The 72,089-nt window shown below is 32.2% G+C and overlaps 1 protein-coding gene across 1 annotated transcript; it reads left to right on the top strand.

Annotated features, from left to right (window-relative positions):
- The first annotated feature begins 53,117 nt into the window (after positions 1-53,117).
- LOC127835694 (G-protein coupled receptor 183-like) lies at positions 53,118-62,392 on the top strand. Its single transcript, XM_052362131.1, has 5 exons — positions 53,118-53,481; positions 55,505-55,658; positions 55,887-56,132; positions 62,139-62,204; positions 62,285-62,392. The coding sequence occupies exons 1-5, from the start codon at positions 53,120-53,122 to the stop codon at positions 62,390-62,392; spliced, it is 936 nt and encodes a 311-aa protein (XP_052218091.1). The 5' UTR covers positions 53,118-53,119.
- The last annotated feature ends 9,697 nt before the right edge of the window (positions 62,393-72,089 follow it).

Genomic DNA, 72,089 nt, shown 5'->3' with positions numbered 1-72,089 from the left:
GGCTACAATATTTGAATTTCTTTACTGATTTGTTTTGTTGTGTTATATAGTATTGTATTAAAGCACAATACCGAATTTAACTGTTTTTAAATGAAAAGCGATGTTCACCGGAATGCAAATGGTATATTAAAATGGCCTCTGCAGTAAACAGCTTACTAAATTTAACTCAGAGTGAATAATTCCATACACTGCGGCAATCTTTTACGAGAATGGCAAATTCATTATTAACATTGTTCAATGGTAGATTCATAATTTACAAATGTCACCATCAGATTCCTTTTTTTAATACAATCAGTAAATTTGGCTCTGAGAAAAATAAAAAGGGGCAATGAACTACAATATCATATACTAAAGTTTTAGAAAGTGTCATATTATGATGGTCTAGGTTAATGTCCACGTGTAACACCCTTGTCTATCCAAAGACTTGTATTGGTTTGCATCCCCTTTACAAGCGAAGTAGTGATATACAAATCAAAATAATTCCGTTTGGCATATTTAACATTTACATCATAAAGCATTTAAGTTTGATTGATTATAATCAGTTACAATATGTGAAACCCAAAACTGTATATTCATTTACTTATTTTAATTGATTATATTCTGTAATAAATAGTGTCCGTCTTTCTGGTTACGGAAAAGCGCCACATTACTTACATACATTAATCATATGTCAATACACATTATTATGAATTCGCCAGGTCAACTATTATACATCAATAATACACATGACATGCGTAATGAAACATACAAGCGGTTTTATTTTGCCAACCTAACGTATTGTTTCACAATCCAAGTCTCATGGTAAACTGATTCAGGAATTACCGGTTAAATTGATCGTAATACGACAAGGGTCTCAAGTACCAGCGGTTATCTCGAACCATCTCCAAATAGCTGAGATAGCAGTTGATCGTTCCCCGTGATACATTTTTTTTTTATAGAAAATATAGAATATATCATCGTCAACATCACTATTTTATGCTACAGTAACATACTTTTATTTAGACATTAATATCTGAAGTTACCCAGAAACACTGACTACAAATCATATAAATACTATATAATTATTATTACTGAAAACGATTTGTGAGATCATTGAGGTATCATTTATTAGGAGAACCACTCAAAGATCATTGAATAACACAAATGCATAAATAAGCATTTAACCGCGATGATAATAGAGACAATATGAGCATAAGCAGCAACAATAAAACATTAAAAATATTATATGAGGAAAAGATCTAGGTATTCCGGTTTACATTGTTTAATATTCCGTTATCTAGTCTTGCAGCTATTAAGTATTACTCACTATTTCATTGTGAGTAAATCAATTATTCCCTAATCTAAATTGCTTCAAAAAAACAAAAACGAACAACAACACATCATATAGAAACAAGGCATGTTATGGGCAGCAAAATACAAATTCAATAGAATCTTGAAAAAGCGGACTTCATCCAACTGCAATGACCCAGGGCGTGTTTGCTCATGGAACGGAATACTGATGATTGACTTTTTGAAGTAAGCAGAAACCCAAAATGTAAAGGCCATCTTGGTAACTGAAAATTTACTAAATAATGTTACAGCAAAGGAGTCAACAAGTAAGTAATACTGAACTATCAATAAAAATAATACCGTTGGCTGCATCTAATATGAAAATCTGAAACGAACTCCATTTACTATATTAACAACAATAGTGTATAAAAACTTCTCTTAAAGCCGTCATAAATTCTGAAAATAAAAATGAATACAACCAAAAAAATATGCACATATATCATACATATGATATAGCAAATTAAGCCAATTTAGAAACGTAAATAATTTCATTCACTCACTATTTCAATGTGAGTAAATCAATTATTCCCCAATCTAAATTGCTTCAAAAAACAAAAACGAACATCAACACCACATATAGGTACATGTACAAGGCATGTTATTGGCATATTATCGAGTTAAACAAAGAGAGGTTCTTGTATCAATATAAATGTATGTAATTTTAAACTTAGTTGTGAAAAAAAAGAATAGAAAGTATACTTAGCCAATTTTATCTCCATTATGTACTATTGCAAACATCTAGACAGACAGACTTCTATCCTCATCCTCTTACAGCAACCGACCTCAGAATGAGCGCTTCTTCTGCAGAGCACGTACCTGGGCCTTCCGCCAATTGCAGAGCACATAACTTGGCATTCCGCCCATTGCAGAGCACATAATTTGGCATTCCGTCAATTGCAGAGCACATAACTTGGCATTCCGCCAATTGCAGAGCACATACATGTAACTTTGCATTCGGCCAATTGCAGAGCACATAACTAGGCATTCAACCGATTGCAGAGCACATAACTTTGCTTTCCGCCAATGCAGAACACATAACTTGGCATTCCGCCAATTGCAGAGAACATAACTTGGCATTCCGCCAATTGCAGAGCACATAACTTGGCATTCCGCCAATTGCAGAGCACATACATGTAACTATACATTCGGCCAATTGCAGAGCGCATAACTAGACATTCGGCCGAATGCAGAGCACATTACTTGGCATTCCGCCGATTGCGTAGCACATAACTTGGCATTCCGCTAATTGCAGAGCACATAACTTGGCATTCCGCCAATTGCAGAGCACATAACTTGGCATTCCACCAATTGCAGAGCACATAACTTGGCATTCCGCAAATTGCAGAGCACATTACTTGTCATTTCGCCAATAGCAGAACACAAAACTTCGCATTCCGCGAATTCCAGAGAACATAAATTGGCATTTCCTCATTTGCAATACACATAACCTGCTATTCTGCCAATTATCAGACAAATTAAATGCCAATCCGCCAATATTAATCCACAAAAAGATTGTATTCCGCCTACTACAGAGCACATCACGACTAACTAACACTCCACTAATCACAACGCGAATTTAAAACAAATAACTTATTATAAACCAAGTAGAATCTTGCAAACTATACTCCTCAAAGTAGCCAAACATATTTTTTGCATTCAAGCTATTTAAATAGCCAACAGCATTGCTTATATCATGTATACGAATAATACTTAAATAAAAACGAACATTAATGCATATATCTTAATAATCAAACATATGAGAAGTCTATGAACTACAAATTGAAGAGCACATACATGTAACTAGGCATACGGCCAATTGCAGAACACATAACCTGCTATTCCGCCAATTATCAAACACATAACATGCCAATCCGCCAATATTAATACACACAAATATTTATTCCGCCCACTACAGAGCACATCACCACTAACTGACTTTCCACTAATCACAACTCGAAGTTAACATAAATAACTTATTTTAAACCAAGTAGAATATTGAAAATAATAATCCTCAAAGTAAGCAGCCATATTATTGTGCATTAAACACTATAAAAATAGTACCAGCGTTGCTTATATCATGTAAACGAATAATACTGAAGTAAAAACAAATATAGATGCATATAGTTTAATAATCTATGAACTACCACTGCCACAAAAGATTACACACAATTAACGCACCCCACCAGACCGAAAAGAATGCAAACCAAATTTAACAGCATCCAGCCTGAACTCTGTAATTTTCTTCTTAAAAATATCTCTAAAAATTGAATACGAGATTGACTGACTTGTTTAAAATATAAGAACATAAGTGTAAGTCCTTTAACAAAGCCGAACTGAACGAAATAAACACTAAGATGACGAATGTTCTATATAAGCCTTATTCAAGTAACGTTTAAGTAAATTTGAAGGACAACTAGCATTAACTGTCCAGGTAATAATAACATTATTCCCTTCCCTCAAATGGTCTATTTTCGATTTGTCAACACAATATTACAACGCGTGTGTAGAATATCAATATGGCATGTCTATAGAGCAAGCGCTTCAGAGATACGGAAAAAATAACAAACGATAAAACAAACAAACATCCAATTCTTAAAACAGCCAAAAAACTGTTTTTAGACGCATAACGCTCTACAAATATTTAAATTATCGAAGAAATTGGTATCATTTTATGTATTAGTTTGGAAACAGGCCGAGTACTCCCACTTCAATTTAACATTTACCAATCGTTCTCACATGGATAGTTTACATGAGCCATCATATGAGCCCACTGAATAGCATAAAAGATGTTATTCAACTTAGATTTGCTGCATTTCTTATCATTCTTCGAAATATGTGCAAAGTATAAAGCAACCGAAGAAATGTTTGCAGGCAAACTTCCGACTTGCATTCAACACACCACTAACTAATTTTTTCAAAAGCTATATATGTGTACGTCCTAATCGTGGAAACCTCACGTCCGTTTAAACAAGCATCTCTGACAGCTGAAAACAGTTCTGGGGCCAACGTTGATGATCTCGAAACATTCTGCCAGGTTTTAGACATACACCATATGTAAATATAGAACAGAAAATAATACATGGAAAAAAACATAAATGTATACATACTTAGTGATAAATCTTAAGATTAATACATATTTTCAAGAAGATAAAAATTGCATGGATTATTTGTATTAAAAATAGTTCATAACAATGAAAATTTCAATAACAAAGATGTTCAAAAACATGACAACATTCATAAATATCTGATACACCTTTAACTCAAATTAAGACCAAATGAATACGAAAAACCCCATAACCAGTAATGGAACAACCGATTTTCCCACGGTAAAATTGTTTACGTTCTAAATATATATCGGGGGTCTTTTCAAAATAGCCATTGTAGTGAACAACTCCTAGTCAGCAACAGGAGCAACAAGAACTTTGCTGGTAAATTTCTTTGATCCGAAATCGGTATTTTTACCTTGAACATAAATTTCTCTAGCGAAATTAATAAATTTCTCTAGCGTTATTAAAAACTAAAATTTCTACAATATATTGGTTAAACACAGACTATCAAACAACGTAGGGAAAAAAGGAATAGACGGCCAAAATGGAGCGACTTAAGTGCCCTTTGCCTTGCACTGTTCTAAATAATTAAACATTTAAGGAATCAGATATACTGGTGGAACGAGTCAATTATTGACATCCGACCAGTTTACAGAAACAAGCATATCCAGCTTCACAGTTAGCGGTCAAGAAAACAGAATTGCACCTTAATACTTTAGAATTATAATCATTGGTAAATCTGTCAACATCGTGTGGTCCATACAAGCTGTCAATATATTTAAAAACGTTAAATGAAACACCATAATCATCGTAATCTATTATACTACTTAAATCCTCTGCTATCTTATTTCTATCTCGAGAAATCCATTTGGACATTTGAAATAACATGAGTTGAACAGATATCAAAAACATATTTTGCTAAAAGGTGCAAGTTTGTTTTCATGCTTCCTTTTTTATATAACGCTTACATAATTGCAAGAATATTGTGTTCCAAACAACCTGTTTCCCCTTTAAAAACTTTTTTGAAACAATCCAACGCCTACCTCCGTATGTGAATGTTTGTATTTGACGTGACTTGCGACGTATAAATGCAAAAAACAATTCTTCAGACGCCAATTTGTGTTCCATGTGCAAAAGAGATCGACCTCGGTGGCACCGCTAAGTTGATGAGTCTCGAGACAACTGTAAACGGTGTAACATTCTTGTTTAGATGTGTTAAGAACTCAAACGATACTAATTAAATTATGTAACATATGTCATTATGTATACTTAATATGCACATGTGTGGCATATGAATAGTACAAATTGTCAAACAAATCAAGCGGTAAGTCTAAAACTAAAATCAAGAAATATGGTTTGAATAAACTGATCCCCGCCGATGCCCAAAGCGCACACAGGACGCCCTCACTGCCCATCAATTACGTTAAGTTGCTTAAAATAGTATAAATTTGCAAATGTGAAACATTATTTTTGTTTAAAGAAGCTGCTGTTATTTGCAAGATTCATCCACAACCACCAATCAAGAGAAGTGTAAATGACTTCACGTACACCCCATACATTAATCGGTAGTAACGAGCGATTCAGGTTAAACCGCGAGCGAAATACGCAACCCTACTGCTCATTTTTGTTTTCTATCTGTTTTTTAATGGCAGGGAGACGTACGAGGACCCATGGCTCAAGACCGGTGTCTAGGTGCCTTCCTCACCTCCCGAAACCTCAATGTTTAGAGAAATCTACAAATAAGCAGCTAGTATTATATTGTAAAAACTAAGCATTTTTTAACAAAACGGGAAAATAACACATAATTAATCTCATTGCGCAAATTAACATAACAAACAAACATCAAAAGCATCCCGTACTCACTCCGGACATCAACAAGAATAAAACAAATCACTCAAACCATAAAATTCATAAAATAAAATCTAAAAATAGTGTAGATAAATCATAAGAATTCCGAGTACTATATATATGCATATGACGAAATTTTGCAACAGCTGTACTTAACCGACTTCCACATCTTACCAGTCACAACAAAACGAAAACTTGTAAATAATCGATAAAATAAGAATACCTTTTAAAAATAATTCATTGCGTAAGAAAACAAAAACTGACATTTAAACATACTACGATTTGAATAAATATGCGGGAAGTAATATCTCCAGGATGTGAGAGTCTCAAATATGATACACATAACTTAAAATTCACATTAAAAACACAATATGAAATAAAAGATAAAACAAAATAATCAATAAAACTTAGCTGCTTCAGACTTAAATGAAAATACACCCATCGGCTTTCTCGGTACAGGAATCGGTTCGTGTTTAGATTCCATATCACATGGACTTAAAAACTGAACTAAAAATAAACTTAATATCGCCCTTATTAATACAAAATTACAAGCACACAAGTCATGTAACCGATTATTTAGACATACATATGGTCATAAAAGGCGGGCGGGCGCTGTTATCACCCTTTCCTTTTCCTGATTTACACCTTGTGCCTGTTAAAAACACACCTAAAATGACGACTCAATAACTTTGCAAATCATATATACCACAAAACAAAAAACTCGTGCGCATTCGCCATTAAAATTAATTCTGAAATTTAATTGTAAAAATTGAATTGCTTCTGTAAGCAGACGATTTAAACACAATGTAAGAATTTTGTCTGACCTTTTACCGCACATTCTCCTCAGTCCAGTCCGACTCTTCCTGGAAGCTTCTCTTCAAATCCTTAAATTTTTCGTCAAAATAGACCTATTATTCATTCACAACTTTATTTTTTAAATTATTTTCTAAATCAGACATAGTGAAATAAGAAAACGACCTTCCTTTGCTGCCAATAAAACCTCGAGTGACAAAAAACGTCTCTATACACCTTTATAACATCACGAAACATTGAAATGCACGAGCTAATTTCCCGCTAAATCAAATCGTAAAACGAACAAATACGATCAATACCGAAAACTATAAATAGAACCAACTTAGAAACGTGAATAATTTCATTTATATTGAAAAGTTGTGGCAACACAACAAGTCGGTATGTCATAACCGCAATAAACATTCAAAAAACGGGAGTTTCTTAATCGCACTGATTGTCTTTTTATTCTGGAATAGAAGTATGGGAACGAATCTAAGATATACTTTGTTTGAAACTAATTTCAATTTCATTGAGCAAGTATGGAATATATATCATGTTACAGTGGCATTGGCTTTCGCAACCGTGTGCGTTTCAACGGGTCAAACCAGATGACTAGAGTGCAATGAATGTACAGAAGATGATACTATAATATAATAACTATGCAACAAGATTTATTATTATATGTAAGTATGTTATATAGTTTCAATTGCATATTTTTAATTTATAGCACTTCTTTAAATATATTTAAACAATTGTTACTCGGCCATACAGCAACTCTTTTTAAAAAGTGTGTTTAAGTTTAATCATTAAAGGTTTACACAATAAAAATGACATGCTCTAATGTGTCATATTTCCGCAAATTAATTTAACGTTTCTGTAACATATACAATAGCAATAAGACTAAAAGACATATCGTTTATACTAAAATAAGATACATTGTATACTCTAATGGGTTTACTAATGGCAGCATATATGAAAAATATTTCATTATAAAAACACTATTTTATATCTCAGTTTAAATATCATCTTATGGTGAGTAGTACATGATATAAAAAACATAATTATAGATATTTATCGAGGCTTGTATAATAATATAATGCAAAGAATTCAGAAAAAAAATTTACCTTTAAATTTGGTAATTGTGCCTGATTAAATTATTTATTGCACAACAACAACAACAAAAACAATAGCTATACAACATTACATAATTACAGTCGATGCAGTAAATTGTTTGAGACAAACCCCACATTCTTTAGTATAGGGGTTATCGAGTGTCGGTCATTCACTTTAATACAAATAACAATCAAATGCGCATACAGTTTAATTGGGTTAGAATTCATTCGTATTTCATAACAAAACACATAACACCAATAAATCGTACATGTAATATAGTCAGTACAATGCGCTAAAGCATATTTTGGTAACTTTCCTGTCGTCGCCAAACCAGTGGGTTAATCCATTGACATGTTCGATACAAAAAGACCCATTGCATTCATTCATCATGAAAAAAAAAGATTATGTGACCAAATACAATTTGCAGAAAAATACATCATATAACAACTTTTACATTTTTCTCCCGATAACTTTAGCCTTTCCGTTACCCCTTACTATCTGTTATTGACCAATCGACTATAATTTAAATACTTTACATATAATATTGAGTGTATGCATAACCGTTAATTGTACACATGCATGATATTTTAAGTATGATTTATACGTGAACAAAATGGCGGGATATGTTTTTGCACTACAAGATTATTTGAATTTAACAATGTTGAATTCAAATTTTCACATATATTCATTGAGTTGTGTTTTCAAAGAAGTATTAAGTTTTGACAAATATTCAAACTTCATCAAGGTTTAAAAGTAAAAATATTTGAACACATTTTATTTTGATACATGGGTTTGAAAATGGTAAAAATACAAAACAATAGTGAGATTAAATAATAAATGAGTTGTGTGAAAAACATGCTATTTGATTGAGAATGTGTTAGAGTTGTTATCTTTCCAACCCTTTTTTAATCATGATTTTGTTTGAGTAAATCGTGTGCACGATTTTGTAGTGATTATATCGAAAGTGACAAGTTATGATGAGTAATGTTACGAATGTTGATTATTTGCGGTGGTTTATAAAATCTACTATTATTCGATAGTTGTTAATGAAACCGTCCCATATAAACAGATCCGTAGAAAGTAATGAGCTACTGCATGTATTTTATTTATTTTCTCAATTTGCTCTTTCAATGAAGGCATCCCAATTGAGAATGAATTAACGTGTGAATGTCATTCGTCATATTGATGAACTGTGCCGAGTAAATATATGCTTGTTTGTTTGTTTGTTTTTTGATAAAGTTAAGTTGTTTTCATGTTTGAATTATACTCATACACAGTTCATGTGTTGGACTTTCCGTAAGACGTCATTCTTTAATTTCATTTAGTATGATACACATATAAAATGTTATGTACGTATGTCTTATAGATTACATTACCGTAGGGTAATACAATTGTATCATATTAAACGAGGTGCGCTGCTAAAAACGTTAAAAACTAGAATCTTTGTTTTACTGACGTTTCATATACAATTTCGTTAACACTGCTTAGCACATACCGCTGGATCAAATGACTCAATCTGCACACTGTAAGACAATGATACGCTCACATTATTTACACGCTTTTGGTTTGCTGTACCTTTTTTAAATACAGTATCATATTTCAAATTTTGAACACACGTGAGGAATTAATGTAAAGTAAAGATAATATGATATGTCGAATGTAAATCCCTATGACCGATAGACAATTAAATCAGCATTTGAAAGTTGTACATACATTTCTCTGAGATGTTGTTACTTCCAGCATATTTATGACAAAGTTTTAATTGTAACTGCAACGGTCAAAGTTATAATCTATTGTGATATTAATGGTCTATCACTAAAGATTTGATAGATGCATGTATATTACATACACTTGACATATACGTTTACAAAATCTACGAAGCGCGAAGTGGTGAATTCCGTCATACACGAATACATTTATCTCTAAGTGACTCAACAGGAAGGTCATTGTATTTGCATTGTTTCCGTTCTGAATCTTAATCACGTAAATTAGTCAAATTAGTAGGGTTTTACAATCGGATTTTAATGAACAATTTTTGTTATTGTTTTTTTACAAATATAGGACATGTATTTATATTCATCTTATATGAACAATTAACTAGCTATCGTATTTCGCCTTTCTACAAGCTTTATAATCACGTTGTATACACAAGTTGCATGTCAATCTGACAAACTATAATAGTATGCGATTTCTTTAAATCGAGTTTTAATAAAACAAAATCTCATTGATACTTTTAGTGAGTTTTTTTTTTCAAAGTGCGTCATAAATATAACATTCTTATTTCTCAGATTTGTATTTCAACGTAATCGTTTATCAAATTATTACCTGGCAAGTGTACGGCTTGGAGTTTTATTAACAACATTTAGTTTGTCTTTTAAATTTGACACTATCATCCTCACTATATTCATTTGTATTGGACGCCCAACTTAAAAGCGGTTTCTATAGAATGAGCTATTTTTGACATCTAGATAGAATAGTAATTATTAAATGCATGTATTTACACAGTTTTAAAAACAATCAATTTTTATTTTACTACATGAGAACTACTAATTGAAGTGATTTTTGTCGTTGTTTCGCGTTTACTTGACTTGAACCTTTTACAAGTAATATTTCGGAATTGAATTGATTTAAATTGTCGGGGTTAGATCGGAAACCACATGAATAGTTGCCAAATCAAAAATGTAAAAAATATAATTAAAAGTCCAAATGCAAAATGTCTCCAATAAAGAGTGAAACCGGCAAAACAACAACAATTGTTTGTTTAAACTTTATGGTTTACTTTTTCCTCTATATATATGGGAAAACCAAGCGATACAATAGTATGTATTTGCATATGTGCATTTAATCAATACACACGCATATACAGTGCTGTAATCGTTTATAATACGTTTCACCATATATACAAATGTAATGTATTTTTTTAACTTTATAAAACTTGCTACATGATACATAACACGAATTCTTATAAATTGCGTTGCCAACGCCAGTTTTTCATGGTTAAACGATCGAGTACATCCCATACCTCTTCTGCCCCGAAAATAATTCCTATTTAATCTTCTGTATGTTCAATGGTTATCGCCTGTATGAATATGAGTATTCAATCATGCGTAATCGATGATGGCTTCAGTATATAGCTGAGTTTAATTTGTTCAAGACCCTCCCAAAACATGTAGCTATTTGATGTTAAAACATACCCTGAATGACAAATAAAACAATCACGCAGTGAGACATATCAAAAGATGTGATTACTCTATTAAACTGACTGAAGCAGTTTCACAATTGATTTAAGTGATACATAGTAAGTACATAAAATACTGAATAAATACAATGTTAAATACAACTAAAAATGATACAATTTGTATATTAAATCATTTAATATTTTATATCAATATTTTTTGCAGTTCTTCCCAGCCATGCAAATGGCTAACGAATCACTAATCAGAAATGGATAAAGGCAGCCGTCTTATGCTTGTTTACAAGTATGTAGTAAAATGAACACCGATTTGGTATCGGATATAGCATTTATCAATGTCATCAGCAATGTTGTATAATGTTTTCAAAGTAACATGTTTTTCTGACATTCACATTATCTACATTAACGATGGTGTAGTTAATATCCGAACTTCGTCCCTTTATATCACCGAACAAAATCGCGATAGCGCTCCCCTGCGATTAAAAGCGCTCCGTTGTTTAATCGAACGCCTTTCTTCTCGCGCTCAGCTTGAACAAAAAAAGGTTTAAACCGTAAGATCAGCACTTTCCAGATTCAGAGAAGTAGTCGGTTATGTAGTATTTATTTTTTTCAGCGCGGGATTTTAGGGGTTGAAAATGGGCATTTTGGTCGTTAAACGAAAGTTCTTTGAATACTTCTTGTCTAATTGACCAAAATAGCCTTTTCCAGCTCTGTATGCCTTTTGGACGTGTATGTCATTTTCTAGTATTGTTCTACTGTAACAGTTGTCCGCGTTTCTTCTGGCTTTTCGCTATCATGCTCATGTTTTCCCACTAGACTTTTTTAGATCAGATATTATATTATTTTCATTAGACAGCGATTTGTGCACGTCGTTTTGTTGCTTAGCATCAATCACTTGATTGAGTATGTACTCCATTGTGCCGGAACCCTAATGTGCAGCGCACCGCAATACGCTAAGAATAAATTGCACATAATATAAGACAGCTGAGAACATGCTGACAAATAAGGATATGACAGTGTATGGTCAATTAGTGCAAAGCATAAACAACGCCGTTAATTAAAAGGAAATGTCTTACAGCAGGCATTTTTGTCATAGCAAGAACCACGTGCGCTACCGTTTTTAGGGCTACAATTTGATAACATTATATTTCATACGCACATAAACCGTATTGCATTTATATTGATGCAGGTCAGATAGTATACCACATAGTTACCTCTACAAGTCTGCATGAAATGACTTAAACCGAGTAGTATTCATAGCCCTCGACATAAGTACGTATTGGTTCGAGCGTTATTTCTGAAATAAAAAACACATGCCACATAGTAGATCTACAATAAATCTATCAGGTACAAACTTGGCAATATGCAAGTTCGTGTTCCTCGTTGTTGTGTCCGATGCATTGAACAAAGGACATATTTTTCACTATTATCAAGGATTGATGTTGTTGTTGTAGTTCACAAAGAACAACACTTTTATCACCATCCGTTATCAATTTGTCTTATTTTTTAAGTAATTGGCATCGTGCATAATACTTGAAATTTAAAACCACGCGCATCTTAAGGTTATTTGAAAACATGTTATTGGTATAATGTGATTACTATAAAATATAGTATATATACCCATTTGCATATGCATCCGAGACATATATACATTTATTTTCAGCAGCCAGCGATTTCGGCTAACTGCTATGTTCATAAAGATTATTGAAATGGGTACGATATGATAATAGTTCTGAAATGTTGTTAACGATAAGGAATTTCGATGAAATGTGATTTTGCCTATGTAGATCGTTCATCCGCCGTCAGTTATTATTCTGTTGCTAAAGTGCATATTAAACAATGTAATGATTAATTTGCAATACAATCGACCTTATGATCATTTGTAGTGTTTTTGTAACATTACTGATATGAGGTGTATCTCTATTGACACGTGTGTGTTATTTAATATTCGGCTAAATGATGTTTGTTTCACCATTAAACCGGTTTAATCCCCAACTGTAGTTTTTCTTTGACCGTTTCCGTGCGGTAAGCTTAAAACGTTTTATGTTGGTGTGTTTGTATCAGTTTTTCAGTTTTAATGACATAGATTGTGTGCATAGGCCTAAGTGAAATATTAAGGGCTAAGTGTGATATTTTTCGCGCCTTAAACACATGTTTAACTCCCGTCTTTTAACATTCAATTTGACCATACAAAGACGGTTGCAGCAGCATAATTAATGTGTATCGTTAATTGTGTGTTGAACGATTTTTTCTGAATTGCAAAGGAAATGTGTTGGTTGTCTTATATCAACGACAAGTAGATGTGTTAACACGTATGAATTTCCTGATAATGTTTCTGGAGTGCCCGTATTACTGTTGGTTTCATTTTAACATATTATTAACCTTAAAGCACAAACATCGGAAGGACGACGATCGCAACTGGGTCATGCGTGTTGTGTATCGTGTTATTTCTTAAAAGTTGACCCAGCATTTGTAAAAATATTGCAAGACATATACATTTCCAGAAAGGAAATTCATTTCTGCGTTGAATAAGACCGAGATCGTGAAAATCGCTGCAAAATTTATGAAGATATGGCTGTTCAAAGCGATGCACCCCGTTTTGGGCTGATTTTGAGTTGCATACCTTGTTATATATATATTTGATAGTGAAATAATTTTTTTTTCAGAAAAGTTAATTTTTCGTTATAATATGATTATTTATCATTCAAAATGATGTTTTCACTAATTAATATCATAGCCACACGCTAACCACCTGTGGCCTTCACTTAAAGCGCGGAAACTCGCGATATATGTGGATTGGCGCCGTTCTGTAAGACAGACAGGCCTGTCTGTTTTTTCGAAAAAGACTAAAATCATTATTTCGGGAATTTTTCAGCTTCGTTTTTATGGCACTTACTACCGATTTATTTTCTTCATGTTCGTAGGTAACCTGGAAATTGTTTTTCATGCCTAAAGTATACATACAAATCAAAGCCGTGTTATGTAAAGATTATTATACAAATATAAGTGTAAGCCGAGCTGAACAGTAAAACTTGTTTTATGAAAAGGTAATCATGCTTTACAAATAATTTTCGTCATTAACTAAATTGCCTTTTTTTCATTGCATTAAATTATACAAAATACCTATTTAAATGATTGAACTTTACTTCATTCCAACTACATTGGTGTTGTTAAAATAATTAATTTCCTTATCAATTTTAATATGGTATTGGTACGCGTTCCAACACGTGTAACGATGTTCAAATTGCTTGTAAGTACCATCAAGCTAAACTTTTCCCAATTGCCGTTGTAAATAAAATGATTATACCCTTAATTGTTATTATTGAAAGTGTTAATGACCTAAACGTCGAGGTTAAACTATTCAATAAAGTGGACCCGATTTTGTTCCACCATTTATCTATAGTAGTTGTATTAAAGAAAATAGAAATCAAAATAAGTATTAAACGGGTAGTATATGTTTTATTAAATAAACTATATGAATCACATATGAGATGTTAATGAGATATAGTTGACTATGACGCACAATGTAACCAAAGTGTAGCTCTGGCGGTGCTTTTCAAGTGGGCTTTTAGTAATCTAAATGAATAATTGCAAACTTTTCGAAAGGCAGATTGAAAGCGTGGCCATAAATCCCTTCAGACCCATCATGCATTTAAAATCGACGTCCTTTACTCATGTTTAGATCGTACAAATGTAAGTGTGTCGTTAAAACGACCGTCAACCGCGATTGACGAAAAAAGAAAAGTTATAACATACCGTATATTTTACAATTATTAGTTTATATTGAGTATAATATCACGACTGGTATATTACATTACTTGAAAAAATATCATATTTTCAGTTTTTTTCGGTAATATAATTTCGCGATGTAAAATCGAAAGTACATCGCGAAAATAGGTGACATAACGATAAACACAATATCAATAACGCAAGATGATTTATCGTTGTATATAAAAATATATACAATTCACTACGCATGCACAATTTGCATTCCTGGGTTTACCACGTGAGGATGACGATCACTCTACTTGCGTTATTTATATTTAACTGGTAGTTCTCTGGCCCATGTTCCCAGTAAAATTTATTACCGAATATACTAAAAATATGAAAACTTAACAATTTTTTTTTCAAGTAATGCAATATACTAGTCGTTATATTTAAATCAATATAAACTAATTAGTGTAAACAATACGGTAATTTAGAACTTTCCTTTGTTCGTCAATCGCAGTTAACGGTCCCTTTAAATAGTTAGCAAAACTAATTTCATATTTTAACATAAGATGACAACTACACCGAATTACACAATTGTGTATTATATGAGGTTGATGTTTCTGAGAGATTTCAATGTTTTATAGCAAAACTAAGCATATCTGTCAAACTGTAAAAAATATATGTTTAAATAATCATAATATTTTATGCAACTAGTACTTGGATTTTAACACGACAAGATAACGCGTAAATAAATTATTGGATGAGCATGTTTTAAGTAATCTCCACAAAACCAGTTGAGACTTCAGATAGCTGCTATTAAGTCATATCTAAATCTTCAATTAGCGTCAGCATGCAAGCAGTTGGGTGTCATGATAGCGATCATATTTGAAGTACCATCGATACAATCTGGAGCCTTCTCATCACCAGCATGAGAGCTTTGCGTTGTACGAATTGGTGATTATTTTAGGTGCACATGTTCGGAAATATAGAGCTCTAGAGTACACTGACTAAAGAAACAAGTATTTGAGTTAGGATAAGAAAAACTCAAATTGAAGCCTTAGAAAAGTACGAACTTCGTACGAGCACGTACGACTATATGTTTAAACACACATATGGTTCCTTGTAAATATCATAAAGGTCTAGGTTTCTGTTATATTGTGTGTATATAAATCCCAGCATATCGCCGAAAAACTGGTACAATTAATGTTTGCTGTATCAAAATTGTGGTACAAAAGTTAAACAAAAATTAAACTGGCTGTTTCGAGTTTCGTTAACATCTTGCACATTTGTTCACAAATCGCAAGACAAGGACATGTATAATTGTTTAATACAACGCTTATTAGGGCAAAACATTGCGTGTTTTTAATAAAATTTACCTTAAAACTTACTATTACTAATCCGAAAAAGAAGCGACCAAGAAGTTGGTATTTTTTACGATTTTACTAACAAAATATTGTCAAACGTGTGATACGTATTACGCACAATCTCAGATTCCAATATAGCAATTGCTTATTTTCCAAATCCAACCAAAGGTTTATTGTCATACTGAAAAAATATTATCTATCCATCTATTCCAAATATGTTTACGCAGATGATGTATTGCAAGAAATGCGAAGTGGAAAATTGCAACAATAATGTGTAATAAATGAATTGATAAGAACTCGTTATTGCGAATAAGCATGGACACTGGAAAAACAAGTCAATAAGTATCGTAAACAAATTAAATATATTTACCTGCGCTTTAGCATGAAATGTCTGCACTGTGATGTATTACAAATCGATCACAATTTATCGTGTCTGTTATTAATCACAAAACGTATGGTGATGTAAACCACATCTGATATGCTAAAATAATTACACAAAGCACTGCGAACTCTAAAGAAGCGCGATCGTATACTTCTTTGGCAATACGAAGTTGTTTTTTTTTATAAAAACGGGTTTGCTTTTTTGAGTAAATAAACAATAAACACTGTGTAGTTTGTTGATGGTATTGCAAAAATCATACGCAGAACAAGTCGTCCGACAACAACTTGTATACATTCATGTAAAGTGAAACGTGAAATATTAATAATAATGATAAAAATAATAAGCCAAATTAATGGATTAAGTAATGTGTTCGCTCTTTGTTGTTGTCACAATCGAAAATTATATATTTTGTCATTCATATTGCATTGTGCGAGACACACAATCTTACTGATTTCCCCAAGGCGCAATTTGCTTTGTTAATAAGGATAGTCTTACATTCAAAGAACAATAGTCGTTCAAAAAGTATAACAATCAAATACTATCAAAAAGGCTAATGGCACGGATAATGAATACGTTATGTACTATGTATTTATGAATTATTATATCGCAACACATAAAGGGCTTTTTGTCTCAAACGAATCCGTTTGATTGAGTACATTATGCGTGAATCCCAAATTACATTAACGTGAATTATGGCATAACACAGTCATTCAATTCCGTCGATTCAAGATAACGATTCAATTTGTGCTCAAACGTAAGAAGTGCGTTGAGTCTGATGAAACAAATTAAGTCACACACAATTTCAAATATGGAAGTCTCTATTTTGGTTGCCAAATACTGGTGTGTATTGAATGCTATATATCAAGTGATGTTGTATCTACATTAACCGGTGGTATATTTGAGGCTACTTTTCTTTGATATAAAATTAATTTCGAATGGAAAATTCCGAAGCCTGATCTTTTCTATTAATACAAAAAATGGAACTTCGTTACAGCCCGAGTTGCTATTAACCCATTTTGCAGTAATTTAAATTATAAGAAACACTGTGTTGATATCTATCACTTACACCGTCATTATTAAATTCTTTGTAACCAAGTGGGTTTCATTGTTAAATTGAATGTTTTCAAAGTGAATACTATAAAATCGCCTTCAAAATATTGTTTTAGTATCGTTGTAATCGTTATTTCCGTAATTCCGTCCCAAATAAAACTCATCGAATAATGTATTAATTGTAAATAGTTGTTATTCGGAATCTTTAGTCTGGGTTTTTCCGATATTTTATCACGCGCGGTAGGTACAAACAAAACCTGACTAGCATATTTTAAAAGAGGGTGAATCCATAGTTTCTCTTATCGCTGAATAGTAAACAACACTTTTTCTGCTAAAACGTTCATTATAGATGATAACAATTCCATGATTTATTCATTTTTCTTTAGATGCACTAATCTCAATCGTGTTTAATTTGTAAGAATACTATGTAACACGATATAATACTGCATGTACATGTAAACAGCTTCGGTCACGTAACTATGTCATGCATATTCTGTGCGTAGGCCTGGGCATACAGTTTTAATGGAAGTTTGTCAACGAAACTACCAAGACATTGACTCAATAGTATATATATATATTATAATATTCAAATATATTTAAAATCATACAGTCACATACAAAACAGCAAAAAACGTACTGTCCTCAGTCCATTCGTAGTACTAGAACTAATATATATTCCATATCAGTTGGATATTTATTCGTCTATTGATAAAGCTCTATTGTGATGCTTTCTTTAAATCAAATCTGAAAAGTAAAGACCATTATTCGCTAAAGACTAAGACCTTAAGATTAGAAGGCGCATCACTAACGAGTTTTACCATACATGACTTTTATTTGCTATATCTATAAAGCATGCCGAAAAAAAAAAGAACATGGATAATGTTTTCAGAAGAAAGATTGCATATGTCAAGCCGTTTGTATAGATTCCTTCATTATTATCCAGCTGACAGAGTCTGTTGTTCATGTCATTTAAGGATGCTAGCTACTGGACCCATTCGTGTAGGCGGCTGTACATCTGAACAGTATATTTAGACTTTAATCATGTATTAAACGTCTGAAATACATGTATATCAGTGCTAGATTTGTTATCTGTAATTATTAATAATAATAGTTATAACAACAAAAGACTTGAATTTTGACATTTCCTAAAACAAACACTACTGTCGTTTAAATACGTATTATCCACTACTGAATGGGAATCAAATCGGATATCGACGTTACTGGTCATTACTGTATTAAGGACAATGTTTTTACCTCCCGCGCGCGCTAAGAAATCGGAAAAACCCACAGCGCTCGAGTTCTGAATTTAATCTATTGGTTGGGCAATGTTATCAATAAGCGATTGCTGTAATCCGTGTTTTGCACTTACACTCTGTCCAATAAGTATTTAGTTGTTATTTTCCTTTTTTCAGAATACTTGTAATTTCCATTTAACAATTGTGTCATTGCAATCAATATTTACTATGGTTGTTTGAAATGTAATATGCCTCTTATTTTATTGCATCATAGCTTTTTTGTGCTTGTCAATCAATGCATTATTTGTTCTTATCAAAACTTGAATTAAGACCCGAACTATTTTAAAAATAATAACAACAGGGTTTCATGTAATGTTTGTTAAGTACTGTCTAATAAGAGTGAAGTATCGTCCGCAAGCTGGGACAATTTTTGTTCAATCCAATTAATTGTCGTTCACTTATATAATTACGTTCTTGTACGCTCGCAGCACAAGTGATAAACCGTCAGCGCAGATGATAAAGATATAACATGACGGGATGTAAATGTCTGCAGCACCTGACATTTGAAAAAAAACACAGATAAGTTCCACATAAGTATCCACTCCAAAAACGGATAGGTACCACCTAAAAACCCACTCCAGGCTGTGAAAACATGAACACCACTTTGTGCAAGAAAAATGTATACAAAATCTTCATTCACGACAGAACATGCAGTACTTATAGTTTTTGACAGCTGTTGAATCTTCCTTTATAGTTATTACATATTCGATTGCATTCGACTCATGCTAGTTTAATGTTGGACAAGTTATTCATTTAAATTAGTAGTACAATCTTCAATACTTCAATCATTGTTTAGTTTACCAAGAGGTTCCTAATAAGATGATGTTGTATTATGGTGTATTTTTTCACTAGCAGCTTTTTTAAAAAGTTTTTATATAATGTCTGTTATAGTATTAAGGATACACTTTCGTCAGTTATTTCACTATCATCGTTATTTTATAGTTTATATTTACATGTAATGTTTCCTACTGTATTGCTATTTTAAAAATCAAAATCAAAGCTTTTTTGTCATTCTAACAAAGTATGGTCTATCTATACAAATATCTTTACGAAGATGACAAAAGCGGTGAAATGCATCAAGAATGTGTAATAAATGAATTTAGACAAACTCGTTGTTGCAAATAAGCATGAACACTGGAAAACGAAGTCAATAATTATCGTAATGAATTAATATATATTGACAAGCGCCTAGCCATGAAATGTCTGCATTGTTATGTATTACAAATCCATCACAATTTCTATTGTATCTGATTAATCATGATCAACATATGGTGATGATAACCAAATCTGATATGCTCGTTATAGAAACACAATTACATTTATTGGACAGAACGACTGTTTTTCGTCAAAAGTTTCCAAACGTTTGAAATAATTTATAATGATGCCACAAAGCACGGCGAACGCCAAAGCAGCGCGAATGCATACTACTCTGGCAATACTTAATTCGTATTTTTATATGTAAAATGGGTTCCTACAGGATTGTAACATTTAATTAATTCCAAGATTTAAGTTTAGTCATACGGTTGTTATTTTTTTAAACTGAAGTAATATAATGCAGGATCAATAATGAAATTACAATTATCGCACATTTAAATGTTACATTTTAGAAAAATTCAATGTCATATAAATCAGTGAAAACGAAGGGTCAGTACAACGTGTTCTATATAAATTAGGTCAAGCGATTTTCCCTCACTTAATTGTCTAGTGCAAGAAAAATACCGGCCGAATGAATAATAGAGTTATGCATTTAAAATCAGTATTTTTTAATGTGAAAATACCCGATCCCTTAAAATTATCTGAAAACTGTTGGCGTGTAATAGGAATCAATTTTGCTTAGCATTTTATTTATTATACTTTTATACATGCGGCATGTATTGACTTGAATACAATAACCTGACAAAAATAAAAAGGGCAAGATAAATAGTCAATAAAATAGTGTTGAATGACATCCAATCTTTAAAAAAGTAGTTTATACATGCATATATATCTTTTAAAACTTATGCAATTATTTGCTTTTTATTTACAGATTCGGTACTTGTACAGTTTTGACGTTTGTATTTAACAAATAGTAATGTCAATTGTTTTCTAGGATTAATAAACAATTCACGTTAAAAAAGAATTCTCATTCTTGTAGTTAGAATTAGCTATACATATATCACATACAAAATGTGCTGCTTATAATGTTAATACTTATAGAGGGATTACTTCAGTAAGTTGCCTCTCAAAATTATTTACCACAATTTTAAACAAGCGCATTGACGCTTTTTGCAATAAAAACACAGTTATTTCGGATGCGTAGTTCGGATTTAGAAAAGATTATTCAACTATTGATGCTATTTATATATTTATGTCGATTGTACAAAATTATTTAAATGAAAATAAGCGTCTTTATGTTATACACGTCGATTTGTTAAACTGTTTGATAGTATATACCGCAATGCATTATGGTTGAAAATGTTTAAGTATTGCATACAAGGTAAATTGCTTTGAATTGCTTAGAATAGTGAAGGATATGTATGCGAATGTTAAGTCACGATATTGAAGTTGTTGACAGCTTTAACTATTTAGGCACGGTGTTGAATTTTACTGGAAGTTTTTAATTAAACCAAGAACATTTGGTTGAAAAAGCTTTTAAATAATAGAATACATTATTGATAAAATGTCATGACTTTGATATAAAACCAAAATTATTCTGTCAGTTGTTTGACTCCTTTGTGGGTTCTATATTAAATTATGCTTCAGAAGTGTGGGGTTTCACAAAGTCAGATGATATTGAACGCATATACATTTAAAATTTTGCAAACGATTGCTTCAAGTTAAAATAAATACATGTAATGTTGCTATTTATGGAGAATTAGGAAGATACCTATTGTTTGTAAACAGGTATGTTAACATAATAAAGTTTTGGTTTAAAATTCTTAACGAAGAAAATATTATAATGCAAATTGTTTACAAACAAGCTTTAAACGATTGTAATAAAGGTTATAAAAATCGGATCACAGATATTAAGAAGATGTTAAATAATTATGGGTTTGGTTATGTATTTGAAAATCCAAACGTTGTGCAAGTAAATAGTTTTGTTAGAGAGTTCAAATGCAGACTTGTTGAAAATTTAAAACAAGCATGGTATGGTAAAATGAATAACAGTTCTGTATTAGGTATGTATACAATGTATAAATAATCTTTGGAAAACGAAGAATATTTAGACTTACTTTCTAAACGTCTGCGTTTATTTTTTGTAAGATTAAGAGTCTCTGCACATCCACTGAGAATCCAAACTGGCAGATATGCTCAGAACAACATTCCACAAATAAACGTTATTGTTTGTGTTGTAATTGCGTTGATTTAGAATACGAATACCATTGTATATGTATATGCCACTGTTTTATAGATTTAAGAATAAATATACTAGTTGTAAATTTTATATTAACCCATCTGTATATAAATTCCACAAGTTAATAGTTTGAAGTGATGGATCAGTAATTTCAAAAGTATGTAAATATATCACAGAAGCTTTAGTCATAAGAAATACAATACTAAATAATACTGTTTGATAGATTTCACCACCTCTCGATAGAACTAACGTGCTCTTTACATATATTGTGTTTATTTGTATTTGTATTTGTATTTTGTAATTGACTTTTATGTTACATAATGTTATGTTATTACTCGTACTCACGTGGCATAAAACAATTTGTATATTTGAGCTAAAAACGATGAACTGTTGTATAAGTCTGAATAAACTACCTGTCTGTATGACTTTCTATCACAAAATTCGCCTTTTGGTTTATGTACAATAACACATGAGCCGAAATTGGATATGCTTGCATTTCATGTTGTTTAATAGTCATCACAGTTTGGTACCATTATGGACACGCTTGGACACGCTTGATATAAATATTTCAACGGATAATAAAGGAACAGGTACTATACACCCCACGTTCACATTATGTTATAATTATCATAAAAGGCGTATGTCGAAACTATTTATACATTTGAAATACAAGTATTAATATCGTGTGCAACATGTTGGTGCTATTTGAAGATAGAGAACAAAAGACCATATGATACTGTGAATTCGTGAAGGTTTGCGTTAAAATACGATTGATGATGGAATACATATTTCTTGAGAATATAACACATATACAAAGAATGCAAACACACATAATAATCCGTTTCCACAATATCTTCAAATGTTTACATCGAATTGTAAATCAAGATGGATAACACATTCCTATTCGGGGCCTTTGCTTTCTTAGATGTACAGTGCGCTCACCACACATAATTGTTATGCATGAGGTTGATTGTCTTCTGATACAATCCTTTCCGCTTCAGCGAACACAATTTACTTTAATCAGCATTCTTATGCCATTTTGTGCCATGATGTGTAAGATTTGATAAAGATTAGAGTAACAAATTGCATTGCATTGCGCGTATATTGTTGTGATTTTTTTATTGGACCCAAGCGTGTGTTCATTATATAAATCGTATCAAATGAAGAAGTAATCTGATAGTGAGAGTAAGCAATGTTATTTCATATCATAGGAATGTTGTATGAATGATCAAACATATTCACAGTGCCCATTGCTTTTACTGAAACATCTCTACTTGGCTTTAAGATCTCCCCTTGAAAAGAACAACACATTCGCAAATTAACTAGTTTTCAAGACTGTCTATACCAAGCATGCTGAAATCGTACAAACTGTTTTACAATGGCGCTTTGAAAAAAAACAACCGATTCCCTGATTCATCACTGAAACAATTAAACAACGTGTAATGTCTTGCCAGTAATACACATATATAGAATAAAAGACATACACCACACCAAAACATATATATTTTTATATAAAATGACACGCGCAGTACGTTTATGTTCAATGTGTTGTCATGATGTGCTAACTGTTTGACTATTTATACATGATTATCCATGGCACACAATTTGTGAGTTCATATATATACGCAATCTGAAGCATACCATCCACACGTACAACGCCGTTCTTATAGCGTGTTCATGTAATGCAGTCTTATGGAATTGTGTTAATGAAAGTGCATACCTTTTTTTCTAGAAACAAACAACAACTCGTTATTTACTATATTATTTTAAGACACTACGTATTCCACCACAATCTTTATATGTACTTATTAAAGAATCAGCACGTGCATGATAGTTAACGTGTTTTTATACGGTCATGTATTATAATTTGTTTTAATAGCTGTGTTAATATAAAACACATTTCACGAGTATCCTGATTCAAACAGCAACTGTTCGTCTATCGTTTGGACGACACGTACCATAATCATTGCTTAAGCGTAAAATGAATCTGTATTTGTAAGTAATATATAAGTAATAAAATAAATGATTCTAAAGCTGTCGGTTATTGTTATGGCAGAAAAAACGGTGTATACATTATACATCGTTTTCTTTTTATTTTACAGTTTTCTAATTTAGAAGCATTTTCCGATGTATGCAGAAATTGCTTTAATAAATTTCGTTTTAGTTAAAGTTCAACTATCTGTGAGATTAACTGCCGCGTATATTTTAGAGACAAATGCTCATCAATTTAAATGAAAACTATAGCTGTTAAAAGATTACCTAAATCCTATATATTATTAAAACTGTGTAACTTTATCTATTCATTCAAGACAAGTTAAATCTCTAGCCATTGCCAATAAATATCCGTAGTACATGCCCGTGGACTTTGGTTGGCATGTGTGATGCATACGAACACACGCTTGTTTAATCTATGTTAACGATAATATTATATTCTTTAAGAGTTTGTAATGTAGGTGTCGTGTGTAAGTCCTTAAAAAACATCCACTTGCCGAAATACAGACAAACGAAAGGTAACACCATCGTCTCTCCAAAATGTTTTTGAATAATCATTTTTCAGATTTTAAAGTGCGTAAGTGTGACGCAACACATCATCCATTTAACATGGTTATAAGTATAAGACGTTTTGATGCGAATAATGCGTTTGAATATTGTAATAAAATAAAAACGATCAACAGAGGACGACAACGATATTTTCATCTTCATTCACGGTATATGCAAAATAATGAACGTGAATAAATTAATTGTTAATAAATGTATTTGTTTATATTTTGCTATCAACAATTGGACAATATGAAGTATAAGACTAGATAACTCAAAATTAAATATCGGCCAACTACTAACATCACATGACATACATATACGATCACACTTACATATACTGATTGCGCATGCATACTTACGTGGTAATCACACGTACAAGAGTATGTCAACACTTCTCCGGAAGATTTCATCGGTTCAACTAAAGAAGTCCACTCTCCGTTATCGTACACGTGCCAGAATTGTCCACCTGTATTCTAATTTCTGTTAGAACGCTATAATTTATATTGCTAGCCTGTAAAATAATAACGCATTATATGCGTAAAAAGATCAACGAGGCCGTTGCCCGCCCCCTCGCTTGTATGAATAGACATTTCAATATGGCAGTAAGAAAACAAAACTGTTAAAAACACTTGTCAATATCACGCAAACAAAATAAAATTATTCGTGAGAAATAGAATTAGGACGCACGAACGAATACATTTTTATCAACACAAGAGAAGAAAAAACATACAGTTGTTATGCAGGACCATTTATATGCAAGTTGTTTACACAATAATGCCATTCAACATGAGCATTCTCGCGGATAAACCTTTTCATATATTTGCCCATTACATGTTTTGATGCCATTCTATATTGTCTACACGACGTATTTTGTCCGATTAATTAATTAACTATACAGTGAAGAAATAATTAATTGTTAATTAAAACTGAATGTACATTCAGCTAACACAAAGTAAGGTGTGCGACATTATTTTCAACATCTATAATTATACGCAAACGTGTATGTTCATCTTAGACGACCGATTCAAAAAGTTTTATCGAGATTTTGTATTACTTAGTTACTCGATATTTTAGTGTTATATTATTTTCTACTAAACAACAACATGTTATACACAAAACATAAACAATATATCAACGATGAAAAGAGTTTTGTTATACAGAACCTGTACCTGACTTTAAGATAAATCTAGCTACGTAAGGTGTTTGCGATGTTTAACAATAAAACTATAATCGGTCAAATATAATTTAAAATCAACAGTACTTTAATATTGCATCTTTCTAGTCAGCGCGTGTACTTTAGTCATAAAGTACATTGATCTAACTACATTATCAAGTAGACCGTTAAGACTTCAAACACGTTTCATAATTCGTGTATTTTTAAAAGACTGCATGGGTTTCCTCTACCGTATATGGTTCTTACATTCCTGAGTTCAAACTCACTCACTCATGAAACATTCAGAAACAATATAGCAACATGATACAACTATATTATTTGAGACTGTGCTTGCTTTCACTCAGTAAGATTTAATATATTCCAGGAGGTAAAAAAGTCGCAAAAGGAGAATCAAAGTACAGAACAAGATCTTTTTTCAACATATTTATTCTCTTTATATAAATTGTTCAAATATATTTAATATTATCTCCATCAGCAGTGCGCTAGAATATATGTACCAAAGGAATAGTATCATTTCACGAAACATATAGAGCCATTGAATACTATTCTAATGCATTGGTTACATTGGTAGACATTTTGAACTCGCGTGCAATAAATTAGACGGCTAAATTGGAGGTTTACCAATGATTACAAGATTACCATGTCTTCCTCGAGACGAAACATCTGGATTACAACATAGAATTGATGTTCATCACGAACCGCTCAACAACAATTCGGTTAAATGTACATCCTGTGTTTGCAATTAAAAACACGGACTTATCATGAGGTATACGATAATAAACTAGTTCGCTGTTCGGTAGTAATAATGTATGAGGACTGCCTGTTAACAGCAAGATTAATATCAATGGCGAATCAAGTTCTTAAAAACGAATATAATTATGCTTTTGATTTTGGCAGGTGTAAGGAAAGTATACAATATTTCGAAAGAGTTCAAACAGCGGTGAAATGCGGAAACACGCTGTTCCAATACGTCAATAAAACCAGATTAAAATATGTGCGTACCGTTCTTACAAATAGATATATACTGCTCATGGTTGTATGTTCTTAACTATTTGATACGGTTCAAATCCCCATAACCGGCGGATGTGAGTTTGGTTACGTCCATACCAGATACCCCACTGGGTAGTCTGATTGCTCCCTATAGACCATAAAACATATAAATTCATGTCACTAAACGTAAAGCTTGAAATCGCAGCTCAACTTTCAAAATTCATTTCAACTGTCGTTGTCTAGTTAGTGAATGAAATATGAGTGCTTTGGGACAAAACGGGTATTCACATATCTCAACTACATAATAACCTCATGAATTGCGAAATATCTAGATACACGAACTTGTTGAAAAGAAAAAAAAAACAAAAGCACAGAGACGTTAATATTTTAATCTTGATTATAAACACTGTTTCTTTAAACGTATTTTTATGCAGATGTGTACGTAAAACTGTAGCATGGTTGCAGTTGTTATCGTTGGAAAAATAGTATTGATACTTTGCTAACGTTTTTTTAAGTATTTATCTCATCTCACACAATTGTAATATAATATATATATTTGCAACATTGAAGTCTTGGATATTATATTTGGTTGAACAAACCCCTGTGCGGTTTGTTTCAACTCAATTAAAGTAATATATTAATAAATATTAATATATGTTTCACTTGAAATTGATTTTGACATTGATGAATTACGGAGTTTGGTGTGATACACGCCAATGTTAAAGGTATTTAACTTAATCTAAGGCTTGTATAATACATATGTGTATTATTTATTTTTGTATAGAAATACGGCTTTATAAATTAAATTCATTAAAGTCATTATGCATTGCGGTATATACTATCAAACATTTTAACATACCGACGTGTATATATATATATATATATATATATATATATATATATATATATATATATATATATATATATATATATATATATATATATATATATATACGTTTATTCATTTGAATAGTTTTGAAAAATCGACATCAAGATATAAAAAGCATCAACAGTCAAGTAACATTTCCTTAATCCTAACATCGCATACGAAATAATAATGCAAAACGTTTCACGAAATCGTTGCAAAACGTTTCAATGCGCTTGTCTAGGATCGTAGTAAATAAGTGTGAAAACCAACTTGCTAAAGTAATCCCTCTATAGTTATTTACATACTAACAGCACCTTTTATGCAAAGGGATTATAACACCTTCTGTCCATTTATTGGGAAAGAAGCCCGATACCAGAATATCGTTAAAATCATCGCACGAATGTGCTGACAATATACCACTGCATTCAAGAAAATATTAATTCAATATAAAATAACTACCTGTCGATGTATTTCGTTTTAAATATTTTATTGCATCGTTAACTTCTTCAACAGATATAGGTACGTCACGTTCTTGGAATACATAATTTTCTAAGTTCAAAACATTCTTTAAACAAAAATCGTCTGCTTCATAATTACAAAAAATCTGACTCACTGTTACAAAGCTTTTCGAAAACCTTTCTAAATTCTTCTAAGGATAATTTATTTTTTATGGAATTATTTTTTATTTGAAGATTTCCTCACAAATATAATAACTACCGAGACAATTTTGCGAATCTGAAACAGTTTTGTTTAATTTTGTCAATTTACCAAAAACGTGAAAAGGCCCCTTTAACAATAGGCAGACATGTGGATTTACATAAATCTAGTAATTTACTCCATGATTATTCAATAAACTATCTATTGATGTCATTGTCTTTTTAGTAAGCTACATCACCATTAACAGTATTAAAACTAGCATGTACGATATAATCCCATTTGTACAAAACTTAAGAATTAACATTTAACACGCATAAATGAAATAATCGATTTACTTATAACCTACGCATACGTTTATTACAATTCGACCCCTTATCACAATTGTAGTTCGAGTAGAATGCAGAAGCAACATGTTTATTATAGTGCTTAAACACAAAGTAAGAATAGTCCTCAAACATAGAGATAATGTTAACTGGTAGGCTGTTAAATTACATTGAACATTGTGCAGGTTTTTACCGTAAAAAACGAATGCACACGGATAAAGTGATGTTATAATAGACGATTGTAACAAATTAATATATTTGGTATTTTCTTCACACAATGTGGGGTGTTTAACGAGAATCTAGCACTCTACTATTGTATGAATGTATGTATATTGAATCTTTAAGTATTTGTTTTCTCAACAAAGTGAACGATATCTATAAAACGTTGGTAACATAAGGATATCCTATACAACTAATTATATATTACGTTATTTAAACTTGAAGAAGTTGCTTAGCCGTTGCGTATTATAGAAATAAATGTCACTGGCGCCTTTGTGTCTTGACTCCCATGGATAAGCATTTGTAGTTCCGTGCAGTTAAGCAAAGTGAAAGGTATTGAGAAAACGCTGTGTGCATACTTAGTCCTAATACCAAACAGCAGGAATAAAGTTACTACGAAGTATCTGATAAGCTTATAAGTATCATTGAACTTATCTTTCTTAGCCTCGCTGTTGCCTGGCTCCCGCTGCCACGTTTTTGAATACAGTTTCCCAAATTCAACGGTATCTATAGAACGTCCGGGACATACTGATATCATCACACTGCACAACATACTTGTATTTAACATCGAAGTTGTTGATAAAACATTCAGTAAACCTAATTATTCGTGGCGTCGTTGTTTCCTGGCTCCCGCTGACAAGTTGAGTTATTGGCTGATGATGAAAATTAAACAATATAACAATTGATTTAAAAGCATGCATGATTTTTGTAACAGTTTACCATTTGTTAAGTGTATGGGTGTTATACTACAATATATGTCATGTCACCTATTGTTTCATGGTCAGCATGTTTGTGTTCGATGTGCGTTAATAGAAATGATACAGACTTGATGTTTTGATATTATATTTGCTACGCAAGCTGATAATTATGTTTAATTAAGTTCTATTTTAGTCTGTGGACACTTTCGTCAAATATATATCCCGATGATGTAATCCAAACGAGATTAACACTAGTTTTCATGTGTGATATTGTAACGTCATGGTTTATTGTTAAAACAAATGTCATTGAGTATATTAATTAACATGATAATTAATTAAAGATTAATGATTAGCTATATGTATTCGCAGAATTAAAATTACAAAATAACTTGTAATTTAATCCTGATTAAATCAAGATCCGTGAGTTCCTCGGCTCCGATTGCTGCAATTAATTTATAAGGTGTGCCCCTTGGGGGATACTGAAAACGAACCCCAAGAATTGACATGCCGGCTGCAAGGAAGGTACCTTATCAATTATGGCTTTGTAACTATATATCTCCTCGTATATTGGAAGATATGCAATAATGAATTTTGTATTCGCTTGTTGTGTTCGCTTGAAAATTGCAGTTTTCGCAAGACCGGTACTTGTTTGTTTCTGAAATCCAGTGTGGATGTAATTCCGAGTATTTTATTTGCTATGTCACTCGAAATAGCACATGTTATAGCTCTTGATAGTTCAAAATTATAACTGGATTGCGTTCTTGTCTCTAAATTGACAGTTTAAAAAAGATTTGTTTTTCGGATCTTCACATTGAAAAAACATTCCATCTAATCCCTAGTAACAAGCTTGGATATTTTGCCCCTGATTGATAGCTCTTTGCAAAATCTAGCATTTTACGGCGAAGATCTGTGAAGGTATCTTCCCAAATAATAGGTATCTTGATTAGTGTCTGTTAGGATGAGATTGTCAATGAGTACGTGTCAAATAATTATATTGTGTTGCAAAACCTCGAGCGCTCTATGATCGCTTCATCATCCGAAATATGAACATTTTCGTGCAACGTTTTACTGCCTTTCTACACATTATCGTGTTGCTGTTTGTTGACGTGATCTCATTAAATGAAGCACAGTGCACATATATAGATTCCCTAAAAATTGATTACCGAACTTAATCTATATATTTAATCCTTACAGAATTGGATATACCTTTGACACGTATAAATATACTATTTTAAAGTCAAGTATACTTGATATTGTATATTATTTAGCATAATAATATAGCATAATGACAGTTTAAATAAAATGCTATGAAACAGATGAAATGTGTGTTTGCAGATCGGTTAGAATGAGATCGTTTAGACTGTATCGCATTTATTTCACTGCAAAGGTATTTGAACAACGTAAAGTTGCATAAGTAAATTTTGTCTAAAATGCAAACAAACACTGTGAGGCCACAAAATCAGTGCATGTATTTATTTGTAATATGTGCATGATTTCGACGACAGAGATTAGCGATTATCGAATATTGTAAGACGTATGCACTTACTAATTTTCCATAACTATATTAAATCCGTAATCTTTTGAAATACATTATACTTGATTTAAAGTGGGTTTACACGATTTTGTCAAATATTTATGAATTTATATAAAATGTATAACACTTAGTATACATATATTTCAATATAAATTAAAATAAAAGTTAAGAAGAACAAGTGTCGAAAAATGCAAAATTAGCCAGATATTCAATTCTAAAATCGAAAATGTCTGTACAGTCGATTTCGCCCGTACGTATATCATGCATGAAAGATGAATCTAAATTTAGTTTTAAGGATCATTTTAATTTCCTGCAACGATATCAATTCATACGACACACGAACACTTACTCCGATCCTAACAAAAAGACGAATGCTTCGGTTATTGTAGGAAAACATGTTTGGAATATGTTCGTCACAATCGGCTCGAGGCGTTAATTTGTCTTTGCTGCATTTTATCAAATTCGTCTTCAATGTATACTTTTCTTGACTATTTCGTGTTATTGTAACATATTGTTATCAATATATTACAATTTATCACTCATCAAAATCGTGCATACCCCCTGTAAGGGTCATTTTAAGCGTCAAGAGCTACTAATGAAATGTATTTGTTACCATATGAAAGGATATAATAAGTAATACAGTAAAAGGCAGTCAATTGTACTTTTCTTATAAATTTAATGTACTGTAAAAGTCAGCGCGTTTTACATTGAACATAATTATGCACCTGCCGATAAGTCCTTTAAATTCACAGTGATTCATGGATGTATTAGACATTGTAAAATAAATATTAGTCAACTAAAAAAAAAACTATATAATTGCTTAATACTAAAACACAATAACCCTGCTAATATCTAAAGTGTAAGTCAGGTTAATTACAATAAACATGAATTGCCTTGAACAAAACTAAGAAACGCTCTGGCCAATTAGTTCGGCACTTTACGAGTGTTATAAGATTTATGGGCGGGGATTTAGGCTTGGATTTTTTGGAACCACAACCCGATGTTTCCTAATGTGCTAGGCACGTACTGAGGGGTGAGTCTAAGTGATTTATTATGAATTAATGTCAGACCGTGACCAATTTATATTATTTATTTAACTTTATAGAACTTTTATCAACAATCAGGTGTTTTTAATATAGTAGTATGGGTTGCACTAAACGTGGTAATTGTATAACATAATGCACTGATCTTGGTGGAGGTATTGCGTATTAATGCAAAATAGCAGCTTTTCGTGTGTAGGCTTCCAGTTTACTAAGAAGTGTTCCTGTTGAGGTATACGAGGGAAATATTTATTTGTTTATTGTTGACTATTATTATCCATAATCCTTATATATTATATTATTAATTCAGTCCTTTGCTATTACGCTTATGTATTAAAATTATGTTTATAATAAAATAAAACGATGTAAAAACGCATGTATCTATAAACAAAGATGCACTTATTCATGATTTTTTTATTTGTAACACAAAAGTATGCCATTGCAAATCTATATTTTAAATCAATAAATATAACGAAGAGTTTCTAATGAGTGAATCACATTTGTTACTATAACAAAAATTGAATGAAAACACCTGATTTGTTTTTTATTTTAGAATATGCAAATGAAGATGTTAAATAAATTTCAAAAATATTAATACATGCGCGCTATCAACGTAAACGTTAACATATGGTATATAAGGCTTGAGTTGCATTGTGCAATATTGTATATATAAACTAGAATTATAATTAATATGTTAATAAACACTACGAAATTACTGATCGAAACATTCTTTTTCTCTGGCCTATTAAATGTTTACATGTGATCGAACAATGTAATGACCTCGAAATTAATTTCCTATCAAATAACACACGCATGCAAATTTACTAATCTGACAGAACAAGATGGCACAAACTACGAACAATCAATTTGCATATAAATAAGCCCTATTAAACATGTGTTCTCACCATTTCAGGACATACGCCAATTGGTGAGCTGCTTGTAAGAGAAAAGTTATAACACAATACAAAATATACGGTAGAACTGACATCATGTTACGTTGACATTTTTTTTAAATAGTTACACTAATGCGGTAATCGTGTATATACAAACGAGTTTAAGGATCAAATAACAAGTAAAATACTAAAATTGTTATAATTTGCTGTATGAATTGCTCACTGTAAATAGGTTCCATCGGAAAACAAACAGAAAATTCAATCATGATTTTACAGTTTTTTATCCAAACTCCGAAACTCATTGTGTGCATTATTCACAATCACAGCGACGTTTGCTAGATTAAAATGCGGTTCTAAAAACTGTCTTGACCGAGTAATATCCATTAATACATGTTGGATATTGTACCCAACACTAAATACCTTGATTATTGTGTGAATTGTTTCGTTAAGTTGTGTTTAAATTGGCTGTTGAAATATAAATGCATACTTGAAACAGCTATTTAATGCAATTTTATATGTAAAGCATAACATCATGAACAAGTACTGTCAAAATAAAATAAAAACGCCAGTTTTTTTTTGTTCAAGCCTTGCTGTTTTTGTTGACAATCATATTTTTGAACACTTATGATTTGCATGTCCAATACCATATATCTAAGAAACAATGATTTTTGTCATAAAACGTAAACTTATTTCAATAATTCTAAAGCTTAAATGCAAAAAGTGTTATAAACTTGACCTAAAATAGAAAATTCCATTTTCACAGCGAACAACGGTCCGTTAGAAATATGCGATGCATGATTTACTTAAACATGCATCGATGGAGAACTTGATATTGGCTTGGTCTTCTAATCTTAGAACCTGGTGCACGATGTCATTGAAAAACTGTCAAACGAAAATCAAGTATTCAATTTGGAGGATCACAGCTGTTCGCTTGCGTGCCGTCCTTATTATTGCCCGTCCACCTCATTAGTATAGGCGATTCAATTTCCAAGAATAAATTCTAACTGTATTTGACAAGGCGAAGAAAAACATAACAATAAGAAACCCATTCGTTTGCTCAAATTGTCCAGCTGCAAAAAAGGTGTTTTTTTATAATTATATCGATGTTTCATCAATGATAAGATGCTATTCAATTATCTGAAGTATTTGGTTTGTAATCAATAAAAAAATGAACATATAGTTAAACGTTCTGTTGGTTGTTTTGGGTTTTTTAATTTGTTAAATGACCAAGACTTCTAGTGTCATTAATTATGTATTATGGTTGAACGATCATGCAGTCAAGTTCTTTGTTGTTGTTTTTTATAACGTTGAAAGAATACCCTTAATTATGTTCCTTACATTAAACTAACAAATACAAATTGATTAATTTCAATGGAGAATTTAGGAGAATCTGCAAAAACATTGCTTTTAGTGTATATCTCAACATGAACCCAAACTCTGCTTCTTAGAATGTATACCTTTCAGATGTATTGGTGCCATACATGGAAATCTAAAATTAAAACAGACAACGTGTTTTTCACTCTCTAAAACTTAAACATTTCCAAAATACAAGTTTTCTTTTCTGGGTAGATATGTTCTTACGAACATGACCCAATTTGTTTGTTAACCAATTAATGCGAGTCAACGTGTCAGTATTTGCGTAGAGTTGGTGGTTTTAATTTTGCAATAAACACAATTTAATTAATAGTACCATTTTCAGAAAATTATAATATTGTACTTGATATCGATCTAGCATATTCCTTTATATTTTGCAGATTGAGAAAGTGCATTTTGCCGTTAAAATGATATAAACGCGCTTTAACCCAGTTGTCTATTAAGATTTTACGCCGTGCACAACATTATTTTATGTAATATATAACAGCAGTCATTTAACCTTCTCATACGTATTTTGATAGCTTAATAATCAGGACTAATTTCTCATAATTATGCCCTCAATGTACTACCGTTCTATATGAATCACAAATCCAATAACCGTATAAAATCGCCATCAGCGATTAGCACAAAATTAGGGGGGGGGGGGAGACGAAGTCAAAACCACGATCTTCATATCTCTGCAATATCTCTACATATTGAGCTAAGCTTAAGATTTCTTTAATCGTTGATATTTCATTATAGCTATTAATATGTGTCAATATCCTGGTTATTACGATTGATCTCAAACGGAAAGAAATTTTATTTAATGTTTTGCGATCAATATGCATTAAATTTCATGTTTGGTATAAAGGATACTAGTTTTAAATAACAAATCACATCATACAGCCCAATCATACTTAAAATAACATTTACCCCTATACAATAACAGATTAAAACGTCAAAGAATATAATGACTTTTTTTAATCCATTTCCTGCCAAGCAGCTGCGTGGATTCTATGGCTTGTTATCTTAAACGCAAACATATCACAATGATGTAATGTGTGTGCTAATAATTTTGTTATTCAATATTGAATGCAAACAATAATATTAAGCGACATGTTTTTCATCCGAGCTGAAGCACTAACTTGTTGTCATACATGTTTCTTGTTTAGCCGAAAATATAACATGGACAAATGTAAACTGAATGTCTTATTATTATATGATAATGGATTTGCATTACATACAAACCGATTACAAAAGTTACATGAAGTTAGAATAATAATAACCTTTAGCCGTGTGCTTCTTTTACTACCCGAATAGTCGTATTTAAAAAGAAATACAAATTATTACAACATGAAGTTTGCATGATTTTGGTGTTCTATCTAGTTTAATGAAAGAAGAAACATGATTTATCATTAAGGATCATGGCATTTTTAATTTCATTAAAATAATGGATTACAGTTTCATATGATACAATGTTTAGACTTAGAGTAACAGTCTGTACATAGTAGTCAGATCAAATAGGCTCTCATAGTATACCACCTTTTCCGCTGATAAAAACGAACACAATTTACCCGTGTTTATAGGATTACTATTGAATGCAATGTATAACCACACACAGAGAGAGGCAATACTATATATGCCCGTCCGCAATAATAGTGCAAGGGCCATAAATACCAACACAAACTTACTATAAACAAACTCACTCTCAATAGTTTGTATAGACTAACATTTTGCAGATTTGCTGCTGCAAACATTACATTTCGAATCAATTATTCATGAAGACAAATCCTAGTCGGACAAGGACGTCATTGTATTAATGTTCGACCGTAATAATATTGCATGTGTGTTCACTGCTTTAGGTATTTGAGATTTAACTCATTTATGTCTAGCGTCTAGAAAAAGGCATTGTCTTCAGCCGTTAATATCAGAGCTAAGATGAACAAGTTTAAACTTGGCCGATATTTGATATTTGATATTTGGGTTAAATGTTCTGACCAAAATTTCATGAATATTGGCGGCGTATCATCAGGGTCTGCGCTGTTTGTTTAAATAAATTTCTGTAAGAAATGTTCTAAATATATAAATATATATACTAGATATCCCTAACTTTGGAAATAAATTGATCCAATTTAGAAGACTTGGAGAGTCCACTAGGCATAATTGGGTTAAGCAAACTAAATATTTAGTTATACGAAACATGAACAATATATTCGATAACATACCTAGCATTCTTATGTACGCCTTACGTTCACTGCATATACAATCTGGCCTATGTATATTTGTCAAAGCCGCACATATGAACACATTCTAAATTTGTGTTTATTGAAGCTAAATAAAAGTGGTTAATATTGAGCTATAGCTCGAAGGGTACACGTTTGAAATTGACAATTACTTTAATACCGCGGGACGCGATAGGGAAAAAGCAGATGGAGCAAGTCACTAATCTTCTTGGCAGCCTCATCTAATTGGTTGTCATCTCTGGGGCTGAAAAATAAATAAGTATATAAAGTACATACCACCTATATCCAGGTCGTAAATCTTTATGCACGCAGGTGCTGATATTAGACTGGATACATTTTGTAGTGTATTTGGATACGCTTACCTAAATTAAACGTATTAACAATAACCATTAAAATATTGTTAAGGAAGAATTTTTGATGAAAAATTTTACGACACGTTTCTTTATATTAAACCTTTTATTTACGTAATGATAGTTAAAACTTATATAACATTAATATAACATTGTTTATTTTGGTAGTTCTCTTAATGTTTTTTTAACTTTCAAGTAATGGAATATAACAGGGGAATCAAGGCTCCCCGGTAATGAAACAACGTGCTACAGACATGTTTACAAAAATGGACATTATTTAAATTTCTTTTTTACAACACGACAGTAACTTGTTATTACCGTCATGTTTATGTTTTAAAGCAAATAACACTGTTCAACAGGAAAACACACACAGACACCAATTACATCAGTTAGTCGTAGGATCGAGGATGAATATATGGTTCGTACTGAAAGTGGATTCATTTGAAAATTGTGTATTATTTCATAATAAGAGTAACACTTTATTTCAGATTGTAATTTATAATAACCCACATGCTTGTTAGTTGCATCGGTTTCGTGTGACAAATATAAAAAGTGTAAATAATGTTAATACTATTTGGTATGAAAATGCTATCCTCAATAACTCTGTAAAATAAATATCATCACCGCCTTTTCTTGAAATTGTTTTGTTCATTTGCATCTATAGTTGTATGTGACAACATGTTATGTTGGTATGCATTTTAAAATGGAGTGTATATGAAAGAAAGTAGACAATGTCCTGGTGTTTAAGTGTAAATAAAATGTCTGTAATTATCAAACATGGTACATTTGTGCTCGTGTAAGAAACCTAAAACAAACATAGTAAGGTACACGCAAAAAAACGGTCAGAAAACTATGTTTGCAATATTTGACAGAATTCTTTCGTTTCATATACTCTATTGCGAAAATTAGGTCAGTGTGTAGGGTACCTACACACACGAAATCAACGAAAAATCGCATTCCCATTGTATTTGTTTATCGAAAATTGTTGAGTGATTCTTTAATAACAGTGATTTCAAATTTCTTTTACATTACTGACCTCAAGTAGTTAAAGGCTAAGTCTGAATTTAAGTCACCAACTTACAATTCAGTACAATACTTTCATCTTAACCTTAACAAAATTGACCTTGACGGGACTGGCCCCTAATGCTATCCAAACATTGTTATTCATAATACACTTATTTTATCAAAATTATCTTCAGGATTGGTCTCATCTCCTATCATGTCTTCTACCAAATCCCAATATAACTGCTAAGATTTACAACTTCGCTTCAAACCTTGTAACACGTTTTAAATGACGTAACAAGCGTTCCATTCGCTGACATATGCTGTAGAAACATATGGCTTAACGTTCCTTGTGCAAACAGAAGTCACCACAAATCAAAGTATGAACCATAGGCGAACAAAGTAATTGTTCAGCATGCTCTTTTAAAAGCTTTCTGTCGTTTAAAGGCTTATTTCAAATGAAGCATAGAATTAAGTCGCAATTTGTGTTATAACATTAAATGAAATGTATTCAAATACATAACTTTTAATCCGACCAAAAGTGAGTGTCATACCAACACACTTCTGGTGTTTTTATAACTGTACCCGACAAAATTCATTGTAAGTAAATAAGATACATGCAGTATTTCTAAATGAGTGAAACATATTTTCCCTGATCCGTGCTGAAGTACTTTCAACGATACACTTATGTTAATACGGCTTTGGCGCAAACATTATATACCTAGTGCATTGCACCTAAGCTATATTTAGTCCCACTTGAGCATCAAAAAGTAGCAAATATTTACCATCCCGTTTTAAAATAGATTAGATCGCCCATTCATGTAGTCATGTATCTGATAAGTTTCAAAATGTAATTCTTAAACACAAAATCTTGCATGCATTGTGTTATTTAAATACGAACATAATTGTCCTTGTGAACGACCCTGAATACAAAATCCGTATGCAATATTACATAAGTTCACCAGCATTGTCATTTAAATTGCTTCTTGTATTAAGAATTTGTTTCAAAGAAATCAAATCAAAATGGGTGGGCATTTGCATTTTCTTTTTCGTCGAAGATTTGCATATTGGTAGTAGCAGGAAAATGACAATGTCATAAACATTGAACCTTTAGGTAATGAAATCATTTAAATTTGAACATCTCTGAATAGTCAGAAATACGGTCACAAAATAACAATTTGCATATAAATAAGCCGCCGGAGATTGCAAATTGTTTTGATAACTCAAACTCGTGCTAAACATTATATGACCTTATTATACCATCTGATATACTAGGTTAACATAACAGCATAGCACAACAAATTGAAGCTTGGCATAAAATATTGTATGTGCCATAGGTAATGTTTTGCGGTACAGAAAATTTGAGAGTTAGAATACTTTTCATTTAGTTTTTTTACAAATAGTCCCTTTTCTTCTGTTCTGTCGATTGTCATCAACTTGGAAAGCTAAGGTAAATACATGTTAAACAGTCACCACTTAAGTAACTGCGTTCCTAGCTTTCGGTCGTTTTTTATCGGCACGGAACACTAAATGTTGTATGTTAATACATTGGAATCGCGCACCAAAAATAATGTTACATTCCAATCATCAGTTAATTAAAACAAAATGGGGTGAGTGGTTTAATTAGTTCTGTTTACCTAGATTTATTAAACGCAATACACAAATCGGGGCAAAGATAGAGTAAAGGTTTAACTGATTCGAGTCCGTAAAGTTTAATGGGCAAGACCGATTAATACAAATGTTTTTTTTAAATCAAAGTCAATACCAGAAATATTCAGATATCTCACTTGTGTAAACCGTAATTAGATAAACTCACGGAAAAAATATTCTATAGGAATTCTGGAAGCTCGTGAAATGCAAAGCATGAAGTGGTGTGTGCATATTTATTTATCTTGGTATCAAATACACGAACACTTATTTAGATTTTTAGAGAATGATTCGTATGCCCTGGGGATCAATACAGCAAACGCAGACAAGATTACATAAGCTAAATTCATCTACAGAACAAGTATTTGTGATTTGTATTGAATTGAAGACGCAATCTATAGGAATAAGACTCGGCATTTCTATCTGATAATCTTTACATATTGATTATATTTATGTATAGTTTCTTACAAACCGTGGGTCTTTTTGAGTGTACTTGAATAAATACGAAATTTACCTAACTAAATCATGCTATTCAGAAATTGCTTCATTTCATTTTTGTGGTTGTATTTTGTTTCAATGGAGTCTCCTCTAACTATGTTGTTATACTACCACTTTAGAGTAATAATACAATAAGTGCTGTGAACACATTCTAGAGTTGAGAGACTTCATGCATATTGGGTACACATAACTCGATTCAACGTCGATTGTAATGTTACCTGTATGAGAGGGTATACATTAATTTATTATTTGTATCATACACATATTAGAGGTTTCGTCCAATTTTCATTGTCATCACCAGAATAAAGGTTGCTGTTAACTTGTGTAATATTAGCCATGTTTCTAAATATTTATACAACTTCTTTTCACATTTCAGGTGTACACAGGTATAAACATTATAAAATGTTATTGTAGTAAGACTACATTCATGAACAGACTAAGCCCGCAATACATGTAAGAATGTACAAAAAAAGTCATTTTGAATTCTATTCAGCTAGCTGGAGTCCAATTCATTCTAACGTCGTTCTTGATGTCTACATGCGCATAGGCTAGCGATATTGCCCAAATGCAAACACCTTTAAACACGAACTTAGTAAGTACATGGCGGGAAATGTTGTATTTAATAAATATATTTTAATGTATATTTTATATTTAAATAAAGGTATACAACTTGAGCTTATGTTGTTATGCTTTTGAAACAAAGTAAATCATGTATTTTTACATACAACATAAAATAAACATTTTGAATTTAATATATCATAGTTATTACAATTATAATGTCTATGTAGAACTTCACTTGATTTAGTGATGTACATATCTTAAATAAACATATTTTGCAATAGGCTGCATCGGCAGTCTCTGCATGGAGTTATAACACAATGCGTAGACAGCACTCGTTTATTTTATGGTGCAACGAACTTCAACGAAAGTAATGTCGGGTCACTGACATGGAATTACCAAAATACTGAAGATATCTCAGAGGTAATGCATATTCTGATACATTCATTTGCGTTTGGTACATTTCGGAAACATTTCAGTTGCTCGCGAATCAAATTTGAACAATAAAACTGTAATAAATGCACCCTGGACCGAATCATATCGGGTTATACATTTTTTTTATTACGCTTAACACTTAATTTATTTATTATTTTGTGCATTTTCTTTTTTTAGTATTTTTAATTGGCTGTTGAAATATAAATACATATACTCAACATATCTTTGACTTATATATTATGTTAAAAAATTAAACAAAACATATTGAACAAGTATTCGCAAAAGATAAAAAATACTACAGGTGTTGTTGTTCAAGATCGTATTGTTGAGCCGTAACGATTTGAATGTTCAGTACCACAATTATAAATTAAAAAATACTTTTTTGTCGGAAGACGTGAAATCATTTATTGTAAAGCTATAGAGTAAAGTGCTCTAAACTTGACTTAACATATACATAACGAGCAACTGTGAAACATCCACAATATATTCGATAGCATATTGTTCATTACTATGTTCGCTTAACGTATATTGCAAATGCAGCGTGGCCCAATGGCATTTTTAAATCCGAACAAATTAAACCATTCAAAACTTGTATAAGTGTCAGTTCAATAAAAGTGGTAAATACTGCTATAAAGTTCTATATTTACATGTTGACATTTACACTGTCTGCAATACAAAGAACGTGATATGAAAGAAGATTGAACGAGAAACTAGTCTAATTGACAGCCGCATCTACCAAGTTGTCTTCCTTGGGGCTGAAGAATAAATAATCACGTTAGGTACACAACACCTATATCCTGGAGGTCGTACATATACCACCAGCAACAGGTGCTGAAATAAGATAGAATACATTGTATATTCTATTTGGATAAGATTTCTACATTAAAATGATTTCAATCACCATAAATATATTGTAAAGGAAGAACATTTGACAAATGTGACTACATGTTCCGGTATATTAATAGTTTAATTTAGGTAATGTAGTTAATACAATGGATATTATTGTGGCATAATCGTTTTACTACGTATATTATCTAATATTTAAAATGTTCAGTTCCACTACAACTTGGTATAAATGATATTTGAGAATGACGACGGGGCTACCTAAAAAGCCAATGTTAAGTTATGTTGCAACAATACATAACCGGTATTTAAAAATGATATTAATGTCTTTCGCGGTCTATAACTTTTGTTCAGACATAATTTAAATCGTTCAAAAAGACCGCATGATAACCTTTAATCGAAAAGTTAACAGAACGTCATGATACATTCAAAGCCAATGTTATACTATGAAGTAATATTTCAAAAATAATTCACGCTTTTGTCGAATAAGAGAAGTTCCACTTATGTAATGACAATCACATATTTAAAATTTAATTGCACACTTTGAACACAGTGAAAATTGGTACCGCGGGCAAGAAACATCTGGATACCTTTAAAGTTAAGGTACAGCTATAACGGAACGATTTTGAGCACCATTACAAAGTCCAAACCTGTTTCGACATAGGACGGCGTGACAGCCTATGACCAAAGAGCTACCACAAGGTAAATCTATTAAAGTCGGACATAAGAATGTTTCTTTTTGCGAAAATATGAATCATCTGTACTATATCTATACTATGCATTAGATGATGTTTAATTTATAATTGGGCGAATGTTGAGCGATATAAGACGGTCATTCTCACAAAACAACCGTATCGCTGTAATGAATATATGACTTGAAGAACTAAAGCAAACGTGAAGAATGTGTTGTCAATTCTTTGAAAATATGTATAGATACCGCGTCGACCCCCTGTACAGTTTAAGCATATATTCAGTGCATCAATGTATGTATAACTAGATACGATCGCCTCACACTTTAAATGTGCATGCATCTTTTTCGTTATATTAAATCATTGAAAGTGTTTATTTTTGTTAAATTATTGATACCGCAAGCTAAACCGAAATGTTATCCGGATAATTTATAAGATATTTGCATGTAGACACCTGCTAAACCGATTCCTCGCAATTAAGTATGTAAACACGAACGTAATATAGCGAAATTATACAGATGGTTGAATGGTTTTAGCCATAAAATGTATTTCTCGAAATCTCGACTAGTTATTGCCAGCAGATGTTTACTAAAAACGAACATCTTGTGTACATTTACATTATTGAAGTATACGCTTTTGTAAGTTTTAACAGTTAGGAAAAGCATGCACAATTTAATTGAGTCTAAATATTAAATTCATTGTTTAAAATACATGTATATAGAACTCGAATGTATAAGGTTTAATTTCTTATAAAAAAATGCGTAATGTTCCCATGAAGTAAATTATTTTTAAGAACAGCGATGATACCTTAAAATAAAAATAGACACAAGCCGAAACGTTTCTCTAATAACACTGGTTTTAATAAGCACACATATATTCGTTTCCATATGCATAATCATGAAGTCGCCATGACATTCACGTGTATCGGCACTATCTAAGAGAGAAAGAGTAACATCAAACATGGCATATTAACGTGAATGTAATTGTTCAACTTCTACGTTGACATGCTAGCATGATAATTTTAGAATTTAGTACAAGTTGTCATCCTATTTGTATGTTTCTACTTTAAGTTCACATTATTCGTTATGGAGAGTTATATATGATGATATATAATGATAAAATGATGACATTGATGATGATGATGATGATTGTGGTGTTGGTGGTGATGATGATGATGATGATGATGATGATGATGATGATGATGATGATGATGATGATGATGATGATGATGATGATGATGATGATGATGATGATGATGATGAAAAAGAAGAAAAATAAGAATGAGAAGATGACGACGACGACAACGACGACGATGATGACGATGATGCTGCTGCTGCTGTTGATGATGATGATGAAGAAGATGATGATGATGATGATGATGATGATGATGATGATAAGGAAAAGAAGGAGGAGAAGGAGGAGGGGAGGAGGAGGAGGAAGAAGAGGAGGAAGGGGGGAAGCAAGAGGAGCAGAAGAGAAGGAGGAGGAGGAATAGGAATAGGAGGAGGAGGAGGAGAAAGAGGAGGAGGAGGAAGAGGGGGAGGAGGTGGAGCACTGTAATTCCATGCGAAGATGCAATATGTAAGTAAGAAGTTTGGATGTTATCAAAAGTGATTCCTTTCAACACGATATTCCTACATATAAATGTGCATAAACAGATGTTGACAGTCTGTACATATTCGACACATCAATGGTGTTTCCCTGAAAAATTACCATGATATTCTCGTTTCGCGCTGTTTACTGGCCAGATATCTTGATAATTGAGGAAGTACTTTCCGTAGAAGGCTTGTTAATATGCAGATTGCTTCTTTCCCGAATTAGGAAGTATATTCACGATATTTGGGAACTGTAAGAACCTTTTATTGGCGGCATCACAACAAAATTAATACTGGATAACAAAAAATGGATACAGATGGGTCAACCGTATGTAGAGCCATTAACGTAGATATCTGGCATTACACGTAATAGTTCATTTTGTATATTTTATTCATTCACAGACGGTATGCTCATGTAACGTAATAACGTAATCTAGTTAACCTTTGAGAAAAAAAAAATGTTTACAAAAAAGCAATTGTATAATGTTATCATTTGTGTACATAAACGACGAGTGTTTAGTGTGACCATATTGCACACTATTAATTAATTTCCTGATGCACTGTAGGCAAACATGGGCTTTATTAATATACTTATTCGTTAAAAAGCTCAACGTTTCCTGTTCTTACATACTACTGTCTAGTGTATCATGGGTATATACAAAGTAATTCTTTAATCGCTAACAACAGTGCAGACCGGTTTCAATTTTTTTGTTGTCGCAGGCGAGGCCCGTTGCATGCATCTTGTGTATTATAATATATACAGACTATGTAAAAAAACGTCTGTGTTTAAAAAGTAAAAATTGCAGAACTTTAAGCTGTAAAGACTTTTGAACGATATTATTGTATTCCATCCACTAATACACACATCATACTTCTATCAAACATGTTGCAATACCAGCCTACGAAACAAACTATGTATTGGCAATATTTCGTTAACTGTTTCATTGACTAAAAAAACACTACATTCACAACTGGCACCATTTTAAGTGGTTAACTAAATGTAGGCTGTTGATCTCCACGTTCCATCACGAGCCGCCACTTGTTTTCTACGGATAAAAGAACGACAATAAGTAAGGATTATTCCATAACACACAAACAACATAACCACTCAATTCATTATAAGAGTGTATTGAACATTTACAAAAACATGGAACATGTTTACCAAATAATAATAACATGAAACTGATGACTCAAATTGGGACACATTTTCTGATACAACCTCTTTATTTGCTACCTTTGTTGAAATAACGCTCGGTCATGTATTGAAATAATACTTCTTGATTTAAATAAAACTTGTTTGTTGTAACTATTGGAATACACCATATTGGTACACTTTGTTGTATATCTACATGTATTAATTTCAGACGGGGGCCCTTATGAACAAAACACTTCTGATCCGTTCTGTTCTGTTCATAAATGCTCCTGTGTTTAACAACATGTATAACGTCACTTGAATTATCAAATCTCAATTTGTTAATGAATACGATGTTTTTTTTATTTGGTGTGCTGACGTCATGTGTGTTTGGATTTCACGGAAAACTGTAGAGTATATATTAAACTTGTCATAATATATATAGGATCTGGCACGAGTTGTCATATCATACCATATTTTTATTAAACGAGTTCAGGAATTTTGTTAGTAAGCGAGCCTTTGGCGAATTTCCTGGACGAGTTTTATAAAATATGGTATTATATGACAACGAGTGTCAGATCTTTTTTTATCACATGCTTTTAAATGAGCAAATTAAATAAATATTAAGGCAAACATAATGATAAATCCCGAATGTTGTTTACATTTCGTGACGTCCTTTGACGTTGCAACGTCATTTCAGCAAAATAACAAAATGCGATTGTTCAATTAACGAAAACTAAGCCAATGAAAACGCTTGAAAATGTTGTATTACACATGTGTAATAAAAAAAAATATGTAATGGTTATATTACATGGGAAACAGGGTATGGCATGTGATAAAATAGAGATATATGATACACATTCGCGTTTGAATCGAACTGACTTACAGCCATGTATTGGTTATTGGCTATATTATCAACGGTTTATCAATCCAAGCCTGCTATATGGCCACTCAGCCTACCGTATCGCAGCGCCACACCTTAAGTAATTGCGAAAATAAAGAACACTTAGCCGGTACATATTTATCAATTATCCCCCTATTCCCTCAAACACATATTGTTCGGTTATTATGGAATCATGGCATCGGTCTTTTCGGTCGGTGAGTACGCAGCGCTGCACATTGTACTTTTGGCTTTACATAGTCTATTTGTTTCCTGCGTATATCCATCAAACGGTCTATAATTGTAGAAATGCAATACGTAAGATGTGTGTTTTATCGTTATATTCTTTAAAACTTATATGTCCTTGATCTTACGAAAAGTGTAGGAACTTAAATCATTGTGTATGTTCACCTTGTGTCGCAATACGTTGATTTTTATCCAAAATGAACCTTTATATGAGTTTTGTTGAGACTATGCATACATGCCATACACAATTCCAAATATGTCGCGTTAGTTGTTGCAGAGTTATGTTCCTTTTAACCTAGGCATTTATTAAATATTTGCATAATTTTACATGCGTACGTTATGTCGCTAACAGTTGTCTGTGTAGCAAACCGTATTTAGTTTCCGTTTTTCGCGTATATTAAGCATTGGAATAACATTTTGATATATAGTTAATTACATAAATTAACGCGGGTGCATGCTTTATAATACATGCATATGTATGTCTATTGACATAAGTCCCTGTCTTTAGAATAGCATGTATACAACATATGTATAGCATAAGTAAAACCATTGTTCAAATGCATCGTTCCTTAAGTCACCCAATACATCAATCCAACGTGTACTGAAACTATCAAACTCTTTTAACCGCATAGTTAGTGACGTATACAAAAAATGATACGATTTCTTTTTTATATTAAGGACGTACCTCAAAGCAGTATCATGTTCAGATTTCATGCACGACATATGTAAAGTATATTGCTTGGTAATTTCTTGGAAAGCACTGATGTATTTTCAAAACAAGTCGCGTCGGAAATAAGATCTAAATCGGGATATTTGCATAATTTAGGTATACTTTTAACAATTTGATTAATATTAGTATTAACTAATAAAAATACATTTATTTGAATTAGCGTTTTTTCCACGGTTCTCGAGAGTACAACAATCTGTGTACCATTAAAAGATCTAAACAAATAATAAAGAATGATGCCGTTTAGTTATTGATAAATAATAATAGAATCGTCGATATTTGTATAAATCAATCAAAAGCACACTGTACACTTGCGAAATCTAATAATATATAAAGAAAATTAGTTTAGTTTTTATTTTTAAATCTATATAAAATAGTTTTTTTCTAAATCATACGCTCTTTACGAAATAAACAATATAAACGTATTTATTTTGAATATGCTATATATATTAATGTTATCAAAATGTCTAAAGTGTAACAAAGACTCATGAAAAACTCTGTTTCTATTAAAAATGGACATACTATAACTATATTAAAAGTGAAAGAAAACCTACAGCTTTGTTAATTTAGAATGCTGCTTAATGTTTCCTGTGCATGATGAAAAATGTAACGCACCGAAAATAATTTGTATTTATATTTAACATCATGATCATAATATGGTAAATGGGAAAAATCGTCTTGCTGAATTCTGACATAAATATAAAACAAAACATGATTAAACAAAGGTATAATATCTTATTGTTGTAGTAATTTGTAACTCTGCAGTTCAACAATATTTTAAGACTAATTGACTTATGTTTAATATGGAATAGTTCATTATTATGTATTGCGCGAAGTACCATTCATTATCATGATTGCATAGAAATCATTCATGTATGGTACTAATTTCTCCCAATCATATGTTTTAAACTTAAGAATCTAAACTATCTCGACTCGAAAGCTTCAATTGAAAACACAGAGCCTATACAAGTTTTAACAATCAATTAACCCCTTTTACTACAAAATGAGCACTGGAATTACAGAAATATGATAATTGGGGAATTTTTGTAACAGACCAACGTTAGTCGTGTTGATTGAATTCAATATTGGAGGATAAGTTCATAACAAATTACGAACAGGCATGAATCGTCTTGAAACTACCGAAGTTAGATGCTCGCTCATACATCACATACTAAAGTCATTTTCTTTTAAGACATTTATTGATGGTGTTGACGTAAGACACATTCAAATGCAAATGTATATATAGCTCATAATGTACAATTTATGATGGGATAAATTCAATACAAAAAAATGAATAGTGTTTGTCTTAATAAAACAAGCTGTGCAAATATTTTAAACAAATAAAAATAAATAAATAAATATGTATCAAGTATTTAATAGAAGACGATAGAAAGCGCTCATATGGGCGTCATTGCAGGATCTGATAGGATAAAGCGAGAAGAGCGAGCCTTGCGAGCGCACTGTTTCGTTGCTCTTTCTATTGGAAACGTCGCATGCAGACAAAACCCGACGTACATATTCATTCGTTACATATGTTTCACTGATCATCAAACCAGTTTTAGTCTAAAATGTGAGGTTTGAGACGAGAATAACGTTGGTCAGGGATTGGCAGTGGACACAAAATAACGGACTTGTTTTATTAAACGGATTAAAGGTTTGGTTTGCATCACGATATTTTATTTTTTACTTAATTTTCGGAAGTTAAAAATGTGTCTAAACACATGATATTATTTTGTAGCATCATTTGTGTCATTCGTAACAGAATTACAGAAACAATTGAGTTATAAAAACACAAAAAACCTTTCCGTGAATAACATAGTACTTATTATCAGATTTAAAATCATGAAAATCATTATATTTGAGCATGCCAGTTACATGTGTTTATCCATACTGCACTTATTTTCAACTACTACTAATAATAACACTGATCATAATTTAGATAATAATAATACATATTTTAATAATAATAATAGTTATGATAAAAATTCTTAAAAACAAATAATAATTATAATAATCAAAATTATAATAATAATGATAATAATAATAATAATAATAATATTAATAATAATAATAATAATAATAATAATAATAATAATTTTATAATAATAATAATAATAATAATAATTATAAAAATAATAATAATAATAATATAAAATTAATAAAGACGTAATAATCATTTACAGCAGAAGCATTATGAACATCATTACTTTCGATATGACAAACATTCAAGTTAAATATTTTATTTCTGCATCACTCAATGTTAAAGGCAGCCAATACATACTTTATTTAAACCCGAATTAACGCAACAGATTTATGAATACAATTTTAGAGTCACAAAATACATACATAAATTATATGGTGCATATGTTAACAGCGAGGCATTAACAAATCGTTTATGGTGAATATCAAGGAGATCCACATTGCCACAAATTAATGTATTTCTCTAATGCGACTGTAAGAATAATGCAAAAGTAATTTCAAAGAAGTAAGCGAAACCAAGATTTTCATGATTATTTTTTTTATAAGCATTTTGATTTCATCAAAATGAATAATGCATCTCAAGGCCGAATTTGCCTTGACAAACAGGGATGCAATACACGTTTTGTCTCCCGATGCAATAATAATAAGCACAGGTTTTACATTTGCGTTACTGTATTCCCTTAGTGATAAAACGCGAGATCGATAACTAGTTTGTAGGCTATAAAATTGAATTAACCGTCTGGTGAGCGTTTTCCACAGTCTCAGCCGAAACCTGTCACTATAAGGTTAATTTCAGTTAATTGTTGTTTAGTATCTAAGCGACGCTTTTGGAAGATTGTCGTTGGAAATACGTTTTTTTATTGGAGCTATTGTTTTATAGATGAGCATTTAACAGTTACTTTCTTGTACATGTGTTAAGGTGTTGCTTAATATAACAATGCTAACATATATTTAAAAATGGCATTCACTTTATTGGTGTTATGAGTTCAGTTTATATCGAGATTATTTTAAAATAATACTTAAGACTAATCGTTTTGCCGTACTGCTACCACATACACTCGCTCGCAATAAAGTCGAGGTATATTGCTTGTAATTAAAAGCTCGCTGCTGCTAGCACAGGTAGAGCTTCACGTTATACCCGATTGAAATCCCGATTTAAACACATACTTACAAGTAAAATGATATTTTGCTCACGGTAGAAATAAAGCCATCATATCCTATCAACCAAATTAGAGACCAAAAATAGTCGAATAACACTTATAACTATTTGGTTATTATGAATTGTATTTAAATATTATTTTTTTTACGAATATAAAATACGTTTGATGCCTCTTGATTAAATCGATTCAGTACAGTTATTATATATAATATTCATTTATTATTTTTCAAATAAAGGAATATATTTACTAGATTATACATATTTCCCTTTATGAGGCCCGTAATTCGCACCCGCAAATCTGCCTCCGTATTACACGACTTCCAGAGCGGTCAAAGAGTACTGAATGTGTTTTGTATCGTACATCCTGTCACGTTTCGACTTAAAATAACTTGTTAGAAAAATACCATTTCTTACACGTTAACGTATTGACAGATTTTAAAAACAGTTTATTATTACTTCTTGTGTGTAAGTAATCCAATTTCAAATATAATCTGTGATTTAAGTTTATTTTAGTGTATATTGTATTTATTTTTATCAATAAAGGAGGTTTAAAATAAATGTAATAACATGACTGTTGTGATCAGATGTATTGTATCGAATTAGTTCATCGTGTCGCATCGAATCTTCCAATAAACTCGGACGAACGACTCACCGGAACACAACCGTCATGTCACACCTTCTATGTTTACTGTATTGAACTTGCGTTAACATTCTCCTTTCGCACAAACCTCGTTCAAACTTAGAAATCCCTAACCTAACCGTGATAACATCTAAATATTTAGTATTTCTGTAAAACAAGGAAGTACCCAATGGACTGATTCTTATGTGGGTTTGTGTTCATGGCAATGTTACCCTTTCAGCAGAAATTTAATTATTTTTGGAAGAAAAAGACACCAAATGCTGTTCATGTGAATTATTTGACGTAATGGCTATATTTTATGAAACTATAAAAAGTGCAACAATTTATATTTGGTCTTCTCAAACTACTGATTTTTGTGGATGAAGTTGTTTGTCTGGTTTATATCAGGTTTTCTTATTTCCGAGTTAGAAGCATTAAATTTGGATTCGAGCGCAGTTACTAAATTGTTTTGAAAACAGTGCTTTCAGTCGAGTTTTCTTTGAATTCATAAAGGTATTCACTTTACACAGAGGAACCCGACTTTGGAATACGAATATATACGAATATATATGAAAATTGCTCAATTGCTAAATCTGAAAAACAAACTGAAACGAAATGTTAATAAAGTATGTTTTATCTCTCAAGTATGTCATTTTATGTCATAACTAGATACTTAAGCATGTTAAAATTCCACACATGCTAATCATTTACTGCATGTAATGTGTTCACATATGTATTTTTGTATCTGAAGTAGTATAATACAGATACATAATTATAATTCATTATAGGGAGAAAGGAATGCACGCAATGGGCTTGAAATATTATAACGCCGAACCGAAAAACTTCCGAGTTGATCAGCCGAACTATTATTATTATGTCCACTTAGTGCCATTAAATTCATATGATTTCAACATTTTAAACAAAAACAGTGACAGCAAACTAGAGTATTTACTATGCAGTAAACTATCATTTAATTTATATAACACAAACTGACTTATGATTTAACTCCAATTTATATAAATGTTTTATATCAGTATTGCTAGTTCGCTGAGTTTCAACACAGATCTTTGTTTGAATTTATTCAATAAACGGTTTAATAACTGGTCTTGTTAAATATATACATATGCTTGCATGATCGATATTCTTTTAAGAAAATGAGACGTATCTGTATCAACTAGAGTCCAAAACGCATGCATAACGCATCAAATACCTAACGAATAATACAAGCCGAATGATGTACTCTACGAACTGTCCGTGAGTTCAGTTAAATAAAAATTATGTTTATTCTAAAATTGCGCAAAAAACAATAACACATTATAGCAACTAACAAATGGCATACATGGCATAAATACTTATAAATAACTGTGTTTACATTTTAATGGAGATTAAAAAAACATTCTCTACCCGAAAGTGTTTAAGCGTCAGTCAATTATTCCGAGGTTAGACATTAAGCGTTTAATTAAGCGTTTGTGCACAATAAAAACAAACTGCCCTTTTCTCGCATTGCGTTACATTTAAGCTGCCAATATTCTGTTTGTTTTATATACATGTACGATGTAGACAGATGACTCGCTACAATGTATTCAATATAAATTGCAGACAATCGCACCATGATCACAGTGTGTATAATGTGTGTATATGTATCAAACAGATGTTATAAGAGTAAAAATCGAGCATTATCTTTTTTTTTTGTACGGTGCTGAAATTATTTTTTTTTCAGACATTCTTAAAGATACATATATCAACCAAGCAGCATCTGGCCCATCTGATGGATACCATTCTAGTCATGAACACGAGCAATACCAACAATGCTAGCGGGGATCTATTAGCGGCGAATCAGACAGGCAGCTTGACGGTGTACAAGTTACTGTATGATTACGTGCTTCCAATAATTGTGTTTGTGGGACTTGTCGGAAATCTGACGTCTATATACCTGATGCTGGTTGACAAGCAGATGCGCAAAGTATCCTCCAGTGTTTTTCTGATGTCCGTTCTAGCGGCGGACACAGGGATGCTTGTAGGTCTATTACTGGTCTGGATTGAGTCGCTGGGGTACCCCTTAAATCATCTTCCGGCAGTGTGTCGCATCAACGTCTATCTTACATACGTCTTTGGATTCCTCTCAATATGGTAAGAATGGGAAGGATGTGCATTTTTTTCTTACTCATCTGATACAATTCTAACGTTATAAAAACACATGGAAAAACACTGTCATTTGTTTAGCTTTTTTATTAAAAAAGAATGTACCGTAACTACTCTACATTTTCGGTCTCTCCAAACTTTCGGACTCCCCCATATAAAGACAAAATATTTAGTTTGTGTGACTGTAAATTGTCGGACAAACACGTTTTTGTCCATAACTAATGACTCGAAATTTTCGGAAAATTTATTTGACAACGCTATTTTACAAGAATTCTACCCAGGTGACAATTGGAGCATGAGTTTTTACAACCGGAATAAGGCAATTTGCCATAACATGTTTAATATTAGGTAGATAACTATGTCTAACGGTTACAGACAATGGTTTCACCCAACAGCTAAAAGTGAAAACAAAGTAATGTATACTATATGGCGTTAAACTTTATAAGCACGTGCTATTATTCGTTAAAACAATTGACACAATATACATTGCATTCATATATCCGATCGTCAATGATTTATTTTAAGTATGTCTTTTATTTTTCCAAAACACGTATTGTTTGTATCTACATTTTCGGATACAAACTTAACTTATGTTTACGTGTCCGAAAACTTAGTTTTTGCGGTATAACGTTAATTGAAATTTAGTAATATTAAAATTCATTTCAAGTACTTGTAAAATTGGTTGTGTCTGCAGGTATGATATTCGTTTGAGATCAAACCAGATATAATAAAGGCCAACTGATTTATGTGTAAGTAATACGCCCGTGAACCAAGTGTAACTGAAAACAAACATATACATAGTTGTATAACGACAAGCAATGAAGCTAGTCTATTCGTTGCATATATAATGCATGTTATGCCTGTCTGTACGTCTAACAGGTATATCAATTGTTATTAAATAAACAATTTAAAGGTCATCCATTACAATGGTTTTACCGTAATTTCAGTCAAGTATAAGTCTTTATTTTTAACAAGAATTAAATATATACGACCAAAAATATCTTGGTAAGTTTCATAATTGGATATTAACTTCAGCGCGAAATTGCTTCGACTAAGAAATATTTCGCCTAATGTATTTAATCGCAGATAAATGCATTCTCCAAAATAGCGTGCCGAATGGTTCATGGGGCTCTTATAGCGTGAGACTGAACGCATTCATCACGTCAAGATGGCATAGTATACATTTATAATTGAATAACGGTTCATAATACATAATACGACTGTGTGGGGAAATAGGGAATACTTATTTGCTGACAGGTCAAGTTTTGATAGCATAAAAATAGCGATCATTCTGCGAGTCTGCCTCACTAAGGGAGCTATATGTCAACGTGTTCGGTATACAATCACAACTTAATTTAAATATGTATTGGTCTACACTTTACATGTTATGTTGACTATATTGTGTGCTGTATGTATTTATACGCATTGGCTTCACGCCTAAAGTATTTTGAAATAAAACCATAAAATTATGTTAACTCCGTTTTAATAGCATGCTTTTATAAATAAATATATGCAACATACGAGGGTTCGTCTCACCAAAACTATGTGCTATACTGCGAATAGCTTGCCTACGTGGTGCAAGAGTTGTTATTCTTAAGTGTTTGTGTTTTGCTTCGGTGTTAAATTAGTATTTTTCTGTGTTCATGTGTATAATCGTATAAAAATAGGTCACTTGCCTAAAATAAAGGATCCGATATTGATGCAATTATTTAACACTACTGATGAATCTGGAGTATTTATTTGAATACGTGTTATACACACTAAATTGTATATTTTGATTTTGTGGAAAGAAAGCAAGCTGTTCGAAACTAAATAACATAGTTAAGCATTCATCGCTAACAGTGTTCAATATTTAAAAAACATTCCACATACATACAACTTATTTTCATGTTTTTTATATTTGTATTGAAAAGTGAATATCTTATTTTCACTTTAAGATTATCAATTAATTAATTTATTAATTGCACAGTTTTTACATTTGAATAAAGCGTGCATCTATTTTATGTTTCAGGTATGTGGTATGCATAACCGTTGAGACGTTCATTACCATTTGTCATCCAACAAAGATCAAACAAATGTGCACGCTGTTCCGAGCACGTGCTGTGGCGGTGATGCTGCTTGTCACAGCCCTCGTACTGTATGTGGTGGCCCCAATTATCACCGAGGTATTGTATTCAAATTGTAAACGCACACAGGATATAACATTGAACCAGTACCGTTGCGTATGTGAGCTCTACGTGTTTTAAGCATGGTAACAATGGTCTATATGTATTAATTATGTAATAATAAATTGAGATTGAGACAGTGAATAAACCAAATATTTTTTTTTATAAACCCTAAAACTGAACAGTACATGCTGAGCCTTTCAGTTAAGTTCATCCTATCTTATTCAGGTACAAAGCGCGCCTCATTCAAACGCCACCAAACAATGTCAGCCAATCGCGAAATACGGTGGCCTACATCAACTTGTCTTCTACGCCGACCTGGTGCTGACCTTGTTCGTACCGTTCGTTCTCCTCATCATTTTGCTGACTTTCATGACAGTCGCCATTGTTCGTTCGGTGAAGAGAAAACAGAAAAGAACAATCAAGAAAACCAACGAGGATGGCAATCAGTCTAGCATAGGAAAACTGCCACAGGTTCGGGTAGCAAAGATGCTCTACATTTTATCGGTCAGCGTCGTGTTTCTTAACATACCTAGCCACGGATTCAAACTGAAATCCATTATTTCTGGAAATACCCATCTTTCTGACGCGGAGAGTTTAATTCACCTAGTGTTGTTATTTGTAAGTTACACGTCTTTTTCAGTGAAGTTTTTCATATGTGCCGCTTGTAGTAAGAACTTTAGAAAGTTGATAGATCAACATTGTTGTTGTAGTCGCGTGACGCGTTATCACACTGTCCCGCAGCAAACTATTGAGACGGCAACCTAAAGAAATGTGACAGTGTTTAGGTCATATGTCCGAAGCCATTGATTTACAAATCTGAACGCAGAGCTGAAATAGAATATTTCATTCATCAAAATAAAGAAATGACAATTTAAATTAAATGAGAAAGTTAATTACCATATTATAGGTATTGACTGAACGCTGTGACATGAACAACAATAAATAATTCCGATTAGATTTACGAAAACGCCACAGGCCATGTTATAAGCATTTAAAAACGGTTCCGATAAAGAAAGCACACGTGCACGGATGCTGCGAATGGTTGAATGATAGCTGCCAGCTTACAGGTTTCAAAATCAATATTTTCATAATTATTGTAAAGCAATTATAGAAATGATGTTGATATTGTTTTGTCCCTTTCAATGATAAATTTCATTCGCTTAAAATATAACGTTGAAATGATTTATTATACTACCACACCTATATTAAATCTGTCTCAAGAATGAGTCCGCAAATACATAAAACTTTATTTTTAATGTAATCACATCGCAATAAGCTCTTATAAACCATGTCTCTTCTTACGAATATCATGGTTTTATTGAACACTTATGATATTGAATGACGCGGATGCATTTATAAAACGCGATTAGATGTGTTCGTATCTGCCATGTTGCTTAATTTGTTGAATATATCTTTGTAACATTGTTTTCCGTTTCACAAGAATAATGTATGTGTATAACCGTATGTATGCCTGTATTTATGTTGTTGTCATAATTGAATACAAAATAAACAAGTGTGTCTTCGCCAACATTATTTTAATTTCAATAATAAACGGTTTTATGTATATTTTACACATTATGTCTATCTCTTATGCCATTTCTTTGCTTGATTAAATGTGCTTTGTGGCTGATGAAAACTTAAGTCAAATGGTTCCTGAAACACTCTAAGAAAGGAAACTGTTTAATAGCATGTTCAAAGTATTTAAACAGGTCTTATAAAACATAATAACATCAGTGGAAATACAACGGTTATTTCTTAACACAAACTGTTCAACATATATTCATCGAAGCCAACCGATTTGAGTGTGACTTCATCTTTTACTGTATTATAAGCATGCGCTTTATCGACCTTGTATATGCTCTAATGAAGTAATTCTTAATATATCCACCTGCAAATCGCATCTCGGTTTACATTCTACAAATAGTCCTGAAGTTGACAACACAGGCAATAAAATAAGAAATACGGTGGAATATTAAGTCGTTGTTTAATATTATAAATTATATGCAGCGTATGTTTACATTATTATGGAAGAGGTCATACACGTCAGCGTTAACATAGCTCGGGCTGCATATGGTAAACATATTACGAACGTAATATATTGTAAACATAAATCGGTTTTCAGATGTAGAATACACATAATGTGCATCGTATGTTGCAAACATAGTGTTTTATTCATACATGGGAATTATAGCTCGGCCGTCATATTTGGCTCATAAAGCTTGTTCGTCATATATGGTAAACAAAGCGCGTGCTTTGTATTTGCCAAATACAGTTATGGCACATATTTGTTAAACATAACGTGTGCATCGTTTGTGGAAAACATGGGTCTGGCGTCATACACGTGTTATTTGTAGCCATTTTTTAGTAAAATAGCTAAGACATTGAATATGCGAATGTTGTGTTAAATCAAGGTTGTTTGATAATCGTTGAGGCGGATGCATTTGAAAACTCCGATAAGATGTATTTATCTATAGAATAATATTATGTTGTATATTTTCTGCCATTTTTACATTCCTAACTAAACCACAAACGGCTATTTAAGGTTTATCACAATAACGGTGTACCAATTAACCCCAATTCACTAAAAGTCTTAACAATGTAACCAAATAAAACTTATGCATTTGTTGTGTCTAATCCGACACGAAACGATGCAACTTTTGTGATGACTTTATTAGATGTAAAACTAACATTTGGTATGTGGAATCTTTCCGGTGCTATAAAATGAAGGTGAAATACCCAACACATGTGTATTTATTTTTTTTTGTCTAGGCGATACTCAATTTTTGTATGATTTCGCATCAATGCGTTTCTGCCTCAATTAATATAATACTGGAAGACTAACCACACGTATTAGTATAAAAGTAGTGATGTAGTTGATTCCTTACACATGTACTCTTTGGCCATATACCACTATCTTAACATTAAACGTGTAAAGGGCGATTTCATTGTATTTCAAACGGTGATAAAATGCGTAAGGAACGAGTTTCCTTGATCGCATAAATGCATTGGCAATGTATTGTGCAATACATAATCGCATTTTGCAACCAGACTAAATAAGCTAAGACCCAGAAATTTCATTTCAAATTTGTAAGTTCTGAATGTGTATACCGCATCTGTAGACATAAACCATAATTGATACTACGAATGAACTGTAAAAAATATATATAATTGATAATACGAATGAACTGTAAAAAACTCATCTCAATTATCGTTTGTAATTGCATGGATTATTTGTTAAGGGTATTTTTAACATAGTACTTCATACAAAAAACATTCACCGAATGACCACCAAGCGCGTTTATTACAATCTATGATTGCGAGATCAAAATATGTTTCTAATGCTATAGAGTTGATAGCATCAATATATTTAAGAAACTCCGGATAGTACGTATTAAGAACCACGAATGCTCCTTGTAAATAGCGATTTTTATTAATTGTTTGCGCATCTTATTTGTCATACGTATAATGTGGTTATAATTTAGGAGTATGACTCTGCATTTGCTTAAAATCAAATTGACTTACGGGTGTTGCGTCGGTTGTCGGTGCATTTACCCAATAGTGGATTTGTTTAAATGTGTTGTTAACCTCTATAAGTCATTTGCAATTAATATGCTAAATTTGAACTTTCTAACAATAAAAATAAATCACTTTTAAAGGATTTTCGGTATTTAAAGCTTTAGAATATTAAAAGATGTTGAATGAAACAAACAATTTATCGAGTTTCATATCTGTTAAGAGGTCGAGTTTGCATTGTCGTTATAACTGTAAAAACCGATAAACATTTATTATGTGAGCCGCACAAATGAGATTAATGACAACAGTTTTAATTAATATCATGTTGCGCTTACGCCTCACATTCTCTTCTCGTTATGTTCCCCGCTAAAACAAAAGGTCAACGCACTGCTTTTGGAAGATAACCCATACCAATACTCAACAATCATATGTAAAAATATATTCGATATGAATGAAATAAATATGCATAGATACAAGTGTCGGAATGTACCCAAACACTTTTAATTAAGCACCTTAATATCCGCATAATATCATATTACCGTAATTAGGATTGAAATAGCCTCAATATATGTATCTGGAGCAACTGCTTTTAATATGTGATCACATGGCAAAGAATATCTCATTCTTTGCTTATGTGTTTAATCATGCTGCATTTTCACCTTTTTAATAAATAGATTCTATAAATAGTTGTGTATGTAACGTCCACGTGATTTATATCAGACAATATTTGGATGCACGTCATATTAGTAATTACCACCTTAAAAGTCACCAATTTACTGTAAACTTTATGCAGGTTTGATAAAAACAAACTATTTGAGGTCGATGTATTATATAGCATAAACTCAAAATGCAGAAAACCACATTTTATCAAATATATACAGCATAAGTTTTCATGAAATCATAATACACGACACTCGTCATGCCACAAATTCATTCATACTAAATATGCAGCACTGTAGAAATTATAATCTATTACTTCTTTACAAATAATGCCGTAGAGATATGGTTAAACGATAAACAGGTTAATGTTCTTATGATCTTTAATATATCAAGCTCGTCACAAAAACAAACAACTACCAGGCAAGCCTCGCCCTTTTTTTAAACCTCACCTAATATATTTCACAACGATGGGTCGTTGACATGTTTATATATTATATTATATGTGTGTTTCCTAACACTAAAAATATATATGCCATTTTTTCAAAATGTATACAATTCTTTGTCTATATATTATTTTGTATTTCTATGACCAACTACATTTGGTTCGATTCGTAGCTAATTTTTTAAATGTAGTTAATCAATCTCTCCTACATAATATAGACAGTTATATTACACTTAAATGTATTATCCCAAAAAAATATCGATTTGTATTGATTCAAGTGTTCAGCTTAGTTCGCCTTTATATTAAAAATGCAGTTAAACCTTACACATTTTTTTAAATAAGCAAATAAACATTAACTATTTTGTTCGTTGTTGCATTTTTTATTTATAGAAAAGATGGTGTGTCGGCTGGTTACTTTTGATATGTTATGCCATTTTTCTATTAGTAAATCCACATTTGAAGGACAAACGTTCAAACGTGTGCTCATTATTTTACGATCATGTAATTTCAATAATGTGTTTATTAAAAACTAATTGATATGTAACAATTGCTAATTCACTCTTCGAGCTATTGGAAACATCGTTCACGTTTCGTAAATTGACCGCTGTCCTATTTACGTAAGGGTTAGAAATAACGTCGGCCATGCTTAAGCAATTAAAGTGCACCCTTAATACGCTGGAAAATACTCAAATAAGGTTAATTTATTGTAGACTACTAGTGTGTGTCAATGTATATTTTGTAATTATCAAAACATATGCTTACGTGCTTTGTGTTAGTGAGACCACTGCATGCAGATCGAAATGACTGGGGTGCATATAAGAAATAGCTTTTGTTAGAAAATAGTCAAACACTTGCTGATTTATTTAAACTACTTATTTATTTATTTATATCAATTAATATTTAGTATGTTAATATACAAATTAAATGTGTAGTAATTGATTTTAATAATCCATGGAGTAAACAAAGATGGCGTATAAGGATTGGTCTACAGACTTTTACCTTTGTATAGGTTTATGTAAGTAAAGTTTAAGAAAATAATATAAGCTTGTTCGATTTAAACTGGGTCCGTATCACGTGAATCCGATTACAACGGCTTGATCCGATACACATGATACGAACCAGTTACTAATAGAACAAGCTTATAGTAGATTGAAACGATCCATTATTTTATTGTCTGCCTTTAAAAAGGTCGTAATCGATTAACCGTTTTATGGTACCCGAAGCGAGTTCGAGCCAATTGAACAAAAGAACGTGTGAAAATTGTAGCCGGGACTGTGAAAAGAGTTCGAGCAATCCGATAATTCGAGCCAAGCGCGTTTTAGCCATCCGACAAAATTGTGTATGCAAAATGATATAGAAATAAAAAAATCGGTACTTGGAGGAAAGTGCGAGCCAACCGTAAATTCGAGCCAAGCGAGTTCGAGCCATCGGGTTTCGACTGTAATTTCATTAATCATAAAATCGGTTAATAAATTCCACCAATTGGTGTAAAGAAACGCAAACATAATCCTTTAATCTTCTAACTCGTTAGTATATGTACATTTGCATGCATATACATAAGTATAAATACAGAGAATACATAAGTATAAATACAGAAAAAGTGAAACTTCAGCTGCCCATCTTGAAAGAACGCCCTTTTTTTTATAAAGCCCCGTATTATATTGATTGCATGGAAACGGTTGGAAAACACTGAGACTTCAACATCAACTTCAATGGAATACTCTTCAACGCCACGGTGGACATCTACTGAAGAGGGTTAAAATCTGTACATGGTAGAGTGCGTGAATGCATCAAGCACGGATAAAATGGCTATAAAGCCAACTTGTATAATACACTGTACAAAAAGATGCCTCATGTTCTAGGCGCTGTGTTGGATAGACTGGACTGCTGACTTGAACGCGTCCAGGCTAGGGGCTGTAACGACTGAGGTAGGTAGAAGGTTCCAGGATGGTATTGTTTATGGGAAAAAGGAGTGCTGGTAGACGTTCACTCTGCAATGTGGTTGCAGAAGCTTCAGGCTGTTGCTTTGTCTGGTAGGTCTAATAAATGCTGGGGTTGGGATGTATGTGACAGGAACAGCGATAAGACCATTAATGACTATGAAGAGGAGGACTAAATAAAAGTACTGCCGTCGTTTTTGGAGAGACGGCCACTGGAGAGTTGAAAGAATGGATGTGACACTGTCTGGCTGGTGTGGATTAAACGGTTTATTGGCGACAAATCTTGCAGCGTTGCGTTGTATTTGTTCAATCTGTTTTATCTTTGTTTGTTGTTGTGGATTCCATATTGGTGCCCAGTATTCTAATTTAGGTTGAACAAGAGTCACATATGCCCTTTCTTTTACTGGTGGACATTTATTCAAGTTGCGTGTGATGAATCCCAGAGTTTGTGAAGCTTTCTTGGTCATGTTATCGATATGAGTGTTGAATTTCAGATTATCACAAAGTTCGACTCCTAAGTAAGGGTGATGTTTAACAGTTTCAAGGGTTTCGTCATTCATAGTATAGTTATAAAGTATTTTCTTAGTGAAGTTGGAGATATTCATTATGGCGCATTTTTTAACATTAAACTCCATCTGCCAAGATTTGCTCCAATGTATGAGGGTATCGAGGTCCTGTTGTAGAAGTTGCTGATCAGAGTTAGAGTTAATCGGGCGATAAAGAACGCAATCATCCGCGAAGAGACGTATGGTTGAAGAGATGTTGTCAGAGATGTCATTGATGTATAGAAGAAATAGGCAAGGCCCGACGATTGTTCCTTGTGGTACGCCTGAGGTGACTGGTGAAGATTCAGATGAGGCATCCTGGACGACAAACTTCTGGCTCCGTCCAAATAGGAAGCAGTCAATCCATCGGCGTGTGTTATTAGAGATGCCATAGAATTGAAGTTTGAAGATAAACGTTGGTGTGGAACCTTATCGGAGGCTTTAGAAAAGTCCAAAATGGCCATGTCAACTTGTTTGCCTGAATTTAGGTGTTTCGAAAGGTCGTGTGTAGTTAACAACAACTGGGACTCACATGACCGTTTCTGTCGGAAGCCGTGTTGATTCTCGTGTAAGATGTTCTGCGAGTCTAGGTGTTTCATTATGTTAGATACCACTTTATGCTCGAGAATTTTGGAGACAGAAGTTAGTGAGAGAGGTCGATAATTAGATGGATTCGAGCGATTGCCCTTTTTAAAGATGGGAACAACATTTGCCGTTTTCCAGTCTGATGGAACAATTCCTGTATCCAGAGAACGTTGAAATATGCATAAAAGAATGTCTGCTATAATTTCACAGTTATTTTTTAGCATGATGATTGGTTATTTGTCGGAACCAGATGCCTTTTTCTCGTTAAGTCGGTTTATGCTGTTAATTACGCCTTGGCGAGTTATGGTGATTGGATCCATGGATTTAAATGGAGATGGTCCTTTAACGGGGATGTTGGAGAGATTTTCTTCTGTGAAGACGGAGGTAAATTGCTTATTCAGCATGTCGACTTTCCCCTGGGCTGTGTCTGCTATGGAGCCTTCATTTTTCAGAGTGCTTATGCCTACTGCATCTTGTTTACGGCTTTTAATATATTTCCAGAAAGACTTGGAATTTATATCATTTTCTGGGTCAAGCATGTCATTTAAATAAGAGTGATAAGCTTTGCGAAGTTTGTATTTTATATGTTTCTTCAAATCATGGTAGGTATGTTTCAGCAATGATGACATAGAAGTACTAAGTCGTTCATGCATTTTGTTCTTTTCTTGATCAGTTTCCTAATTTCAGACGACATCCATGGGAGATCAATGAGTGTTTTGGTTGGGATATTTCGTTTCATTGATGACAGGACTGAAGACTTAAAAACATTCCAGATGGTTTCGACATTAGAAGAAGAGACTGAAGATAGAATTGTGTCTCGACAAGAGCTCAGTTCTAACTTGATCTGGTCCCAGTTCGCTTTCCTATAGCTGTACACAGTTCTTTTCTCACACTTGTTTGAGGCGGATGCGAGCGAAGTAGTGACTAGCAACATGTCGTGTTCGCTCATGCCGATCGGGGGACATGTGGAGTGTTTGATCACAGTACTTGGGTGCGACGTCAAATGCAAGTCTAGGGAACGATCCTGACGAGTTGAAATGGTGTTAATCTGTTCTAGATGGTGATCCCGGATAACTGAACAAAGGCGTTCACAATGTGCTTTATCCCTTGCGCCTGGTGGAGAGGATAAATTTTCCCAATTAATGTCACCTAGGTTAAAATCTCCACCAAGTTGTATGATGCAGTTCTTGTATTTGCTTTGATTATTAATTTTTATTAGCGAATTATTTAAGTGTTCAAGTGCTTCCAGAGGAGAACGTGGTTCACGGTAAAATGAGCCTATCAAGAATTCTTTTTTATTATGAGTTGTAATTTTGACCCAAATAAGTTCACAGTTCTCGTGTAGGTCGAGACACTCTTCACAATCATAAACAGGTTTCAGTAGAATGATTACACCGCCATATCCCTTTTTATCACTTATGGTTAGATCTCTATCTTTGCGCAAAACTGTATATAGATGTTCACTTTGAATGTTGTGTGGGAATAGTTCAGCGTCGTGAATAGACGAATTTAGGTGAGTTTCTGATCCTATAATAACATCTGGTTCCATACTAGAAATCACATGATGTAGTTCCAACTTTTATTTCTTATACTTTGGATATGTACAACAAGTGTATTAAAATAAGTACTGTTGTTGTTGTTCGCACTATTTATTGTTTTGATGGAGACACTTGATGATTTTGGTGAGACGTTACTCGAGTTATAAGTATATTATGATGACAGGTCTGCATCCGAAATAATACTGTCTGCATGAGAGGATACCTTGGAGATATTCATGTTTTCAGGTTCTGGAGGGCATTGTTTGAGCGGCTAGAAACATTCGGTTGACTACTACGCGGGTTATCGGGTATGCTGAAAGAAAAACATGTTTCGATGTACGAAATATCAACAGCACTTGTAGATGTTGTGTTTGGTATGCCACAGTTAAGACATATCCAGGTTACGTTGGATTTTCCAAACATGCTGTAAAGACTATCAGAAATATTAGTACAATCATTGTGATACCAAATATCGCATGTGTCACATAGTAGGGCTTTATATTTCCAGGTTACTCTCCTAGTAGAGCAGATGCCACACGGGAATCTATTTAGTTCCGGATTGACCTGAACGTCACCACATTGCAAAATTAACATAAACAGCAATAACATGGATGATTGTTTACATTTTACTTTCATTTTGAATAAATTATTGTTCCTTCTCAATACTGCAAAAGAAGTCTAGAAATTAAGCAGGCTGTTAGCATTTGACGAGGCTACTATTTCATGTTTGCATGATAATCTGCGTCGTGGCTTCTATTTCCAAAAGGATAACTCAAGTTCAATGTTAATATGAAGACAACAACAGGAAAAACATGAAGGGACTTCATCTTGGTGTTTGCGATGTCCAATTTAGTGTTGTATTACCGTTCGGATGTTAACTAAAAGTTTACTTCCGGTTCAGAAAACCCAATGTAAAATTTGTGGGTGGGGTATGGTCGATTTCAAAATATCAAATTTTACAGCATATGTTCAATTTTATGGGACACTCATCGATGAAGTGATGATCTGGGTGGTTATCATCGATCTTATATGGAATTAGATTCTTGTAGTAGTAGAAACACTATGAAATATTTTTTCCTTTTCTCCCGCCAGAAACGCACGTCCGCACTCTACCATGACAGATTCGAATGACAAACAGGTTTTAATAACAACAAGCGACGTTAAACTAATGCTGACTGTAAATGAATACTGCAAATTGTAAAACGTGGGTAATATGCGAAAGGATCCAAACAACTGCCTAAACACAGCACACAACGAACTGTTATAGTAATCAAATAACTTAAGTAGATCACGCATTTTAAGAATGGATAACAGGTAGCGCTTCGTTAAATCAATATGCTCTACCCTGTATTTCATTATTTCCTCCGGGAACATAAAAATTGATATCTGGATCATGTTATTTGCATTGTATTCATATATAAAAAAATTCTATCATTTGAAACCCTGTGGACTTGCCCTGAAGATGGTTGTTTGGATAACTATTTTAACCCGAATTGATTATTGTTCTTAAAATGGTTTCGATAATGAAAAGTAGCTACATAATGCGTCACGCAAAACATCTTTGAAAACAGAGTGCTTCAATCTACGTCAACGACCATCTAACTAAATTAAACGCTCATGTATTCGCATGCGTGCGAAAAAAACAGACGGACATAGTGACATCCGCATGGTCCCGTGATGGTAAAATCTACTATAGGGACGTAAACGAACATATACACAAAGTGTCACCAGAGCAGTTCCACTATTGGAAAGATCTACCCTGGCCAACTTGGCGCTAAAACTCGTATACAGAACTTTGATGAACAGTATACAAAAATTATCTAGACAGCAAGGACAGTTATATAGTATAAACCACGAGAAACTCGAGAAGTTTGCACACTAGATTTAAAAGCAATTACCATAAACACTATGGTTACGGATAGTAAATACTTTAAAATGCACAGGTGAATGAATAAAAAAAAGCACTTGAACCAATATGTAAACTAAACGTGTTTATGTAAACAAATGAAGTGTAATAATGTATGAACAATATATATTTATGTAAAAGTGTCGAGTAGTACAAACAAGTTATAACAAGCAAACACTCTCATATTTTTTTATTGCTAGTTATATACCTTTTTACACAATATTTATTAAAGGAAAGTCATGTAGACAAAAGCAGTTATAGTTGTATTGACAATATTTAACTTAATACGCACATGTGAAATGCACACGTATATGAATATGTGTATATCACTTTTTCATGGATCCATGTTTTAATTTGAACAGTATATGTGAATAAATGTATAAGTAACACTAAAACTTATATGTATCTTAGAAGATAGCATGTTTTTTTTTACAATGCACAACATTGTGTATGCATTTATTTATTGCAGTAAGTAATTAATGTGTCCATTTCATTTATGCATTCAACTCAAAATATATATTAAAAGTTAACTTTTAAATCAATACAAAAATAGTAATAAGCTTAAACCAGCACATGCTTTATAAGTGTACACGTCAATTAAGGACTAGTTACAAAGCATAACAAACAAACATGTACATTTAGAGTGTGAATCGAAATATAATTATTGTAATAGTGTAAGAATAATCAATATTTGTAAATTTACATAACTGTATTGTTACAAGATATCAACAATCAAAATTGGTCAAGAATCTAACTAATAGAATAAGTGATAACGTACACATTTATATTTTGTCTAATCACTAGTTATATGTCTTGAGCGCACTATGTATGTTCGAAATGTACTTGTCAATAAATATAGTGATAGAAATAGACCTAATATGTATATTTGAAATATGCATATAAATACATGTATTAATAACACTTGAATGAATATGTATATTTGACATGTGCGCGAAAACAATTGTATTGCTAAACTTTATAAACAATCAATAATGTTTAAGGGTTTAAGTGGAAAAATTACTAATAGTGTGTGTTTTGTTTTTCCTTATTAATATGTTGAAATATTATTTATTTACACTGCTTACACTATTTATTACATAGATGATTGAACAATACTTAATATTGAACGACTTATAAACTAATTTTTCAAACATAGAATATTTTTTGTAATCGTGCATTTCCTTTATATCACATTACTGCAAATTATGTTATTTAAAATGTAATACACCTCTGATGCATAACCTAAATATGTTTTGCCTCTCGATAATAGGTAGGCGACACATCAGAAATCAGTGTATTAATATTTTTCTTATATGAATAAACTGAATCAACATCTTTGTCAAGTTATTAAAGACCGATCCTTTAACGACTGTCGCATATTTTCGTATTGTTTAAAGCAAATACTTTAAGGAGAGGCATACATTGACAACAATTGTGTAATGACTGATGTATACTTATATGTTTTATTTAAAAAAACACTATGTTTATCTTAAGTATGTATGGGAAGACTTATTATTATATTAAGCATACTTGCATGTTCATGTTTAATATTATCATCAGCAACTCACCAATTATGTGCAGATTAAGTACCATAAGATGTCTTGTACACTATAGATTTAACATGTTAGCCCATATTCATATATATAATAGCATGGATATGTTTATTCATCTTTCTGAGATAGTATCTAAATGTACAAGCATGTACTTACATATCATTTATTATAACCCCATTCTTTATGAGTATTAAAATATGTACACTTAATGTAAAAGGGTTAAACAACAAAGAAAAAGGTATAAAAATGTTCAAATATTTGGAAGAAAAGAAATATAATATATGTGTTGCCGGCCTCGCCAGCCGTAGTGGGTGGAGAATAATACCAACAACGGTTGATGTTTGTATATGTAATTTCCCGTGCAGAAAATACATGAAAATTAATCTGCAACAATAGCATTAAATTATAATATGAAGATAAATGTATTAATGTTAAGAATTAGATGATAAATCACTTCAATATAGCAAACATATAACAATGCAAACAATGCAACCGCATCGACATGTTTAACAACACAATAATATTTCAATATATTAATACTAATAATAATAATAATAATAATAATAATAATAATAATAATAATAGAAATAATAATAATAATAATATGAAATACCTGCAGATATATGTAAATATAACTGCTAAATGCTGAGCACATAGAAATTGCGTCTATCTATCTGAGTGCCGCTGTCTTGTTTGAAAAGTGGCGCAATGGATTAAAAATCCCGTGCTCGTGCGCATAAACGGTGTTAGCATGAACTATAACAATAGTGGTTAAACACTACCAATACTACAACTACAATACTAATACCAATTGACAATTCCGACTTAAAGATAGTGGCTTGGAACTTAGAAGATTTCTAAGAGATAACTTTTAAAATATAAAATCGATGTAATCACCCTATGACAATATAATCACCCTATGACATATGCCTAATAGAAGAAAGTCGTTTGACGGACACTGTTATTGAAGCATTAAAGCACGAATGGGATGGTGATATCTATCTGAGTGGACATCACACAAACAAGCAAGGAATCACATTTCTAATAAAAAATAACTCAAATATAAAAGTCAGCAACTTCAAAGACATAATACCTGGAAGACTAGCGAGCCTTGACATTACAATACACGAAACACAAATAACATTAATTAATGTTTACGGTCCTTACTTAGATGAAAGTAACTTTTACAAAACATTGCATACCTTTATTAATGACAATTCAGATAAAACATAATATTTGGCGGATACTTTCATACCGTAATAAATCCAATATTATACAAGAAAAATGGCAATTTATATACACATCTGAAAAATAGGACATTGTTGAATGACATAATTGAAAAGTGTAACTTGTTAGATATTTGGCGTACATTAAATCCATCCGAGTGCAAATTTACATGGCATTCAAATTCTAAACAAACTATATATTGCAGGCTAGACTACTTTCTTATATCGGAATCGTTATGTAATGTAATCGACAATTGTTGCATCAAACCAGGTTTCATGACTGACCACTCCCTTGTTGCTCTCAAACTAAACAATATTCAACCAGAACAAAGGCCGGGCTATTTTAAATTAAATAACAGCATATTATTAGATGCTCAATAGCAAGCCCAAATAAAACAGGAAATAACATATACAATTAAAAACAACAAAGATGCAAACCCACATACTTTATGGGAGATTATAAAAGGTAACATACGCAATACAACAATTAGATACACATCATTCAAACAAAAAGAAACACGCAAAATTGAAGAAAAAACACTACATGACATAGAAAAATTACAAACACGACTACATAACACTAATATCATCGACAAAGCAAGTATTGAAAGTGAACTCCATTAAAAAAAACAAGTGTTAGAAGACATTTATCATGAACAACTAAATGGAATAATCCTAAGGGCGAGGGCTAAACACGTAGAACACAATGAAACAAATACAAAATATTTTGCAAACATCGATAAACGTAAAAGTGAACAAAAGCAATTCACAAACTTGTCGTAAACGATATTGAAGTAACCATTAGGATACAGATTCTTGAAGAACAACGATTATTTTATGAAAACCTCTATAAAAAGAAGCAAACCTCAACCAACACAAATTTCAATACTCCTCAATCAACTCTAAATGATAAAGAAACACACTCATGTGAAGGACTTCTTACTGAATACGAATGTGGGATTGCACTTAAAGAAATGCCAAATAATAACAGTCCGGGATCAGATGGTATATCAATTGAATTTTACAAAATATTTTGAAATGAGATTAAAACATATTTAATCAACTCCCTAAACTACTCTTTCAATAATGGAAATCTAACTGTTCTGCAAAGACAAGGTATCATATTACTTATCCCTAAACCTGGAAAAAACCTAGAAACCTTATCAAATTGGCGCCCTATACGTTTATTAAACAATGACAATAAAATTGCAACAAAAAGCATCGCAAACATAATTAAAAAAATATTACCTTCTATTATTTTATGTTCACAATCCGGATTTATAAAAGGACACTATATCGGCGAAAATATACGATTGATACAAGAATGCATTAATTACTTCAATAGCACAAATAAATCAGGTCTTATATTCTTTGCAGACTTTGAAAAAGCATTTGACTCCCTCGACCATTCCTTTATGTTCACATGTTTAGAGAAAATGAACTTTGGAGAAAATATGATAAAATGGGTGAAACTTTTTTATAGTGACATAAGTAGTATAATTATATATAATTGGTTCTTCTCTGACAGTTTTAATATCGAAAGAGGTGTTAGACAGGGATGTCAACTCTCATCGTCGTTTTTTATTATATGTAAAGAATTCCTATCTCATTATATACAATCTAACCCAAACATAAACGGTATAGTCGTTAAACCAGGCGAAGAAATCAAACAGTCGTTATTCGCCGATGACGCAACTTATTTTTTCACTAACAATCCTTGCTCCTTTAACAACTTAATAGAATCACTGACCCTGTTTGGAAACGTATCAGGACTAAAATTAAACACGTGTTTATGCACTGTGCTAAAAGTAGGTAATAACAGGCATTCAAACATTCATCTTAAAACGGAAATGAACTTCAATTGGACAGCAAACGAGGCATCAACGTAAGGCATAACATTCACAAACAATGAGAATGAAACAATATTAAAAAACATATTACCCAAATTACAAAAATTCAAAAACTGTCTTAAATCATGGCAACATAGAAAACTAACCTTAATTGGAAAAATAACTGTATTAAAAACGTTCGCACTACCGAAATTAATATATGTACTTACCGTTCTTCCAAACCCAGATAATAAAATCATTGAAGATATAAAAACATCTATATTTGATTTTTATGGGATGGCAAACCCGACAAAATAAAACAAATACAATAAATAAAACCTGTAGAACTTGGAGGTCTAAAACTGACTGACATGTTTTCGTTCATTAATTCAATCAAATCCAGTTGGGTCAAACGTATATAAGATACCACAAACAAGAGTAAATGGACGTTGTTTTGTCAACAAACACTAGCCAAATATGGTGGCTCTTTAATTTTTGAATGTAACATTAGTGAGTCTCTAATACTTGATATAGCAAAAAAGAATATATTTGTATCTAATATACTATCAGCTTGGAGTAAAGTCACAGATATGTTAAGAAGAAAAAAGTAACAGCAAAATAATTTTATGGAATAATAAAAACATAAATGATAGCACATTCTTTTATAAAAACTGGTTTGAAAAGAGCATAA

This window comes from Dreissena polymorpha, chromosome 6, assembly GCF_020536995.1.
Source record: "Dreissena polymorpha isolate Duluth1 chromosome 6, UMN_Dpol_1.0, whole genome shotgun sequence".
In the NCBI taxonomy this organism is placed as follows: Eukaryota; Metazoa; Mollusca; class Bivalvia; order Myida; family Dreissenidae; genus Dreissena; species Dreissena polymorpha.
Note: the sequence above shows the minus strand (reverse complement) of the source record. Positions and strands in the feature narration are given on the sequence as shown.

Excerpts from the sequence above, each read along its gene's own strand:
- LOC127835694 (XM_052362131.1), top strand. The coding sequence starts at position 53,120 with ATGGATACCATTCTAGTCATGAACACGAGCAATACCAACAATGCTAGC. Across the intron at positions 56,133-62,138 it reads GCATAGGAAAACTGCCACAG|GCGCTGTGTTGGATAGACTG; the intron begins GTTCGGGTAGCA and ends CTCATGTTCTAG. Across the intron at positions 62,205-62,284 it reads TAGGGGCTGTAACGACTGAG|AAGCTTCAGGCTGTTGCTTT; the intron begins GTAGGTAGAAGG and ends ATGTGGTTGCAG.